At 44.8% G+C, this 70,469-nt stretch overlaps 3 protein-coding genes across 4 annotated transcripts in view; all 3 read left to right on the forward strand.

The window, feature by feature from the left end:
* Positions 1-5,853, forward strand: part of CCM2L (CCM2 like scaffold protein) — a 13,790-nt gene extending 7,937 nt beyond the window's left edge. The window contains exons 7-11 of the mRNA XM_015596888.1: positions 1,670-1,805; positions 3,450-3,513; positions 4,072-4,201; positions 4,506-4,644; positions 5,540-5,853. Coding sequence (XP_015452374.1) covers positions 1,670-1,805; positions 3,450-3,513; positions 4,072-4,201; positions 4,506-4,644; positions 5,540-5,853 — 783 coding nt within the window. The remainder of the gene's footprint in view (positions 1-1,669; positions 1,806-3,449; positions 3,514-4,071; positions 4,202-4,505; positions 4,645-5,539) is intronic.
* Positions 5,854-19,251: 13,398 nt separating this feature from the next.
* HCK (HCK proto-oncogene, Src family tyrosine kinase) lies at positions 19,252-54,352 on the forward strand. Its single transcript, XM_006921707.3, has 13 exons — positions 19,252-20,664; positions 34,277-34,394; positions 37,281-37,323; positions 37,687-37,789; positions 38,546-38,644; positions 40,024-40,127; positions 40,646-40,795; positions 41,129-41,281; positions 42,750-42,929; positions 43,717-43,793; positions 48,241-48,394; positions 50,574-50,705; positions 53,775-54,352. The coding sequence occupies exons 2-13, from the start codon at positions 34,278-34,280 to the stop codon at positions 53,975-53,977; spliced, it is 1,515 nt and encodes a 504-aa protein (XP_006921769.1). The 5' UTR covers positions 19,252-20,664; position 34,277; the 3' UTR covers positions 53,978-54,352.
* A 10,030-nt stretch (positions 54,353-64,382) lies between these two features.
* The window catches only part of TM9SF4 (transmembrane 9 superfamily member 4), a 48,979-nt gene continuing 42,892 nt past the window's right edge, over positions 64,383-70,469 (forward strand). Inside the window, exon 1 of one of the 2 annotated variants that reach the window (XM_006921708.3) lies at positions 64,383-64,633. In XM_006921708.3, the coding sequence (XP_006921770.1) occupies positions 64,619-64,633 (15 nt within the window). In that variant the 5' untranslated portion in view covers positions 64,383-64,618. The remainder of the gene's footprint in view (positions 64,634-70,469) is intronic. The other variant, XM_015597059.2, reaches the window with a different exon arrangement.

The following is a 70,469-nucleotide window of genomic DNA, read 5'->3' on the forward strand; positions in this document are numbered from 1 at the left end:
AAGGCCATCCACTTTATAGTAGCGGCTCCAGCCACCATCCCCATTCCCTCTCTGGCCTCATCTCTTTCTAGTTTCCCCCTTTATTCACTCCACTCCAGCCAGACTGGTCTCCCTGTAGAGTGCAAGAGACCTGTGGGTTCCGGGTGATTCGCTGTGCTATCTCTGGCTCCTAGAACAGTGCCTGGCACATAATACGTACTCAATAAATACTGAATAAATGGATCAATTAAATCATATTATTATACCTTGTGACGGGACCAAGAAGAAACCAAGCAGGTTGCAGTGATAATTAGGGGGGAGATCCATTTTCCATAAGGAAGGTAAATTTGTACCTTGTTTATCCCACTCGACTGTGAAGACTTTAGGGTACAGACCTTATCTAATTCATCTCTGAGACCCCAGAGCCTGGCCCAGTACCTGGCACATAATAGGACTAAATGAGAAATTGTGGAATAAATAAATAAATAAATGAAGAGTTGTTTTCCGGGAATATCTTAGCCTCTGGCCTTCCATTTGAAACATTGTGATCCCAAGGAGAGTACAGGATTTGGAGTCCAAAAACCTGGGTGCCAATATTCACTAATGCCACAAGCCTGCTATATGAGCCTAGGGAAGCCATTTAACCACTCTAAGCCTCAGTGTCTTTTTATATAAAATAAGGATCCTGTCTTCCCTGTCCATTTTGTAGGGTTATTATAAGGTTCAGTCCTGGTTTAATGATTAGTACACTCCCACATCCCAAAATGCCTATCCAAGGTTACATTTTAATTCATACCCTAGGCTTTTTTTAGAGGCACAAAATAGTAAATGCCTTCATGGAGATGGTCTCTTCATCAGTTATGGTCTTTCTGCATCTCTGGCTTGAAGACATAAAGAGGTCAATTAAAGAGGCAAATTCTTTTTCAGATTTGCAATCTCCAAAAAGTTTTACCTAGGAACTTAAATTTCTTACTTCTATCAGAGACTGACCTGCTTCCATTTTTGCCCTGGGTACCAAGAAGCTCATACCTAAATGTGGCATCTAGTGGTGGTAATTACGTTGAGCCTAAAATTTCCATACATTTAATTCTTCCTCTTCCTAGTAGGTATTAGGAGACCTGGGTTCTCATTCTGGCTAATCGCTTTACCTCTCTCTGTCTCAGCTTCCTACCTGTAAATTAAAATAAATTAGAGTTTTAGATAAGCTTCAGGAGGGCCCATGAATCCTCTAGAAATTAGGGGTACATGCATGCATTTTTCAGGACAGAAGGGTTAGAATTATCACTGGATTCTATAAAGGGATCCAAGACACAGAGAGCAGCCATATAATTTTTATGGAAAATATCCTCAGTCAATTTAAAGGTGTGTGTGTGTGTGTGTGTGTGTGTGCACATGTGTGCCTTTGTGAGCCCCCTCACACTGTGTTTTAGGAAGCAGGGGTATCTTGGTCACTGGAGAGGTCCTGAGCTCTATCCTCCTCCCTGGGCCAGGATGCTGCCGAGGAGTCCTGCGCCCTCATCTGTCAGGTCTTCCAGGGGAAAATATCCTCAGTCAATTTAAAGGGGTGTGTGTGTGTGTGTGTGTGAGCACACATGTGTGCCTTTGTGAGCCCCCTCACACTGTGTTTTAGGAAGCAGGGGTATCTTGGTCACTGGAGAGGTCCTGAGCTCTATCCTCCTCCCTGGGCCAGGATGCTGCCGAGGAGTCCTGCGCCCTCATCTGTCAGGTCTTCCAGATCATCTATGGGGACCAGAGTATTGAGTGTGTGGACCGGGCCGGCTACCACTACACATCCACGCCCGAACGGCCATGGCTCTGCAGCCGCAGTGAGTACTCGAACTCCTGGCCTCCCCTCCTGTGAAACATTCCAAAAGGCCAGGGAAGGGGGATGCCCCAGGACTTAGGGCCAATGAAAGCCTTCAGGGGTCCGATCTCTACTGCAATTACAGTGTACCCTTATATGGAGTTAAAATAAAAATATCAGTTTTCATGATGACCTCAAACCTAGCTTCTTCATAGATGTTCCAGCTGTCAGATTCAGATGAGTCCCTCCAAGCTGAACTTTTCTCTCTCTTTTGTTTTTCTGTGTCCCTGCTTTTGCAGAAACCTAAGCACATGCATTGTCGGTTTACTGAACTGGCTAGCCCCACTAGGGCAATAGATCAAAACCAGGACTTCCGGACCAGTCCTTGAATGTAATCAAGGGCTAAAATGAGAAGAAACATTTACCGAGCATCAGCTGTGTGCCAAGCACAGTAACAGTATGCCAAGTCTTATTTAACCCTTATAGCGACCTTGTCTGTCCTGTTTGCCACTGTATCAAGTGTGCCTAGCACGGGACCAGGGACATCATAGATGCTCAAGAAATATTTTTCAAATGGGTAAAAGAATTCTCTGAAGACTTATGATTCCAGTTTTACAGATGAGGACATTAAGGCTCAAAGTAGTCAATAAATTGCTCAAGTTCACACAGCTAGTAAATGGGAGAGTCAGGATTCAAACCCAGGTGTGTCTGATTCTAAAGTTTCTTTCTGCAACAGCTTCACCCCCCATGCTGCCTTCAAGGCTACTAAGTAAGTATTCTCAGTCATAGTCACCTCAACATGGTCCCTGTTTGCATAGTTCTAGCAGTAAGGAGCTGGGATAGTTCAGCTGTCACAGGGATGATAGGCAAGTAAATAAGAGAATTCAAAAAATATTTCAAGAAAACTCATTCATTCAATATATACATATTGAGGAGGTACTGTGTGTTGGACCCTGCTAATCACCAGGCTGTACTGGTGAGAAAAACCAGATGTGGCCCTGCCCTCATGAGGCTTGCATTGCTGAGGAAGGCTGACAGTAATTAAACAGTTACACAGATACAATGCAACCACACGCTCTGTGCTATGAGAACATATAATGAGGAACCAACCTCCCTTGGGAAGTCGGGAGTATCCTGAGGAAGTGACACTGAGTGAGCCAAGATCACTAGAAGGTGAGGCTGCTACCTGGATTCAGTGAGATACCAGGGCAAAGTACAGAGCATGCTCTCTGTAAACGGTGCTTCTTTCCTCTCAAGATTTTGTGTTCCTTCCCTCTCAAAGTTCATTTTTTGTCTCACCTCAAACACATACAGTTTACAAAATTCTCCCTCACCTATTCCCTCATCTACTATACTCAAGACCTCCATGAGGTAGGCAGGAAGGTGACATTGTCCCGATGTTGGAGAAGTTGAAGGCCAAGAGATGGGAGGTGAGTTGCCCAAGGTTGGCTGTGTGTCAATGAGTGGCAGGGGCAGGAATCATGGTCAGAACCTTCCATTAACTGCCCATTTCGCTCAGTAAAAGCTAACGTCCTTACGATCACTTACAAGGCCATCTGTGCTCCAGCCACCATCCAACTCCAGGGCTGAGATCAGGGCCTCAGAAGCCAGGGATGCTGCCTGCTGCTTTGCCACCTCTAACAGCCCCTCTGTCTGCTGGTCCCAGGTGACAGCTGCCGAACCGATGGGACTTATGCCTATGATGCCGACTTCAGCTGCTGCAGCTCCTTGTGAGTATCACCCTTGTTGGGGACCCCACTCTTGCCCTCCCCACCCATGAGGCCACTGTGGCTGTGGCAAAGGGCGTGAGGGAGAAAGTGGTCAGAGAGGAGGTTTGGTGGGGAGCTCTGGAAAGTCCTTGCATGTCATGAGCAGACTTAAAGACTTTGTGACCACATTTGACAGAGGGTCTAACCCAGTCTGGGGAGATCAGGGAAATTTTTTCTGAGAAGGTGACATTTAAGATCTAATGATGAATAATAATTAGCTGAGCAAAAGATAGTGGGAGAGAGATGTTCTAGGCCGAGTGAAGAGCATGTGCAAAGGCCCAGAGGTGAAGAGATACTTGGAGAATTAGAGGAAAAGAGAGAAGACAGGCTGGAGCACAGAGCAAGGGTGAGAAGAGGCTTGAGAGGCAGCCAGGGGCCAGATAATGTGGGGCCTTGAAGAAGAAATTAGGACCTGGGATGAGGCCTCAGGCCCAGACCGCTGGTAGCTGTGCCCTCCCACCTTCCACCTGCAGCAGGAGAGGAAGTGGAAGGAGGGCCCCTTTCTGCCTGTCTCTGCAGTAATGGCTCCCAGGACACATTTGAAGCGTGTTACAGCGGCACATCTACACCCTCTTTCCATGGCTCCCACTGCAGCGGCAGCGACCACAGTGGCCTGGGCCTAGAGCAGTTGCAGGATTACATGGTCACGGTGAGCTGGGGCACCAGTGCAAACGGCACAAGCAAAGGCCTGGAGGCTGAAGAAAACATAGAGTATTTCAGGAATCATGAATAATCCTAAGCATGATTGAAGCATAAGACCCCAGAGGTGAGGGTGGGACATGAGGTTAGAAGAGTAAACTGAGGCCAGCCTGTTGAAAGACCTAAACTAATGTCAGCTAGCATTTCCAGAGGAGGGCTGGGCCATATATGTTCTCAGTGAGGGCTCTGGGAGTTTTAGGCAGGGCTTGGGCGGGGGTTACTTCCTGGGATTGATCTCAAATTGTGCCCCACAGTTGCGGAGTAAGCTGGGGCCCCCTGAGATCCAGCAGTTTGCAGTGCTGCTACGGGAGTATCGGCTAGGGCTGCCCATTCAGGACTATTGCTCAGGCCTGCTGAAGCTCTATGGGGACCGGCGCAAGTTCCTCCTCCTTGGTGAGCCCCCTGCCCCACCCCACAAGGGTCAGCCAAGATCCCTTCATGGTCCGTGACATTCCTGGTCAGACACCAGGCTGGAGTGTTATTCCTTACCCTTCAGCTTCCGATAAGGCCAAGATCATGAGTTCCATGGAACATATGAGGAGACTGAGGTTTAAAGAGGGGAAGGACTTGCCTGCAGTTGCAAGTCAATAACAGAGCAGTAGTATAGCCATTTCATCTTCACAGCAAAGCTGGGAGAGGGACTGATTCTTTTCATCTCATCCCATGAGGAAGCTGAGGTTCAGAGAGGCTAAAGAACTTGTTCAAGATCACACAACTAGTAAGGGGAGCTAATAAAAACAACAGGAATAATAGTAATAAGCTAACATATATTTGGCAGTTACAGTGTGTGCCAAGCATCATCTCATTGAATGTCCTCAGTTTTAGGAAGTAGAAACTATTATTTGCCCCCATTTTGCAGATTAGGGAACTGAAGCTCAGGAGGCTCAGAGAAACGAAGTAAAATACTGAAGTCACAGCTAGTATGTAGAGATAGAAGAAAAACCAGCAACTTTTATGGGAGATCCTCACCTTCCTATGGGGAGAAGTACAATTATCTCATTTTTACAAGGGAGGAAAATAAGGCTCATGGTAGTTATTTAATGAGGGTGACAGCTAATAATGGGAATGTGACAATTGTAATAATAATAAGCTAATATGTAGTGAGCATGTACTATGTGCCTAGCATTATGTCCTTGTTCCCTGGCTCAGAGAATCAAAGAATTGTGCTAGGCCACACAGCCAGTGATTGGTGGGGCTGGAATGTGAACTCTCCAGCGAAGGTGATGCCTCTGTGGGAGGGGAAGGGCCTGAATGAACTCCGAGGAGTCACCTGGCCCCCGGCCCGCAGGAATGAGGCCCTTCATCCCGGACCAGGACATTGGCTACTTCGAGGGCTTCCTGGAGGGCGTGGGCATCCGCGAGGGCGGCATCCTGACTGACAGCTTCGGCCGCATCAAGCGCAGCATGAGCTCCACGTCGGCGTCGGCCGTGCGCAGCTACGACGGCGCGGCTCAGCGGCCCGAGGCGCAGGCCTTCCACCGGCTGCTTGCCGACATCACGCACGACATCGAGGCATTGGCCCCCGACGACGACGACAGCACCGGCGAAGATGACCTGGACTCCCCGAGCGGGGGCGAAGCGGCTGAAGACAACTACCTGTAGCCTGTAGCCGCAGGCCCAGGCTGAGAGCAGGGAAGGCATGGCCCCGCAACTCCGCCTCTGCGTGTCAGTCACTCTTGCCTGGGGGCTCCAACCCCAATGCCCTTTCTCACACCCAGGGCACAAGGACCCTGCCCTCTGGGATCCAGTCTATGCAGTATCGAGAATGCCCTGTAGGGGGCGAGATCCTAAAGTCCTGGGCAGCAGAGGAGAGCCTGCGTCCTCTTTTGTCCCACTAGCCCGGAGGCTCGGCCGCCGGATACACCCTTCTCCCCTGACTCCGCAGCTTTCTGGAGGCCTAGGGGAGGAATGATGAGTGGGTGCCACCTGCTGGCTGACTGAGAAAAGTATTTCTAGAGCCCAAAGATAGCCCAGAGATCTCTATTCCTCCTACTCTGTAGATTGAGAAACAGAGGTTTAACAGAGGAAAAGGGCCTTGAAGGAATCTCCTGCTTTTCCTTAGATTACTTCAAACTGACCATACTAAATAATGTAGAGCCTTTGTAAGGCTCTAAATGGAAAGGTCTTTCCATCTCGCGGTGGGACTCAGATCATCAGTGTGGAGTAGAGGTTTTCCTCTACTGAGAGTTGACTCAAAGGACGGTGGTCTGGATCCCAGTCCAGGCTCTAAGACTCCTAACTTCTTGTTCAGATCTTGAATTTGGAGCCAGACAGACCCAGGGCTGCTGTCTGGTTAGTGTCCCAGCCTCCGTGCCTCCTATTTCCTTGTCTGTGGGATGAGGTGGGTCCTACCTACCTCACAGAAATGGTCAAGGGAATTAACGAAGGTCAGGACCTTAGCGCTGGGTCTGGCACATGATAGACGCTTAATAAATGCTGTTGCCTTCTACGTCTAACACTTTCTAATTCGGTTTACCTGTCTTTATCCTGTGTGCAATGAAGTGGAAATTGTGGTTGGGGGTGAGATGTAAGAAAACCCTCAGAGAGCACCGTTTGGGAAGAGGAAATAGGACCTCACAGCCCCATTGCAGCCTGGTTTTAAGGGTTAGTCCCAAACAAAAAGTCCCTGAGACTCCACACACAGCCATCTTGGGGGTCTGATGTAGTCAACAGAATCTGAGGGCAGAGTTGAAGAAGGAAATAAGTCAGCACAAGAACAGCACTTGGCACAGCCCAAGTAAAAACTTGGAGGCTAAAAGGAAGGAGCCTTGAGAGGAGGCAAGAAACTCACATAGAAGTGCTAAAATTTATTTGTAAAACTTTACATGGCCAGACACATGGTGCACACTGTGAGATAGGCACTATTATCACCAATTTTTAAATCATTATTATTATTAGGGTTTCAGGTCCAGAGAGTTCCATGATTCATACTCGGTTTGTGGCAAATGATCATCCCATCATAACAGTCTGTTCAAGGCCCTTCTGATATTTCATTGTGTTTTGTTTTCCCCCTTGTCCACACATTCCCCACACTCTTCCTGCCCACCTTGGGCACCCATTCCTTTGTGTTAGTATATATTCCTTGGCTCCATAGTGTAGTGGTTAGCACATCTGCTTTACAGGCAGAAGGTCCTGGATTCGCACCCCAGTTGGAGCCACGGACCATACCTGAGGTGTGCCAGGCCCCTCGAGTGTGCCAGGGGTACTAGACCTCAGGGGCCCAGGCCCTGGGGGCGCCTGGCCCCGGGTGCACACCACAAGCATGTGGGAGGAGATGCCCCGCCTTCAGAGATCCAGTTCTTAAGGGGAAAATGGCAACATCCATAGATCAGGAGTGGAAGTCGGCGGGGGAGGTGGGGGATTAAAGAGGGAGGGAAAAATTCAAAATTGTTTGTGTGCATGTTTACACTTGAATGATATTGGGCAAGGCTCTCATTCTGTTGCTTTTTTTCACTTCATAATATGTTTTTTAAGATCTACCCATGTTGCTACTGGGAAATCTAGCTTATTGCATTGATTGAATGGCTGCAAAATATTCCAAGCTGAGCATCCACTGTTTTATATACTCATTCTACCAGTGGTGGACACTCAGGTTGTTTCCAACTCCCTCTCATCGCAAACAGAACTGTGATGAACATCTTTGTGCGTGATCCCTATGGGACTATGTGAAAATTTCTTTAGATTCTATACCCAAGAGTAGAATTACTAGATCACAGGGCATATAGGTTTTAAATTTCACTAAATTCTGCTAGAATGGCTCCACTAACAACACATGAAGAATGCTCTCTCCTAACATTTCCATCAACGTTTACATTATCTGACTCTGTAATTTTTGCCTACATTTTAGATTGGTAAGGTGGCATCTCATTATTGTTTTAACTTGCATTTCTCTGTTAATGCTGAGATTCAGAATCTCCTCCCATACTTGTCAGGTATTGGGCTTCCCTTTCCGTGAATTGCCTATTCAGATCTTTTGTCCGTCATCTATTGGGGTTCCTTTTTCTTGTTGATTTGCAGGAGTAGCATATAAATTTTAGCTATTAATCCCTTGTTAGCTGTTGATGTTTTGGATATCTTCTCCCAATACCTTGGCCATCTGTTAAGTTTATCTATGGAAATGTCCTCAAACTTTAGCATGCATCAGAATCTCCTGGAAGGCTTGCTAAAAACAAACATTGCTGAACCCCACCCCAAGGTTCTGGCTCAATAGAGCATTTCTAACAAGTATTTGCATTTCTAACAAGTATTCAGGTGATAGTGATGGTCCAGGGACCACATTTTGAGAATCACTGGTCTTGGGTGCTTTCTTTGGAACAAATTTTTTTCTTTTGAACAAATTCTTAATTTTGGTATTTTCAAGTCTATTTATTCTCGTTTTATGGATGAGGGAACTGGAGCTCACGGAGTGAAGTGAATGCCCCAAGCTCACACAGTGAGCTGAGATTTGGACCCCTACCTGGCTAACCCCAGAGCCCAAGCTTCTAACTGCTCTGCTTTTCTGTCTGCCAGTTTTAGGATGGATGTAGCGATTGCAGGCTGAGGCATTTGATTTGGACCTGAGGCTACAGGGAGCCCCAGTAAATTCCCCGAGTGAGGCAGTGGTAAGAGGGAGGAGTCAGTTGGCTAGGGGCGGGGCCAAAGAGCTAGAGGTTCCTCTTAAAGGCCTGAGGGCTTTGCAAGATCAAACTCAGAAACTGCCCACAATCCTAGCCAGGGCACAGTGACAGGGCTGCTGAGAAACAGTTATTACCCTACAGCTCTAGCAATGGAGCAATTTCCCTCACACCCCAAGGAAGTCCCCACCTACCCCGGAACTACCCTGTTACCAAAGCCATGTAACCCCTAGTTACTGAGGTCCAAAGGCCCTGGCTGGGGCAACCCAGACTCTGAGCATGAGAACTCTGTCCACACTTCCTCCTGTTTCATCTAGAGTCCCTACCGATCGCTTCCTATCCTGGCACTGAAAAAGAGGGAAACCCCCTATGGGTGGGACAGCTGATTCCCAAAAGCTTCTAGGGATGGGGTAAGGATGTAACTTCCCTACCAGCTAGATCCCGTGAGAACAGTCTTGCCCCACTGACAAGTGGTGAAATTAATGAAATTGTCTCTAATCCCCCCAACCCCTTACACTATGCCCCTTTCATTTCGAGACACGGCAACCTCCTACTCCCTCCCAGCTTCCAACTGGAGACTCCTAACAGTCCTTTCACAACCGTGTGTTGGGGAGGAGTCCTGGGGCCACTGTCATTCAGTCACCAAGCATTTAGAGAGCACCAATTAGACACTAGAGGAAAATATTATGCCAGACACTCTGTTAGACACTAGAGGAAAATATAAAACAGTCCCTGCCCACTGGGGGCTCCTGGCCTGATGGGGAAGGCAGGTCCCCAAATAATCACAGCAGAAGGTTCTCAGTTGTAAAAATCAGTGAGAAACAGCTCTTTCTGGGGAAGATAGAAAAGGCTTTGCAGAGGAGGTGACTTATGAGCAAGAGTTTGAAGGCCAAGCAAGATTTTTGGCAGGTAGACAAGACAAGAGAGAGCCCTCCAGGAGGGGCCGACCGGTGCAAACTCCAGGGAGCTCGAAGGAACATCACATACTCTAAGACTGGTGACCATTTGCACCAGTGCAGTGTGGTTAGAGGCTCAGGGTCAGACTGAGTGAGTTTTGAATACCAACTCTGACATCTGCTAGTTGAGTAATCTTGGGTAAACCCCTAAATGTCTCTGGATCTTGGTTTTCTCATTTATAAAATGTGGATAATAATAGCATCACCCTCATAGATCTCATAGATTATCGTGAGGCTTAAACAAGATAATCCATGCAAAAGTATAGGTCTAAACGTTCAATAAATGTGACCCTTATTATTGCTGAAGGACCATTGGGTGTGTGAGGTGAGGGCCAAGGTGGAGGAGGGGTGTGCAAATCAGAGGAGAAACCAGAGGAGTGGGCAGATGGAGAAGGCCTTGTAAGGAAAGGCAGGCTAGGAAGAATAGGCAATGGAGAGTGACCCAATGGGCTTGCATTTTCCAGAAGTGAACATAGCTGCCTGGAAAGGAGGGTTAACTGGAGAGCAGAGGAGAGCCTGGGTGCTGGGGAATGGGGCAAGGGGCTGGGACGAAGACCAAACAAGAGATGCTAAGACCTGACTTAGATGGGGAAGAAAGAAGAAGAAAGAGGAGAGGGCAGCTCCAGAGGGGAGGGAGGGGAAGAGGGCTCTCTCCTCGCTCAGAAAACAGCAGCCTCTCACATACTTCGATTAGACTCATTCATTCGTTCATTTATTCCACAACTATTTTTTTTAGCACTTGAACCCCGGGCTCATGGAGCTTATATTCTAAGTTTATGTAACTATTCAATAATGTTACTTGGTGCATCCAGATGCAGTAACCACCCAGTCAGGCCTACGTGATCAGAGATTGTTCAGCCTCACTCGTAATAAGAAAAATCCAAATTCATACTACATCGAAAAACCATTTTTCAATTATTAGACTGGCGAGGTTGGAAAGTTTGTAGGTATGAGGAAACTGGCATGTTCATACATTGTGGGTGGGAGGGTAAGTTGATAAAAATCCTATTTAACAATATCTACCAATATTTTAAATGCACAGATCCTTTGATGAAACAATTCCACTGCCAGGAACGTCTACATTTATATTCACACAAGTGGAAACAGTGGATGTGCAAGGAAAATCATGGCTTTCTTTCTAATAACAAGAGATTAGAAATAAGCAAAATGTTCAGTGACAGGGAACTGGTTAAATAAACCATGGCTCAGGCAGACAATAGAATAGTGTGTGGCCATAAATAAGAATGAGGTTACTCTCTATGTACTGTTACGAAATTATTTCCAAGATAGAGCAAGAGGGAAAAAAAAGGGAAGGTGCAGAACAATACACTTTGCATAGTGCTTTCTTTTGAAAGGTGGAGGGGAATGACTTTGTGTATATGCATGGAATAATTCTGGAAGGATATACAAAACAAGTGATGCTTGTTGCCTCTAAGCTGGAGGAGCATATAGTTGTATAATAAGGAAGAAAATAAACTTTCTTTTCATGATGTTGTGCCCTGAATATAAATTACAGAAAAGCAATTTTTAAAAAACCGCTATCGTGATGTTTATTGTACTCTATAACACCTCTGCTTTTATGTCTGTCTGACCTCTCCACCCCCACCTTCTCTCTCTCTCTCTCTCTCTCTCTCTCTCTCTCTCACACACACACACACACACACACACACACACACACACACACACATCTTGTTAGGGGCTGGTTCTGACCCATCCCTACACTCCTCGGAGACCGACACAGCACCCAGCACAAAGTAAGTGCTCAGAAAAGTTGGATACATATTCATAATGACTACCTTCTCCAAGATCCCAATTAGTTTCACCTCCTGGTATTCATGCTCTCGTGTAGATCTTTCCCACCTTGAATAGGGGTGACCTGTGTAACCCATTTGACGTTTCACCTTGCTCTTCTGGATCACTCACTCTGAGGGCAACCGTGTCATGAGCACACTCAGGCAGCCATATGGAGAGGTTCACGTGGTGAGGAGCTGGGGCCTGCCAACAGTCACATGAGTGAATCATCTTGGAAATGGACCACCCAGCCCCACTCCTTCAGATGACTGCAGACCAAGCTGACCTTGACTGCAGCCTCATGAGAGGCTCCTAGCCAGAACCACTGAGCTAAGCTGCTCCCAGATTCCCAACCCACAGAAAGTGTGTGAGATAATAACTTTATAATGTTCTAAGATGCTAAATTTTAGGTAATTTGTTACATGGCAATGTATAACTAATACAATCAATAAACCTTTATTAAGCATTTATTGTCTATCAATTCAGTGGGGAATGTAAGACAAAAACTTATGGTCCTGCCCTCAGGGAAGCAGTTCATGTACACATTTATTCTTAGACTCATTTATTCCTTCAATAAACATTTATTGAGCACTTATCGTATACCTACCTAGCCCTGCGTTGAATGCCGATTCACAGAATGTTGGCAATTAAAATACACTGTAGGGCAAGAGGGAACTTTCTGGAGTGATAGAAATGTGTATCTTAATGAGGTTGAAATTACATAGCTGCATATGCATTTGTAAAAATTCAGCAAATGAACACTTACTTGGTCTTGTGCACTTTTTGTATGTAAATTTTACATTAAAATACTGTAAACAAACATTAACTCTAGTTAATAATATGTCTGCTGAAATCATTTACTTTGAAATACATTTTTAAAAGATGAATTGATGGATGGATAGAAGGATAACACAAGTAACATGTTAATGGTAGAATGCAGGTAGTGATTATGAGGGTTTTATTGTAAAACTGTCAATTTTGCTGTATGTATTTTAATTATACAAATAAAAATAAATATAGTCTAGATTAAATTTTTTAAACAAATAGAGAATAAGTTATCATCTCTTTTTTCCTGATCTCAATATTCCTTTCTTCTTCAGTGGCAACCTCTATTATTGTCAACTGTGTAGTTTCCAGACCTTTCTCTGTGCATTTACATACACATATAGCTAAATACAAAACTATGTTATTTTAAAAAAATGAATGTACCCTCTAAACTATTATGCACCTACGTCTTGGGGATCGCTCCATGTTAATTCGTACACATCACCTCAGTTTTAAACTGCTGAGTAAGAGTGCGCTTTCAAGGTGCCAGGCTCAGAGACAATATCTAGCCCTGGAACAGACAGTTAGTTAAAATTGCTGGGACGTGAACCCATTCTCCTAGTTCCCAGGCTTGAGTGCACCCTGCAGGAGCAAGGCCACCACTGAATGGGGGCAGGACCGGGGCCCAGGCCTTTTTACTTCAAGGAATGCAGGGATGGCCAGGTCCCACTCTGCCCTGCCTTCCCCCCACCCTCCCACCTGCCTGAGCTTCAGTGCACCCAGACCCAAGAGGAAGTTCTCTAAGTGCTTCCTCTTTTCTTGGCCTCTGGGGACAGTGGGAGGAGGGAGGAGGGTGATTGTGAAACTGAACTGTTCCTCACTCCCCTGGGGGGACCCGTCAGCTGGAGGTGGCCTTGCAGCTGGGGGCAGAAAAACAACTTCACGGGGTACTACCACCCCTCAGCATCCCCATCCCTGGCTAAACCCGCCATACCCCTGAACAGGAGGTCAACTACCTTTAGGACCGTACCTGTCCCATAGGGCAATCTCCCTGGTCGCCTACAGGAGAAAGCCCCAGCTCCTTATCAACTGCTGTTGCCGTCTCTAGCCTCATCTTCCTTCTGTGCATGGCCAGGGCTTCAGGCATAACAACACAGGTTTGTGGCTCATCTAACAGGCCTAGCTGTTCCTCCCTCAAGATTTTCAAGCTTTGTCCATTCTGTCTGAAATATCCTTTGCTATAATCTTCTACTAGTATCGTTTAAACTTCAACTGATCACTTACTTCAAGAAGTCCTAATGCACTCCAGGCTGGACCAATGTTCCTCCTACTTGGTCCTATGATATCATGGGCCTTTCTCTCTACTATAGCATTTTCCACTCTGTATCTAAGTTATTGGTTTAAGTTTTTGTCTCCATAAGTGAATTGAATGTTGCTTGAAGGCCACAACTATCTTGTCTATTTTTCATGGGTGTGTACCCAGTCCTTGGCAGAGATGTGCTTAGTAAGCCCTTAATAAATATTAATAGAATTAATCAAAGAATGACGAGTGTGACTCTCAGCACTATCATTAACTGGCTGTTAATAAACCTTGAGCTTTAGTTTCTCCATCTGTAGAATGGGCATAAGAATAGTATCTGCATGGAATTTGCAAAAATGTAGAAGAGAGAGACAATAAACAGATTAATACATAGATATGTACTATAGTGCTTGGAGGTGACAAGTTCTCTGGAGAAAAATAAGGCAGGGAGGAGGGGCTACAGAAGATGGAGGATGGAAAACCTTTTTAGAAGAAAGTTTAAGGACCTGCCGGGGGCTGCCGTGAGTTTTTCAAGGGCTAGTCTTCTCAGATTTTCACCTACTTCTCTTGGAAAATGAGGGCAGCAGTGACCTCCCGCCTGAGAGGGTGTAGCTGTGAAATAAACACTGGCTACTTTGCAAATAAAAGGGGAAATATCTGAACCCTGAAATGATGATCGTGGCTCTCTTCCCCATCCCCATCTTGTTTTGAATATAGAACAATAAACAGTGGTCCTAAAGAATTTGAAATATGAAATGCAAATGCCCCGGGAAATAAGAAAATATATTTTTGAAAGAGCCAGCATCTGATCCACTGTAAAGTGAACCTCGTGTTGTGCCCTAGCTCCCGCCCTCCCTCCAGGACCGAATCCTGCATCATGTCCTCTAGTCAGCATCATTTTCTCTACTTCTCAATGTCCAGAGAACACTGAATTTGTGTAGTCATTACAAGAACAGCCTTTGGAGGCACTCTGGAGACTCAGAGTGCTTAAATCCCGGCTCCACTGCTTGCTGGCGATGTGACCTTGGACAAGTGTCTTTACCTCTCTGAGCCATCTATTTATAGTCATACTTATCTCAAAGAGGTTAATCGAGGTGATGTAAGCGAGGGCACAATAATAAGAGCTTTTTGTGCAATAATTCAATGACCTGGTGAGGTTGATACTCTTATCATTCCACTTTACAAACGAGAAAATGAAGTCTCAGCCTGCGAGAGGCAGTCAGTGCAGCCTCAATACCTTTGCTTCCATCGTTCCTCTACCCCTGACCCACTGCCAAGTGCACATCCGGAAACTTTCTTGACTATTTTCATCCTCTAAAAATCCTGCCCAGCCTCAATTCTATCTTGTCCATGAAGTCTCTGATTTTTTTTAATAGACTTTATTTTTGAATAGTTAATATATCCAAGCCGCTCAAAGTTCAAGAGTGGAGAGGGTACACTGGAAGCAGAAAGTCTCCCTCCCTCCTCTGTTACCCAGCTACACAGTTCCCTTCCCTGCAAGAAACTACTGGGACAGCTTCTTATGTGTGCCCTTCTTGACTCAGCCCAGACATGTTGTAAATTCCCACACATTTGTTCTCCTGTTCTATGCAAATGGTAAAATACAATAGAAGTTATTGTATACCTTGCCCCACCCCTTACCAGCTTGTTCTCTATTAGTAAGGCGTTTCTTCGTTCTTTTTTAACATCATTTTTATTGAATTATAATTCACATAGCATGCATTCATCCATTTAAAATGTACAATTCAATGATTTCTAGTATAGTTACAGAGCTATGCAACCATTACCACAATCAATTTGAGGACATTTTTATTACCCACCCTCCCCCGCCCCCAAAATCCCTACCCATCAGCAGTTATTTCTTATTTCTCCTCAACTCCCAGGCCTAGGCAACCACTAATCTACTTTCCATTTCTGTAGACTTGCCTATTATGAACATTTTATATAAATGGAATCACACAATATGTGGTCTTTTGTGACTGGCTTCTTTCATCAAACAATATTTTCGAAGTTCATCCATATTGTAGCATGTATAAGTACTTTCTACCTCTTTATTGACAAATAACTTTCCATTGTATATATGTACCACATTTTATTTATTCTTTGAAGGACATTGGAGTTGCTTTCACTTTTTGCCAATATGAATAATGGTGCTATGAAAATTTCACATACAAATTTTTGTGTAGACACATTTTCAGTTATCTTGAGTATGTACCTAGGAGTGGAATTGCTGGGTCATGTGGTAACCCTATGTTTAACCTTTTGAGGAATTGCCAAACTGTTTTCCAAAGGTACTGCACCATTTTACAGTCCTATCAGCAGTGTACGAGGCTACTAATGTCTTCATATTCTCATCAACACTCATTATTATCCATCTTTTTTTTAAATTATAGCCATTCTAATGGATGTAAGGTGGTAGCTCATTGTGGCTTTTATTTGTATCTCTGTAATGACTAATGATATTAAGCATCTTTTCATGTGCTTATTAGCTATTTATATAGCTTCTTTGGAGAAATATCTGTTCAGATCTTTTACCCACTTTTCAATTTTGTCATCTTTTTATTATTGAGCTGTGTTATTTACATATTCGGGATACCAGTCCTTTATCAGATCTATAATTCGCAAATATTTTCTTTCATTCTGTGTATTGTCTTTTCATTTTCTTGATTGTATCATTCACAGCACAAGTTTTAAGTTTTAATGAAGTCCAGTTTATCCATTTTTCTTTTGTCACTTGTGTCACGTCTAAGAAGGCTTTGCCTAAACCAAGATCATTAAGATCTATTTTTAAGAGTTTATAGTTTTAACTCACACATTTAGGTCTATGATCCATTTTGAGCTAATTTTTGTGAGTATTGTGAGGTAGGGGTCCTATTTCATTATTTTGCATGGAAATATACAGTTGTCCCAGCATAATTTATTGAAAAGACTATTCTTTCCCCTATTGAATTGTCTTGGTACCCTTATCTTGACCATAACTGTGAGGGTTTATTTCTGGACTCTCAATTCTGTTCCATCTATCCTAATGCCAATACCACACTATCTTGATTATTATAGTTTTAAAGGAAGTTTTTAAATTGGAAAGTGTTAGTCCTTTAACTGTATTTTACTTTTTCAAGATTGTTTTGGCTGTTCTGGGTTTCTTGCCTTTCCATATGAATTTTAGGATGAGCTTGTCTACTTTTACTAAAAAAAAGACACTCAAAGTTTTGATAGAGATTATGTCAATTTGGGGAGTATTGTCAATATTAGGTCTTCCAATTCATGAAGGGATGTCTTTTCCATGAGTTATCTTTCCCATCTCACGCAATGACTTTATTTGGGTCTTCTTACATTTCTTTAAAGAATGTTTTTTTTAGTTTTCAGAGTACCTTGCACTACTTTTGCTCAATTTATTCCCAAGTATTTTATTCTTTTTGGTGATATTGTAAATGAAATTGTTTTCTTAACTTTATTTTCATAATGTTCATCGCTAGTGTATAGAAATACAATTAGTGTTTATACTTATTTATTTATTTATTTATTTTTTAGGTGAGGCGATCCTTGATTGACCTCGTCAGCTTACGATCCCTTATTTTTTAAAATTTTTTACGCCTACATCCAAGTACTAACCAGGCTCAAACCTGCTTAGCTTCCGAGATCAGATGGGATCAGGCTCGTTCAGGGTGGCATGGCCGTAGACTAGATCTTTATATTTTTTGACAACTGCTTGGTACTCCATTACTGTATTATCATTTATTTTCCCAGTCCCAAGTGATGGATATTTAGGTATTCCCAGTCCTTTCCTGGTAAAAGCAGTGCTGCAATGACTCTCCTTCTACATACCCATGAAATCTCAAACATTTTCATTTTTCTTTCTCTGAGCTCCTACAATTGTCAGTTTCCACCACCGTAGCCCATGCCACCATTATCTTGCCCTTGGATGACTGCCTCAGCTTGCTCAGGCTGGGTTTCCTGCTATCCCTTGCCCCTCCAATCCATTCTCTACCCAGCAGCCAGAGAGATCCCATTAAAACACAAGCCAGTCTGGCTTACTCTGCTCAAAACCTCCAAAGGCTCTCATCTTATGTCAATTAAAGTATCTTCTCAGTACCAAGACATTCACGCCCTCACAAGCTAGCCCCCCTACCTCTCCAACATCATCTCCATCACTCTCCTCTGCACCCACTCTGTTTCGGCTCTGCTAGCCTCCTTGTATTCCTTACTACACCAAGTGTGGTTGCATCTCAGGACCTTTGCTATTATTATTCCTCCTGCTTGAAACACACTTCCCCCAGATTATCACATGATGTACTCTCCCAGTTCAGTTGGTCTCTGTTCACATAGCCCCACTTCAGAGAAGTCTTCCCTGACCAGGTGTCAAGTCACACCATCACTCCTCCTACCCCTGCTACCTCTCCCCTTGCCCTGCTTTGTTTTTCTTATAATCCTAATCACCCTTGGACGTAAGATGCTAGCTGATGCTCACAATGACTCACAAAAGTAAATACTATTATTATTCCCACTTGACAGATTAGGAAACTGAGGTCAGAGAAGTGACATGATTTATGCAGGATCACTCAGTTGATAAATGGTTGTGCCAGGGTTTGAACTCTAGTCTGACTCCAAAAATGCAGTAGTTAGTGCCACTTTTTGTGGTCAGCTATATTCCCCATGACGATGAATAAGTGAATGGATGAATGACTGAATGGACAAAAGGTTTACCACCCCAAATACTGAGTGGTAAGACAGTGTTTCAGGACAAAATTTGTAATTGTAATAAATGTTCTTTGATGCTAATATGAGTTAGATGGGAAAATTTTTTTAGTTAAAAACAATGACAATATCAAACTGGCAAGGATATGGAAAATAGAAACCATTCATTGATGGTGGGAATGCAAATGGTTTAATCACTTTAAAAACCAATTTAGTAGTTTATTATAAAGTTAAACATAGACTTACAATATGATCCAGCAATTCCAGTCCTAAAGATTTACCCAAGAGAAATCAAAACATGTCCACACAAACCCTTGCACATGAATGTTCATAGCAGCTTTATTCATAGAGCCCCAAACTGAAAACAACCCAAATGTCCATCAAAAAGTAAATGGATAAACAAATAGTGATACATCTACACTGTGGAATACTACTCAGCAGTGAAAAAGAACAAAATGCTGGAATGTGTAACAACATGGAAAATCTCAAAAGCAATGTCAGTAAAAGAAGACAGACATAAAAGAAACATACTGTATGATTGCATTTATGTAAATTCTAGAAAAGACTAAGCTAATCTATAATGACAAAAAGACATTCAGCAGTTACCTAAGGCAATGGATGGAAGAAGTTGACTGCAACAAGGTAAAAAGGAACTTTTTGGAGTAATAAAAGTGTTATATATCTTGATTAGGATGGTGGTTATACAGGAGTATACATTTGCCCAAATTCATCAAGCTGAGCATTTATAATGGTGTGTTTTATTTATAAAAGCATTCGACAATAAAATTGATAGGAGCTTTGGGAACATGTACAAGGATTTATATTACACCATTACTTTAATAGCAAAAAAAAAAAAAAAAAAGAAAGAAAGAAAAGGAGGCCAGGGTGGCGGCGGGAAGAGGAATTGGTTAACAGGAGAATGTTTCAGCTATCTGTGGTCCTTTGCCATCACAATGGCAGACTTATGGAAAAAGACGTAGCTGATGCTGATAATGACCCTCTCATGTCCCCAGAACCCGCATCTCTCTTCCCGGAGGTCGGATTTACCGCCTCCCCCGTTTTTGAAGTCCTCTGAACCAACAGGAAATCGGCCAAGAATGAGCCAGAGTGGTTCCCGCGGGTCAGGAACCTTGAATGGCGTTTGAATAGCACGAGGCTTGTGGAGCGGAAACCGCGGACCACAGAACTGCCAGGAAGGCTTGGGACTCGGCTTGGGGGAAGGGCTGACTAGAAAGAGGGAATTAGAATGGTGGGGGAAACGGATCAGAATGTTTGGAGGTGGGGGCAATTAGAACCCAGTCAGAGCCCATAGGGTAGGGTTAGAATCCTTCGATTGGGGATAGGGGTAGCGGGATAGGATTCCTGGAGGGCAGGACTAGAATCTTTGGATGAACCTGATTAGAATCTGGCGGGATGGAGTCAAATCCTTTGGGAACAAGGCTGGGATCACCCAGGAGCGGGATTAGAAGCCCGGGGTGTTAGGGTTATAAATCTCGAGGGCTAGGATAGAATCCTTTGAAGAGAGGTGTAGGATCCTTCGATTGACTAGATTAGAATCCCTGCGGTAGGATTAGAAACCTCCGGTGGGCGAAGTTAAAGATCCTTCAGATGTGATTCAAAATCATTTAGAGCAGAGTGAGGACCTTGGGAGGAGGAGACAGGTTGTTGGGGTTCTTGGGGAGGCGGTTTTAAAACCCCAGGGTGAGGTTTAAAACCTCTGGGGACAAGGTTAATATGTTAGGAAGCGGGATTAGAATTCATGAGGAGAGGTGTTAGCATATTTGGGGGAGAGAGATGGAGTCAGGATTTGGGGGGAGAAGTTAAAATTATTGGGGGCGGGGTTATTATCCATCAGGGGCTGGGTTAGAAGCCTCGGATGGGCGGTGTTAACAAATCCTTAGGCGGCGGGATTAGAATTCTGGAAGTGGAGGCGCAGTTTAGAATCCCAGGGGTGGGGTTAGAATCTTCCGGGGGCGGGGTTAGGACGGTTTGGGGCGGGGTTAGCATCGCTCCGGGCTCGGCTTAGGCTCCCAGATGGCCTGTGGGCGTCACTGTATCCCCGGTTCCCGCACCAACTCACCGCGGAGGCGTAGAGGCAAGTGGGAGGTGGATCCGGGCAGTCCGGCGCCAAAGGAGCCCGAAAAGACCCGCGCTCGGAGGGCCCTAACCTCTTCTTCAGTCAGTCCGTCTTCCTTGGGCACGGGCCACCCGGGACCCCGGGGACTGCTGAACTGGGGGGGCGCTCGAGCTGCGAGGATCCGGGCTGCCCGCGGGACGAGGAGCGGGCGCCCAGGTGAGTGCCACAGACCGGAGACAGGGTCACCCTCCAGTGAGCTCAATCTGAAGGTCCTCCGGCTGCTGGGGAGCCCAAGTGGTGGGAAAGGCAGGCTGGGGTACAATGGGAAGGTACCGTCGGGGAAGCGGCAGACAGGCCGTGGGATACTGGGCAGACCGAGGCGGGAGGGTGCCCAGATGAGGGGCGAAACTGCCCCGCTGCCAACCTACCAAAGCTGGAGCGAAGGGGAAGCTCAGGCCGCCAAGTGACTTTATGCTGGAACCGCCACTTCTCTGAGCCATCCAGGTTCCCCTTCTGAAAAAGAAAAAACGAGAAGGAAGGGATGGGGCTTTATGAGGCCTTTACGGTTCCCCAGTGCGGGTGGGTGACGGGTCACGGCGACTTGGCAGCGGCCGTGGGGAAGGGGACAGCTGGTCGTAGGCGTGACCTGCGAGCCACACCCTGGCAGGGCTGCAGCTGAGGACTCTCTTCCTCCTCCTCTTCTTCTTTCTCCGCTGGGCCCTGATCCCCACCAGGTCTAGGTCAAACCCCAATACCTCCTGGATAGACTGCGGGATGTCTGCCCCATCACTTTCCTCCTCCTGAGACCTTGTGGAAGTCACTCTCCCTCTCTGAATTCCAGTTTCCTCATCTGTCAAATGCGGCTCTTAATTCTTTCTTCCAAGACTGCAGTAAGCTAGAGTATGTTAGAGCGCCTGCATGTGAGAGACAGTTGAGTGTCCTGGTTAAGGAAGGTGGCTTCTGGGAGCAATCTGCCTGTGGGACTTTGGGCCAGGGTTTGGCCTTTCTGTGTCTCTGCTTCCACAATTACAGAATGGATATAATAATAATAATAATAATAATAATAATGGCTCCCTCAAGGGTTATTTAGGTTGAGTTACTGAAGGAAAGCTCTTAGAGAGCAGAGGTCCCCAATCCCTGGGTTACGGGAGGGGTACTGGTCCCTGGCCGGTTAGGAACTGGCTGCACGACAGGAGGTAAGCAGCAGGCTAGTGAGCTAGCAAAAAACTTCATCTGTATTTGCAGCCACTCCCCAGCGGCTGGCATTGCCACCTCAGCTCCATCTCAGATAATCAGGCATTAGATTCTCACAGGAGCATCGGTCCCTGGTGCCGAAAAGGTTGGGGACCGCTGTCTTAGAGCACTGCCTGACAGGTATACATGCTTAACACATGTTAACTATGGTCATAGCTATTATGGTCTAGCCTAGTGGTTCTCTAACTTGAGCGGTACATCAGAACCACGTGGAAGGCTTGTTAAGATATTTGGGCCCTGACACCAGAGTGCCTGATTGTGTAGGTCTGGAGCAGGACCTAGAGAATTCGCATTCCCAGGCGAAACTGATGCTACTGGTCCAGGAACCACACTTTGGGAACCACTAGTGTAACCTGTGGCTGGCACAGAGAAAGGCCTCAATAAATAACAGTTCTCTTATCCCAAGGCTTCCTCTTCACTGACCCTTTTTTGGGAGGAGGGGTTAAAATACAGAAAGTGAAGAGAATTATATATTCAATATTCCAGGAATCCACCACCTAAAGTTATCAAATGATGGCGTTTTGTCATGTTTCCTTCAGATTTTTAAAAAATAAAATTACTAGGAGATGAAATCGAAGCCTCCCCACATTGTGTCCCTCTCAGCTGTTTCTCTCCCTTCTCATAGGCAACCGCTGTCATGAATTACAGTCCTTCCAGCCTGTGCCTTTATAAATTTATCACATATCTACAGATGCATAAACAATGCATAGAATCCTTTTCCGTGTCTTTTAAGATCTATGTAAATACTATCTGCAGTTCTCCCCGCTACCTTCTTATGGTTAAGTTGTCAGTGTCTAGCCAGGATGAGAAAAAGAGGTCTATTTTATTCCTTCTAAGTGGAGTGTCCCCGCAGGCGACCACCTTACCTTATTTCTCATTCCCCTGTCGATGAACGTTCAGGTTGTTTCACATGTTCACTACAACAAACGATACTGCTGGGACCATCCTTGGGCACATGGGCAGGTGTTTCTTGGGTGGCTCTCCAGAAAGGGCACTTGTGGCCCTCTCTTTTTGTGGGAGAAGAGGGCTGAGATCTGGAAGGGTCTCCCAGGAGGTCTGGGATAGAGAAGAGAGAAGAATGTGGGTCTGTTACCTCCCACCTCTCTCTAGACCCAGGACCACTGCCCCCCAGGTCTCCTGATCTCGGCTGCGGGAGGGCAAAGATCATCCACCTCGTTCACTGTACCTGACACTTGGTAGATACTCAAACCAAGGAGCATTTTTAAAAATTTTGAATCACAAACATTTTAGTTTACTTTTGTATAGTCTTCTTTTCTGTGCACTTTTTATTTAATGTAATTAGTTAAAATGCTGCATATACAATTTTTATCCCACTTATTCACTTAGCATTACATTGTAAGCATGTTTCTACGTCCTTGAATTTTTTTTATGGTCACATAATATTCCACTGTTTGGATATATCATAGTTTGTTAAACCCTCCTAGCAAAGCACTTTTATGTAGTAATATCTTTTGTGCTGAAATTCACATAACATTATAAAATTAAAAAGTGAATAACATGGCATTTAGTACATTCACATCCACTACCTCTATGTAGTTCTAAGACATTTCAACCCCACAAAAGGAAACACCATACGCATTAAGCAGTTACTCCCAATGCCTTCCTCTCTCAGCCCTTGGCAACTACCAACTTGCTTTTTGTCTCTATGGATCAATTTATTTTGATCATTTCATATAAACAACCAAATAGCACAATATGTGACCTTTGGTGTCTGGCTTATTTCACTTAACATAATGTGTTCAAAGTTCATACACATTGTAGCATGTATCAGTATTTCATTCCTTTTTATGGCTGAATAATATTTCATTGTGTGTATATACCACCATTTGTTTAGCAATTCATCCATAGATGGAGATTTGCATTGTTTCCACCTTTTGGCCATTGTGAATAGTGCTGCTGTGAACATGCATGTACGTGTATTTGTTTTGAGCAACTTGGGTAGATATTAAAGACTGGAACTGCTGGGTCATATGGTAATTCGTGTTTAACTTTTTGAAGAATTGCCACATTGTTTTTTACTATTTTACAGTCCCATCAGCATTGTATAAAGGTTCCAATTTCTCCACATCCTCGCCAGCACTTGCTATTTTCCTTTTTAAAAATTATTATTTGTATAGCCATCCTAGTAGGTATGGAAAGCATAAATCTTAATCTCACCCCAACAGGCTGCTGTCTGGGGGCCTTACCCCTCTGCATTCAGAGGACAAGCCAGGGCTTGGATTTTAAATTCTTTTAGAAAGTAAGTCCCAAGAGGCACGGATATGTCTATCTCCTGAACCACTGTATCTCTAACACCTGGCATCTGGCACCTAGTAGGACCTCAAAAATATCGAATGTAAGGATGTTGAACAACTTCTCCCCTCCCTTGCTTGATATATGTCAGCACACAGATGTATTTCACTTGGCTTCAAACGGCAATTCTTTTTCAGTGGTTGCTAATGTTTAAAGAGAAGAACACTCACATAAATCTAGATTTCTGTATTCTTTTGAAAATCTGGAAGAGTTATCAGTCATGGAGCTAGAACCTCCATCTCCCATGCTCCTCTGCTATTCACTCATGGCGACACTGGTGAAGCCAAGCAGGGGCTGCCCTGCACACTGCCCAAGCTGTCCAGCGAGCACCACCCTTGTCTGGTGGACCACCTTCCTCATGTGGATGGCCCTGTGGGCCCCTCCAGTCATTTGAGTTTTCAAGCCCTGCCCTCCAATCTTAAAAGTCCTCTCTTTTTTTATAGAAAAGGAACGTCAGGCCCAGAAAGGGTAAGTAACTTTACCAAAGTCACACAGCTAGTTTGTAGTTCAATCTCTCTTAGCCTCTGTGTTTCTCAACAAACCCCCACAGCACTTTGATCGCTACCCCATTTCTCTAGTTTCCTCTGCCCCAGGACTGGGAGTTTTAGTGTACTTTCAGAGGCATGGGTAATGATGCAGAAGAAAGCCTTGCTTGCATGTAAAATGCGCCTTTGTTCTTGGCCAGTGTCTGTGGCCACACATGCTGCACCCTCTGCATGTCACTGCACCCTCTGGATGGCACTGCAATGGGGCTTGCTTTCCTAATTCTGGCCTAAGACACCTACCCGAGCTCCCATCATCACCTTGAAATCCTTTGGCCCAGGAGACTTAGGTCCAGCCAAGAGAATAGGAGACCCTCCCTCATCTCTGCCAGAGAAACGAAGAACAGTGGACAGAGCACAGGAGACCCGAGTTGGAGTGCCACCATTGTCCCATACAAGTTGTGACGCATTGGGCAAATTCTTTCACTCTCTGAGTCTCAATTTCCTCATCCAAAAAATGAAAATAGAAGGATACTACCTCATAATCCATGCAGGACAATTCCTTTGATGTTAACACACACACACACACGCACACACGCACACACGCACACACGCACACTCTCTCTCTCTCTCTCTCTCTCTCTCTCTCTCTCTCTCTCTCTCTCTCTCTCTACTTTTCAAGGGTATATATGTCTCAGCTGGAGTTTCCCCAGAAGCAAATCCTAGAAAAGATTTCAAATGCATTTACTATTTGGTTTTTTGGGGAATTGATCTCAGAAAATTCTGGTAGGAGAGTGGAGATGCAAAACTGGGAAGAGAAGGCAGTCCATGGAGGTGTGTTAACAAGCCACTCAACCCTGTGGGTACCTGGAGCTCAGTTCCACTGGGAGCTCTGGGAGGCCATGAACCCACTCAAGAGGTGAGGGAACTGAGACATGAACCCACCTGCTCCTGTCAGTCACTGTTTGAGAGCTGTCCTGGCGAAATCATATATCTCTAGCACTTCCATTTGCCAAGCTCATGGGCAGAGCAGGCACCAGTGGCCACAGAGAAATCTCTCAGGCAAAGAGATGCAGGTGCTGGCATTTGGAAGTCCAGCGGGAGTGGTCCAAAAGAGTAAAGGGCGAAGTGAGTGCAGACGCAGAGGCTACCTAAGAGGGAAGGGGTGGCCACTGAGGACTTGTACAGGGAGAAATCTAAGGGCTCCTTAGATTTATCTGTAATATTTTCATTTTTAACAAGGATGATGTACTGTTTTCCTAGGTGATAAAAGGTAATTTAAAAAAAAATGCATACCCTCCAGAAAATAAAAGAAACTGGGGCTCTGTCAGCTATAAAAAAGTAACCGTAAAAGGGTCAGAGCAGGCATTATTGCAGCTTTGAGGTTTCCATTTGCAGATGATAGATTTGTGGCCAGCTGACCTTGGAGCATGGCGGGAGCTTAGTGTGGAATATTGTCCCTGGGGTGAACTGGCCACTGTGGACTGTCTGAAGGGGGAAAACTCCCCTCAGATTCAGTCAAGGAAAAACTTTATTCTTCCCCAAGCAGATAAACACAGATAGCGCTTCTCAGTTTTAAACATACATTCATAACTGTTGTTTATATGGGGAAAACTGGGACACCCAGAAAGCTAAAGCGACTTCATTCAATAATTCATGGATTTATTGAGCATCTACTGTGTCCTAACAGGACTGTATCCTAATAGGACTTGGATACATCAGTGTACAAAACAAGTCACTACCCCCACATAGCTCATATTCTATGAGGACACAGATGATAAATCCACAGGTAGTATATTAGGTGTGCATTAGTTCAGGTCCTTTGAGAAGCAGACTCTCAGGAATATTAAATATACAATAAATTTATTAGATGAAGTACCCTTGGGAGAAACTAGGAGAGGCTAAGAGAGCCATCAGATGGCAAGGCGTGTTTGATTCCAAATGAAGAAGAAAGGAAAGGAGGGAAAGAAGGAAGGGAAGTGGAAGCGGAAGTGTTTTTGACTGCAGTGCGGTTCTACGGAAGGCTTGGCAAGGCTGTCAAGGAGTCCTCAGTAACCCTGCCACGCTCAGTCATTGGCTGGGAGCAGCCCATGGCAACAGTTGCTGGATGTCAAAGAACAGCAGCTGGGGCCATTGGTCAATTCCACTCTATGCAGATGAGATCTGAGAGGCCCGTCCTCGTGGTCACCACATTAGGTGGTGGTTAAAGCCATGAAAGACACAGCTGGGAAGGGGCTAGACAGTGATGGAAGTTCCTGTCGTAGCCAGGGCAACGAGGGAAGACCTCTCTGAGAAAAAAAGATCTGCGAAGAGACCTGGGTGAAGTGAAAAAAGCTTTCTGGGTGAAGAACATTCCAGAAAGCCGCGTGTGCAGTGGCCCTAAGGTGGAAGCATGGTTGGTGCATTGAGGAATAGCAAGAGGCTAGTGTGGCTGGAATGGAAAAATCGAGGGAGGGGTGGTAGGTCTGTGAGGTTGAGGGGGCCCAGATCGTGGAGCCTTGCCAGCCACGGGGTGCTTGGGACGGAAGCACCGGGAGATTTTGAGCAGGAAAGGGATGTGACCTGGTTTATATTTTAAAAGGCTCGCTCGCTTATCTGTAAAAGGGAGAAACGGGGATTCAAACCCAATTCTTTTCCGACTTCAAATCCCAGCCTATATTTTCTAAACTTCCCTGCACCCTGCCTACCTTAGGGATAAAATTATTCTAAGGAGGTTCACAGTCGCCCTTGGATTCCACAGTTGACCAGGTGATCCGGTGGTAACATTCAACATGCTAAGAACTTACTGCGTGTTTGGAACAAGTAGTTGGAACGCAGACATCTCAGAACCAACCCTCCGCCTGAATCAGGCAAATGACCAAAGGCCCCAAGTTCCTCTTCGGTGTGTTGCTCTGTCACTTGCTATTGTGTAAACCAGGGCACAACACTTGCCCTCTCTGCTGCTCCTATCTGTGTGATGAAGGTCTCTCCAATCCCTTCCTGTTTGCAAAGTCAAAATTTTGAGCTCTTTGATCAGAAAGAAGCTAAGAGTCAGAAAACGGGACAGCAGTCACTTGAGGACAGCATTAGGGACAGCATGAGGGACTGCTGTCCTCATTAGGGACAGCAGTCACCTGAGGATTTGGTTAGTTCATTCAGAAGACAGTCAGGGAGCCCGAGGAGAGGGAGCTGTAGGGCTCTGAAAACTCCACAGGGAATTGGCCTCTGATCAGGGAAGACTTTTCCCCCACCCCCAGGGCTGAGCTATTCCGAGAAGGGAAAGTTCCTCTAACTAGACGGCCCGGCCCCCCGCGGTCTGCCATCCTGAACTTCCTGTTTGGGTTCCTCATCCTGCCTTCCCATTCCCCCACTGCAACCTCTGATGCCGACCCCCGACCCCCGTGGAGGATGAAAGGCAGGAGAGCAAGATTCTCATCCTACCTGCCACTGACCAATTGGGGACTCTCTCTGCCATGGGCCTCTATTTCCCCATCTGAAAATCAAGTTCATAATTCTGGTCCTGCTGACTTCAGCCAAGCAGATAAGGCCTGTAGAGATTTGAACACAATACATTCACTCTACAAATGTATATGGAGGCCTAATACATGCCAGATACTTTCTAGACGTGGCTTCAGTGCCATTAGCTTTGTGGGGTCCAGATTTGACACATCCTCACCTACTCTAATGATTCTAGTATCCTCTTCTATCAAAACCTGCTATCAGGGACGTCTTTGCCATATGCCATCTACACTGAAGTATGAATTGCAATCCCGCTGAGGTTTAAGGAGACAGAAATCCCATTCAAACTGGCTCAAGCAGAAGAAGGTTATTGGAATGTCCATGAGCATATCAGCTTTGGGCAGGGCTACATCCAAGGGCTTGAGAATCTGTATTTCTCCATTTCTTGGCTCTGTTTTGCAACTGCAAGCGTTTTTTCCAGCCAAAGCCCAATGGATGACTTTCCTTGGCCAGGATTGAGTCACATGCCCATCTCTGCTTCTACTACTGCAAATTTGATTGGCCAGACTTAGTCACAGACTAACCTCTACGACTAGGGGTTGAAGTCAGCTCTACCCCAACTCACGAATTGAGAAATGGGGGAGAGGTGGTTCCCAGAGGAAAACTGGGGAGCTGTTACCAGAAGAAGGGGAAGCAGATGCTATGCAGGAAAGTACTACAATTGTTCCCTTCAGTGAACTTACCATCCAACATTTCACTTCGTATTTGGAGAAACTGAGGCCCAGAGAGAGGATGAGACTTGCCTGAGGTCATACAGTGAGTTTGTGGCAGAGGTAGAACCATAACCTAGGCTCCTCACCCCCTAGCCCTCGCAGACCTCTCCTTGAGCCTAAAAGCTCCCAGAAGACCATCTCCCACCCATTCCACAGGATGCTCAGGCAGGGCCCTGGCCTCTCCACCTTGGACTTTACTCTGAGTCTCCGCAGCCAGCATGGTGACTATGGGAAGCAGCCAGGGCAAGCAAGCTGACCTTTCTCATTCCCCTCTCATATGGTGCCTGCGGGAGCTGAGGGGGTGAGGAGCTGGTTTCACGTTCCAGGAGTTCAGCAGTGGCTTGAGGAAGTGTCTTTGCCAGGGGTCAGCAGTTCTAAGCTAGTATGGAGCCAGGGGGCCCACTTCTGTTCTCACAGCCTGGCTTTGAATCACATTAGACAAGATTCATGTACATTCTCAGAGGTTTTTAAGAAGTCTTTCACATCCCTGTTACACAGGACCTCAGGTCAAGCCTGAGAAGCAAATGCCTCCTATTTTTCAGAGAAGAAAATGAGGCTCAGAGAAGGGAAGTGACTTAACCAAGATCACATAGCCAGTCAGAGGCGGAACCAAGATTCAGATCTGAATTATTACCCCAAGCGAGGCCCTCATTCCACCACATTGGTGGGTCACAAATTTTACTGTATAAGAATCTCCTGAAGAATTGTTAGAAATGCAGATTGTAGGCTCTCATCCCCAGAGACTCTGGTTCATTCTTTCTAGGGTGTGGCTCAGGACTATGCAAGAATCAGAGGACCATTTGGGTGCAAGTGGCAGAAATCCAATTCAAATTGGCTTAGGCAAAATTGAGAATTTATTTACTCATGAACTGGAAAAGTCCTGCGGTTGAAAAGCTTCAAGCATAGCTGGATCCAGGCGTTCAAACAAGTCTTCAGGAATCACTTTGTCTCCATTGCTCAGCAATCTGCCCTCCATCTTTCGTGATGTCAGGATGACTCTCAAGAGCTCCAGGTTCCTACATCTACAGCTACATCTCTATCAACAACAAAGAGAATGTGTTTTCCCTAATTTTTCCAGCAAAATCCCAGGGTAGAATCTGATTGCCCCAGCTGCAATCACATACATGCCAACAGCTAAAGCAACCACTGCTGGTTGCCAGGGGGACATGGAATTCTTTGATGTCAGGGCCTGTATGAAGTTGTCAATCCCTGAAACCCTATGCGCTGAGTGGGAGAAGGCTGGTTTCCTCAGGAAAATCCATGTGCTGTTACCAGAAGAGGGATGGTTACTAAGGAAGCAAGCACAAAGGATGTTCCCTGCATGGGTGCTTCCCAGCTAGAATGAGCGCAAGAATCACATTCTGGTCTGGGAGGTTGGGCCTAAGATTCTGCATTTCTAACAGCTCCTGTATGATGATGATGCTGGTCCTCATGCTGGTCACACTCAGAGTAGCCAGGCACTCTGTTACATTTCTAAAGTCACTTCAAGCCACCCTGCCACAGGGCTTTTGCAGTCTCCAGCATACTGAGAGGTCCTGGGCCATGTAAACCTCTTCCCTCATCCCATCTCTACCCGCGCCCCATCCCATGGTTCCCCCAACCCACCCAAACATCAGCCCCATCTATTTGGGAACCACTCATCAACATATTGCAGATTCTGTTCCCATATCACAGTTGGAGAAACTGTCCACTGTGTCCTTCAGTGACCTTTATATGAGGATCCACGTAATAAATTCTCTTTATTGAGTACTCAAAAAATACTTGTTTCTATTAAAAAATTGCCATGCTTCCTGGGATTTTATGGTGACAATGTACAAGTTCCCATATTTATCTTGGTTACTAGGAAGCTCAGAGATAAATCTAGTACCCAGTGGCAATAGCGGTCACACCCTAGGCTTCTGGTTCAGTAATCTTTCCTTTCTGAATGGCATAGCATAACCCTTCATGAGCCTTGAAGTGCTCTGTACATGGTTTAATATTATAAGCTCCCTCAAATCCTTTTTGGAAGTCAGTTCTTCTTTGGATCATTCTTGACTTTCCCCAAATTTTTATTGAAATCCTCCCTGTTCTTCAAAATCCAACTTTGTCATCCTACTGCTCAGTTATTATAAACATGTTGTTTTTCTATGAACATACTAAACATACACGTTAGTGGCAGAACCAGGATATAACTATACTTTACAAAAATGGCTCGATACTATATGTTTTGTAGTTTGCTGTTTTCATTCACTAAGTATCTTAGCAATCTTTGCATGGCTCTGACTGTGCCAATCCCTGCCAGCTTCTTTATATGTGACTTGGGAATGTAATTATCTATGTCCAGTCTTCCCTTCTCAACTCTGTCCTGGAGCACGACCCATGTCCTGACACCTTTATGTTGGAGCAACTACATAGAGCACAGGCTCTGGGCATGCATTTTCCTACTAACCATGCATTATGCTCCTGCTGTGTGCCAGGGAGTCGCTGAGCTAAGTGCTGAAGGACACAGACATGGGAAAGACCAGCCTCTGCTGTGTGCAAGGATGGAAATATTCTATATCTGTACCTTGATGACAGTAGCTTTAGCCACAGATAGCAATTGAGCACCTGAAACATGGCGAGTCCTTACTGAGATGTGCTGTATGTGTAAAATACATACTGAGATTCAAAGATTTAGCATGAAAAAAAGAATGTAAATTATTTCACTGATAATGTTTATATTGATTACCCATTAATAAGACTTTCGAAACATTGGGGAAAATAAATATACCTGAAAATTAATTCACTCGTTTCTTTTTACTTTGAAAAATGTGGCTATAGAGAATTTTAAACTGTATACGTGGCCCACATTACATTTCTAGTTGAGCAGTCATGCACCATGGAGGTGGAATGGTTCTCTTGGTTCAGGAGGACAATCACATTTTATGCCAATTGGACTCCTGCAGGTATATCACTTTTTTAAAAAATCACACTTTATTGTGCAAAAATTGAACCAATGAGAATTCCCTATTTTAAAAAGTTAACTTCTCTAGTGTTGTGGTATCTCTAAACCTGTGGGCTAAAGGAATTGCAATTTGGGCTTGCTTTATGCTCCAGGACAGGGCCATACTTGCTAGTAAACAGAGATGGTTATGGTTAACGTTTCTGAGCCCTACTGTGTGCCAGATACCTTTACACTTATAACTCGGTGCTCACCACCATCCTTACCATTTTCTGAGGTAAAACCCCACCATCCTTTCTCAGAGACGGCCTTGAATCACACATGAACACAGTGCCTTCAGAGGCCCATCCCTCAGGACCTTGTGACTGTCTTGAATATGTAAATTGTGACGTAAATGATCCTTGATAGGTGCTCAGAGAGGTGGAGGGAGCTGCCTCACATCACACAGCAGTGCTCTCCCCAGAACGCCCTCTTATTGATCAAAACATATGAAATGTAATATGTTATGTTCTACAAAACCACATAATACGCTGTTTTATTTCCCAGAACTGTGATACATATTTATCACAAATCAAAGAGAGGTGTTGGTTTCTGTTTTAAATGCATACAAATACAGGTGGAGCATTTGAGATCTTGCTCCCAACATAGTTCTTCAGTTTGGCTCGAATAAACCCTATTAAAAAAATTTTTAATGTATACAAGTACATTATAAAGCAGTGATTAATTGTGATAATTTTTCAAATCGATGATCCAGAACTTCAGGAGTCTTGCCTTTTGTCAGGTTCCTCACAAAAGGCAAATGAGGCAGAAACCACTTAGGTCTTGAGGTGGTAAATAGTTCCCAATTCCCACCAGGACAGAAACATCCTTGTAAATAACATTTTTTTTTAAATTGTTTTAATCACTTCCTTAAGCCTAAGAATTTGGGATTTTTTTTTCTTAAACCACTAACACATGTTTATTTTAACAAGCTAAGTATAAATGAGCTCTGTTTTAGAAGAAAATTTCAATTGCACAGATGAGGAAAACAATTACTTCCTTATGGGGCTGCTCATAGCCTGTCTCCTTCACAAATACATGTATGCATTTAGAGAAAAGAAATGAAATACTTCTGCCACTTTTACAAATAAGTTTTGACTCTGATCAGGTAAATGTATTTTCTCTAAGTATCTTTAAATTTAATTAATCCATCAGCACGGTCTGTAGCTCTACCTCCAAAATGGCCCCTGAATCTGTCTGCTTCTTACCTCAATAGCCACCACCCTGGGTCAGGCCACCATCATCCCATGCCTGGACGACTGCAGTGGACAGGGTTCCCTGCCCTGCTCCTGACAGTCTATCCTCAACCCAGCAGCCAGTGGGGTTATTTAAGCTGAATCTCATCATTCTACTGCCTAAAACTTTCCATGGTTTGCCATCATCCTTAGAATCAAATCCAAACTCCTCACTGGCTGTACAAGATGTGGCAGCCTCTGTCATATACCATCCTCTCCTCTGCCTATGATCTCTAGCCACACTGGCCTCCTTTCGGTGCCTCATTCTCTCAAAGCACATTCCAGCCTCAGGACCTTTGCACTTGCTGTTCCATCTGCCTGGAACACTGTTCCCTCAGAGTGTTATATGACTGGCTCCTTTGTATCATTCAGGCTCCAGGTCTAACATCACCTTTTCAGAGAGGCCTTCCCTGACCACCTTGTCTATAGGGGACCCACAGAGATGTTCCCTATCACATCCTCTTATTGTCCTCACACTCTCCAGTATCTAAATTTATCTCGTTATTTATTAATTTGCCTGTTTATTGCCTGTGTCTCCCCTTCGTCTTCAGTGTATGCTCTGTAAGGGCATGAACTTGCTTGTCTTATTTGTGGTTTAGAAAGGTGCTCGACACATGTTTGCTGAGTAAATGGAAGAATGAATGACCAAATAAATCTAAGAGAGAAAGAAGGGAAGGAGGAAGAGAGAGAGAGAGAGAGCTGTTATAAGGCAATTATAAAATGATAGGAGGAATATGGTGTTTGACTATTATTTAGCTAGACTGTTTAACCTCATCTTTGTCATTCAATATAAAATGGTAATTTATTCTTACATTACAGTTTTACTTTACTGTTTGCTCTGAGCCTGACACTGAGCTGAGTATCTCCCCACCTACATGCTTTCCCTTATGCTTCCAACACCCTGCAAGTAGGTTATTATCCCCCATTCCGCTGATGAGGAACTGAGACGAGGAGGAGGGGGAGTGATGAGTGAGGTGCTGGGAGGGAGACTAAGTGTCAGCTCAGGCTTCTGACCACTGAGCCAGCTGTGCCCACCACCCACTCTGCTCCCCAGCTCTACCTTTTGAATTTCGATGGTCCTCATGATTTACTCTCTAAATAAACTCCCCATGGCAGAGTCCTCGGTAATATGACTATCACAACTTGTCAGCTCTGTGTGGTGCATGGCCGACAGGGACGTGGGGAAGCCCAGAGGTGACAAGGGCAGGGTGAGCTCCATTTGTTGAGGATGGAGGAATGGGGTTGACAGGGGAGGTGAGATGGGGAAAGAGAGGGGGATGCAGCCGGGGGCAGGAGGCCTAGAATCTAGCATCGAAGACTCCCCTGCATGGGGTTCAGGGCCAGCCAGGCTCACCTCCCTTCTCTCTGCCACAGGATGGGGTGTGTGAAGTCCAAGTTCCTTCGAGACAGAGGCAAGGTCTCAAAAACCGAGCCCAGTGCCAACACACACAGCGCCGTGTATGTGCCAGATCCCACATCTTCAGGCAAGCGGGTGAGTGGGAGAAGAAGCGGGGGAGAGGGGAGGGCAGTCCTGAGGCCAGGGGCAGGGGATGGGGAGCTGCCCCTTGCTGCCCCAAATTGCCCTAACAGCCTCCTGTTTTCCCAAGGGTAAGCAGGTGCGTTTGGAGTAAAATGGAGCTGACCAGTCACCAGCAGCACCTTAACTCTCCAGGGTGCATCTGCACTGAGCACCCAGGGCAAAGGACGTCCCTTCTCCTTGTCCTGTTGCCCAGGCCTTGGCAGGCCTTGGCCCATCAGCCTGGGCTGCAGTGACCAGGTCCCAGTGAGCACGACAGGCTTCCAGCCTGGGCAGTAGCAGAAGCAGGGCTGAGAGTAATGGGTGACCAGATGAGTAACAACAGTAGTTGAAGAAACAACAGTAATGAGGATAGTACCAGCGTCATAGCAATAACTGTAATCACAATTGTAGTTGGAACAGTGACGACAATGCTGGGGGGAGTACCGCAGCAGCAGCAGCAGGAGCCATAGTGGAAATGGTAAATAAGAAGTGGTGATACTGGTAGAGGTGTTTACTTATTTGTCTTTACTTGCACAGAGCTTACCAAGGGCTCTCCTAAGTGCTTTGCAGTTATCAGCACCTCGAATCCTCACAATAATCCTATTGTTGGTCATGATTCTTATTGTACCCATTATAGATTAAGAAGCAGAGAGATAAAATAACTTGCCAAAGGCCACACGGTTAGTAAGGGGCAGAGCCAGGATTCAAACTCGGGCAGTGCATGTTCCAAAGTACCAGAGGCAGGAGCAAGAGTAATAGGCAGGGGCCGAATGCAGAGATCAGAAGGGCAGTAATGGTGGCAACAGTGATGGTAATGGTGGCTGCAGTAGTCATGGCAGCAAGCAGCACCACTAATAATGGGAGCTGTGATAGTGGCAGATAGTGGGAGAGCAGTAACAGTAGTAACAGTGGGGGTAACAATAACAGTACCAGTACTAGAGCAGTAGTAACAGTGGGGGTAACAATAACAGTACCAGTACTAGTGCAGTACTAATAGCAGCAGTAACAGTTGTAATCATTGTTACCATTCTTTGAACACCTACTATGTTCCAGGTGCTGGAGTGAAGTGTTTTGACACCATTAAACCTCACCAAAAGCTGTGAGGCAAGAGTTCTGCCACTTTCCAGCCAGGGTGACTAAGGCTCAAAGAGGTTAAACGGCTCCCTGGGGTCACACAGCTGGGAAGCAGCAGAGCCAGGTCTTTCTATCCCCGCTGCTGGGTTCTCTCCCCTCTGGGGGCCTTGAGTCCATGCTCCAATCCGGAGCTGTCCAGGGAAGCACAGCCTCTGTTTGCTGCCTCCAAGGAGTGTACTCCTTGATGCCCCTTAGAAAGTTCTTCCTCGTACTGAAGGAAGGCCTGTTACTCCATAACCCTTACTCCTTTCTTTGTTCCCAAACTGACCCCTTAGCCCTGCCCTCAAACACTTCTACTCTCTTTGCCTCATGACAGCCTGTAGAGATTGAAGAGAAAGATCTTGTCTCAACCCACCCATTTCTTCTAAATCATCTTGCTCATAACATAGGTTTCTGACCTCTCTTCAGCCTGCTTGCCCTTTTCCAGGCACGATATCTAGAACAGGACTAATTCTGAAAATGGGAGAATAGTGAAATAGTCACCTCCCTCCCTCTGACACTCGACCTCTATTAATACAGCCTGAGATTACATGACCTTCTCACACAGGTGATGTCCTGAGCTGACACCCTAAACCCTCAGTCACTCCTGGTTCTGCTTTTCTCCTAATCTGTGTCCTTTCTGTGGCTCAGGCTCCAGGTTCTCAGGTTCTCTGAGGACCTCTAGCTTGTCACCAGCAGGAGGCAGAGGGTTTTCTCCCATCGGTTTTTGGTTGTCCTCTCTGAGCATTAGATTTAAGGGATTCTATATTCAGCCATTCATTATTCCCCTCCTGCAGGACACTAGTTCGACAGTAAGTTTCTAAGTGTTACTCAGAGAAAGGGTTCACCAAGTTTGTGAAACTCTGGGCAAAACAGGCTTCTCCCGCGAGGACACCTCCGAGCCTTTGCGAATCTTTGTAATGAACTTCGTGACCCTCCCAGAAGAGAATGTGCTCCTCAGTGTTTCCCAAACCGGTTTCTTTAAATCACTGTTTATGTAAGTGTGTGGCACACAGATACATTCCCCTTGGGAAAAAAAAAAGTCATAAATTACAGTTAAAGCTACAGGTTCTTCTGACCAATGACCCATCCCCAGAGGTTTCACTCCCCTACCCGCAGGCACCAGCTGTTGTCAGTTTGGACCCCTGCAAACCTTTGCTGTGAATTTCCACTCACACATATATAGTATGTGTCCACACAAAGTATTTAGGATGTATGAGTTTTATGTAAAGGTACCATATCATTCTAAAGAACTAGTTTTGTTCACGTGACAATATATCCTTGAGGTCTAGTTGAGTCAGGAGTGAAGCCCCATCTCCCTCTTATTAGGGCTGCTTAGAGTGCCACAGAGTAGGCATCAAATCCCCTTAAGATGGACACTTGGGTTCTTCCACATAAATCATGGAGCCTTTACTCAGGACATGTTGGTGGACCCAGGGTTTCTCCAAACATACCTTGAAAAACACAGATCTGGACCAACCCTTTCACTATATGTCAAGGGACAGGACAAGCCAGTGTTCTCCAAGGCCAAGGGCAGAGTCCACCCCCCAAGAGACCTGGATCCTTGTGGAGGCTGTGCCTCTAATGTGCTGTGTGACCTCAGGCATGTCCCTTGCCCTCTCTGGGCCTCCTCCCATGACACACAGGCTGGGCTGAGAGGCTCTTGGGCACCCTTTTTGACACAGACCTTCCCTGGCTCCACACACACTGTTGGATTCATCGCCTTCTCCCATTTCTCCCCTACAGCGACCTGACAACAGCAACGGCAACCCACCAGGGTCCACAGAGAGTAAGTATCTGGCAAACAGATGCTGCGGAGTCCTGTGTTATGTCAGGGACTGGGTTAGGTTCTCAGTGAGAGCTTGAGGCAAAAGTCCCAAACGGTCAAAAACACCCTTGAAAATCCCCTAAATTGCCCCAAAGTACTTCTTACAAGATATTTTGTGTCTATAACACTGTTTAATAACATGAAAAAAACATCGTTCGTTTTAAACTGTAGAATCGCACCCAGCATGGCAAGATGCTTACTTATACCAGGAGACAGACACACATTGCTTGGTCTAGGGCGGGTGCCGGTGTTGGTATGGGAAATACCCAGGGCTGTCGGGGTACTCAGATAAAGCCTCACCATCCCATGTATCTCTCTTCTCAGAAGGTTCTGAGGACGTCATCGTGATTGCCCTGTATGATTACGAGGCCATTCACCACGAAGACCTTAGTTTCCAGAAGGGGGACCAGATGGTGGTCCTGGAGGAGTAAGTCCCCATCCCACTCCCCCTAAGACATACTTACCTATAATACACAATTATTCTCTCTTTTGTGCTTCAATAAAGAACCTGATAGACGATCTTATCCTAAGGTGTAAATGACTGATGAGAACCTGAACATAATAGAGGAAGAAGGGCTTGCTATTCACCTGGATGAAAGCCAAAATAAAGGGGCCTGTGTACTTACTAACGGTGCATGTCCAGACTAAGATCAACCAGTGAAAGCACTTTCTCAGGGAAGCCTTCCTCCTGTGATCAAGCTACAGGCTTACCTTTGGACCAGCCCCTGCTGAGGTGACTTTGCATTCAGAAATCCTTGAATCTCTGAGTTTGCTGCCTCCGATTTCCTCCAGTCTTCACCATCAGTGTGTGTCATGTTTAGTACTGTGCAAGGGCCCAAAAATGGCAGTGGTTATGCTTGGTCAGACTCCTGAGCCCACTCCCTCCGGCTCTCGGTCCCAACTGAAATTCTATGAGTCTGCCATTGGCACGGGGCCTCATCTTGGGTATGGCTAGGAAGGCCAAAGCCACAAATCCAGGGGGAAAGGGTAGGACCTTGGTCTGAGAATGCAAGGACTGGCCGTGATGCCAGATCTTTGGATGCATGGCGGGGACTACCGTAAAGATCCCCAGGGTAATCACGGGGTGTAAGCAAAGGGGTATCCTAGGCTGAGGCTGAGGGGTCCAAGAGAACCAGGGGGAGTCCATCCGCCCCCAACTCCTTTGCTCCCTCATGTCTCTCAGGTCTGGGGAGTGGTGGAAGGCTCGGTGCCTGGCCACCCAGAAAGAAGGCTACATCCCAAGCAACTATGTCGCCCGCGTTGACTCTCTGGAGACAGAGGAGTAAGTATTCTATTTTCCTGCCCTCCAGAAGGAAGCCTAAGGAAAACCAGCGTTGTTCCTGCCTCAGGGCCTTTGCATTCACCATCTCTCCTGCCTGGCGCACTCTTCCTGGGACTCTTTGGCTGGCTCCTTCTCATCCTTTGAGTCTCAGAGAGGCCTTCCCTGACCACCCTGTCTAAAGTGGGTCCCCTCTGTGACTTTCTCTCTTATGGAAACCTATTTTATTCCCTTCTGAATACTTCTTACTAGCATTTCTTCCTTGTGCAAGATCTGTGAGATAACTTCCTAGGTGTGGAATTTCCAGGGAGACAGTTCTTACTGCGTACCTATAGCATTGCTTGATTATTGTACCACGCGTGAACCACTTTACAAAATGAAAGCAGAGAAGGCAGGCGGGTAGTGCGGCATAGTGATTAAGAGCTTGGGCTCTAGAGCTAGGCTGCCTGGATTTGAATCCGGCCTCCACCACATCCCAGCTGTATGATGCCAAACAAGCTACTTGCTCTGTTTCTCAGTTTCCTTATCTATAAAATGGGGATTATAAGGGTAACGATTCCATAAGTGGTTGGGCAGATGACTGTTAGCTATCTTTCTCCATAGCAGGTTTATGGCAAGGTCAAAGCCTGCTGACCTCCAGTCTGGGCCTTTCTCCATTACAGCACATGAACTACTCCTCCCCCGACTGAGGGTAGAAATAGATTCAGTTGATGCTGCTTAAACTTTCTCACCAAATATCCCAAATATCTGGGAGAATGAAGAAAATATCCAGGGATATGTCCCCAAGTATAAAATTATTTGAAATCTCACATTTTCACTTAGAAATTCATGCCAACTTATACTCGATACTGTACATACAAAGGGGGATAACCTGTGAAGGTGACAGAGATCAGACCCTAACTCACATGGCCCTTGAGGCCCTGAGAGGAATATCGTATCCTTGTGAAATGTGCACAAGTGAGATTTTGACCACAGCTGCTTAAGACTACTTACTGTATCTTCCCACTCAGCCTTTCTGTCCTTCTGTCCATCACCTTACTTCTCCCATGAGTGGCACTGGAATGACCCCCGGGCATTTTGTATTTGTAATGCTGTGTTACTTTTCTCAAAGAAAGCCCCCCAGCGTTTTAGTCTCGGCAAACTGGATTCAACCCTGGTAAAATGTCTGTTTTAATATCAAAAGAAATTGTTGTTCCATAAAGAGTCTTTGAGGAAAATCCATGCTGTGGGAAACCAGGCCCTTTGTATTCCGGCGCCCTTGTGAGCTGAACAGGACTGCCCCCGGTCCCCTAGGGGTTTACACGCTGTATCAACCCCCACGCTGTCTCCTCCCCCATGTGCTGTCTCCTCCCCCACGCACTGTCTCCTCCCATTTCCACCAGGTGGTTCTTCAAGGGCATCAGCCGGAAGGATGCAGAGCGCCAACTCCTGGCCCCTGGCAACGTGCTGGGCTCCTTCATGATCAGAGACAGCGAGACCACCAAAGGTGACCCAGCCCTCCTCACGCTATCTAGATAGATAGATAGATAGATAGATAGATAGATAGATAGATAGATAGATGATAAATGATAGAAGATAAACAGATAGATAATAACGATGATAATAATAATGATGACAATGATGATGATGATGATGACAGCCAACATTTACTGTTGACATCCCAGGCACTTTATAAGCATTACTTCTTTTAATCATCAGGCAATGTGACGAGATAGGGAGGTATGATGACCAATCCCATTTTACCGATGAGGAAACTGAGGCACAGAGAGGTGATGCACTCACTTGTCCACTGTCTCAGAGCTGGACATGGAGGAGCCTGGAAGAGAACCCAGGCAGCCTGACTCCACAACCTTCTCTTACTCTTGTGCTTCACTACCCAGGTGCCAGGATAGGGCCAGTGGTGGCCTTACAGGGGCGTCGGGAAGGGGTGTCAGCATGCCGACATTAGACGGCAGGCCTCTGAGGTCTCACTCCTGAGCAGCGTCTCTCCTCTGACCAATGCAGGAAGCTACTCTTTGTCCGTGCGAGACTATGACCCCCAGCACAGGGATGCAGTGAAACATTATAAGATCCGGACCCTGGACAATGGGGGCTTCTACATCTCCCCACGGAACACCTTCAACACCCTGCAGGAGCTGGTGGCCCACTACAAGAGTAAGTCCTGACCAGGACCACGCCCCAACTGGGTGGGCCTATCTCCCGGGAATCTTAGTCAAGGGTGTGTTGCAGCCTCTGAGGCTCGCTGAGCTCTTCCTGACCCTCCCCAAATACATGGTTGCTTTGGATTTTCCTGAAATCTTAGGCCTATTGAGCAGAAGGGTGGAGGTGGCATTTTATCATGCCCTGCTCTCTTGGGAATGTCCCTGATCATAGCAGCCTGTTAAAACGTTGGCTAGATGCAGTGAACCAGGCAGGGAGGCCTCCGAGGGGAAGTCTCTGGCTGGCTCAGAGCTGGCTGCCCTCGACTAACCAGGGGCTCTGTTCCAGAGGGGAGCGATGGACTCTGCCAGAAGCTGACAGTGCCCTGCGTGTCCTCCAAGCCGCAGAAGCCGTGGGAGAAAGATGCCTGGGAGATCCCCCGGGAATCCCTCAAGCTGGAGAAGAAGCTTGGAGCTGGGCAGTTTGGGGAAGTCTGGATGGGTAAGGACCCAGGGACAGGGGGTGGCAGGGAGGGAGAGGAGAGGGAGATCATTGCTTTCAGGAACAGCCTGAGGCAGAGTGGGAATGCCACCCAGTGCAGAAGGAGAGATTTGAATAATAACCATAAAGGAGCATTTCCTCTGATAGCAAACCAAATTGTCCTGCCATGCAAACACTGATTTGCCTTTGAGGCCAGGCCTGTTGGGCTCAAAAATTTCCTTCTGGGAAGCAGGAACCCTGGACTAGGAATCCACTCCCTCGTGTGGAGCCAGGACAGTCTATCAGTTTGGGGTCGAGATAACCAGAGGCCTCTTAGGGTGATGAAAATTAAGAGTGGTGAAATACAACTTAGAAATTTCCGGCTGAGTTCAGTGTTGGCAACTGCTAAGCAAGCTGCTCTGGGCACCTGCCGTGTACCTAGTGTTGTGCCAGGGCATTATGGGACACCAAAAAGTCACATTCCACCCTTGCTGTCCTGCCCCTCATAGCTTGAGAACAGCGATGCCTGCTCTGCAGAATTGTGGGGTAGACGCAGTGTTTGGCTCAGTACCTGGTGCACCCCATTGTGTTTACACTCCACCGTATTCCGAATGAGAGTGAAGACAACTCACAGAGATGTAAACAATTCAGCTAGAGAAAATAAGTTTAGAGTCCACGTACTCCTACTCCATTTATTGAGAACCTATTATCTGCTAGGCACTGAATAAGAGAATGTGGCAGAGAAAGTATGGAGAGGAAGGTAAGACAGATCTGAGTAATTAGGTTAGAAAACTAAAAATATTATATAAGGCTTTTAGACTCTTACTATAAGAAGACCTCAAATTTGGATTAGCGCTTCCTGGCAGCCAAGGCAAAAATGGGAACACCACAAGCAATTATGAGATCTATAAGATCATCAGCAAGATGAAACAAGGGTGGAGTTGGTTGAGGGAACAGCATATGCAAAGTTCCTGTGGTGAGGGGGACTGGGTGCTTGAGGGGCCGAACGACATGCAGGTAGATTAGGGCACAAAAGGCAATGAGAAGTTTGATGGATGATGAGGCTGGCAAGGTGGGCAAGGCCAGATCATGCAGGACCTCGTAGACCATGAAGAGACTGGTGTTCATTTTGACAACAGTGTTAAGATGAAAGCATTTAAAGCAAAGATGGGGTGTGTGTGAGACATAATCTGAGTGAAGTTTTGAGGTTGTTCTTTAAACCCTACAATAGCCCTTCAAAGACAGTGCTACTATTTCCACTTTACAGATGAGGAAACCACAGCTCAGAGAGGTTAAGTGACTTGCCCAAGGGCCCACAGCCTTCCAACCCACATCTGTCTGAACCAAAGCCCGTGTCTCTCCTTCCCTAAGGGCTGAGATGGGCAGGAAAGACTTTCTGGAGATGGCATGTCTGCAGCTGGGCCTTCCTGGGCTGTGGGGAAAGAGCAGTGGGCTCTGACCACTTGTCCTGCTTTCTGTCCCACTCTAGCCACCTACAACAAGCACACCAAGGTGGCTGTAAAGACGATGAAGCCGGGGAGCATGTCTGTGGAAGCCTTCCTGGCAGAGGCCAACCTGATGAAAACTCTGCAGCATGACAAGCTAGTGAAGCTACATGCAGTGGTCACAGAGGAGCCCATCTACATCATCACAGAGTTCATGGCCAAAGGTACTGTGATCTAGGGGCTGGGAATGCAGGCTGGGGCTCATACGAGTCAACTGCAGACTCAGAGATGACTCTGATAATGGTTCTTGACCTCAATATGCCCCCAATCTGTCCAGGAGCTCTTCTCAATTAAGTTGTACTTACAGAACAACTTAATATGCAATTGCCCAGCTCTTCTGGTTAATGGGATGAAACCATGTTAAGATGATGGCAGGGGAAGGGAAGCACACGAAGCTGCCAGGAGAGGGGAGTAGGGCAGAACCCCACGGGGTGATGGGAAAAGAGGCTATGAGTTCACTGTGAGCCTTAGAAGCCAGGGGCAACTCTCCCCTTCAGCCACCTTCCCTTCATGGCCCAGTGCTCCGGAAAAGAGATTCAGCAAAGCACTGATTCTAGGCTGCCCCAACCCTGCCTACCCATGATCCAGAATTTGTCGGGGATTTATTTTTTAGGCCACCATTTCACAACTATTTTTAATCCCTGCCCATTTGCCGACTAATAGAAACATCTCACTCCACCTCATGAAGCGTGATTTGAAATCTAAAACTTTTTTCATTTTCTAAATGCACAGTTATGACCGCTTTATGAAACCATGGCCCTAGTCATCCAGGCTCAGAAAGCTGCCTCAGTGAAAGAACCAGTCTACTAATCACAGTTATTTTAAAACTCTCCAATTCTATTTCTCAAACAGTAGGAGTGGCAAATAAATATTTTTATTTGAATCCATCATTATGAACATTTTTAACCATAAAGTAGTGAGAGTAGCCATGTTGCTTCCCCTCCCCCACAGGAAGCCTGCTGGATTTCCTGAAAAGTGAAGAAGGCAGCAAGCAGCCATTGCCAAAACTCATCGACTTCTCAGCCCAGGTGAGAGGCTACTGCAGAAATTTGGGAAGTGGGCAGAAAGGGCATTCAGTGATTTACTTTTCAGCACATACTTACTGACCACAGACTATAATAATAACAATAATAGCTAACATTCATTGAGTAGTCAGTACGAAAGTATCCTTTCTGTATGTGCCTTAGGTATTCTAACTCATTTAATCTTCACATCGACCTTCTAGGATGGGATTTTTTTAATCTACTCTTATGTAACAAACCACCCCAAAGCTTAGGTACTTGAAACAACATTTCTGTAGGTTGATAGGTTGGCTGGGTGGTTCTTCTGCTCTACGTGGTGAAACTGAGGTCACTCATGTAGCTGCATTCTGCTGAGAGCTTGCCTGGCCTAGAATGTCTGGGACGGTGGCTCATCCTCCAGGGTCTCCCTCCAGGGTCTCCCTCCACGTGGCCAGAGCTTCTTTATGGCGTGGTGGCAAGGTTCCAAGAGGGAGTATACGAAGGGGCCAAGCCCCAGTATCCAAGTGCTGATGAGGCCTCTGCTCGCACCGTGCTTGCTAATGTCTTGCTGAACAAAACAGGTCACATGGCCCAGCCCAGAGTCAGTGTGGGAGGGGACTGCCCGAGGGCATGAGTCCATTGAGGGCCACAGATATAACCGTCTGGCCATGTGTCAGCCCATGACACATGACAACTGTCATCCCATTTTACAGAATAGGAAATTGAGACATAGAGAAGAAGTACAGATGAGGAAACAGAGGCCCATTGCGGTTAAGTAGCTAAGTTACTATGCCAATTTTGGGGGATACAGCAGTGAACAACATGAAAAGTATTTCTGTCCCCACAGAGTTGATAGTCCAGATGGGAAGACAGATATTGAATAACTGAATGTCTTAGAGAGCAATGACCCAAGAGTCCTGGCTTAGTGAATGTAGTATCCAGCAAAATAATAATTTACGCAAATCACAGAAACACTTCTCCAAACTCCATTTTCTTTATCTTCCCTTCATTCTCTGCAGCTACTCTCACTCTCAACCTGCGTGCTTTTTACTTCTATCCTCTCTCATTCTCTCCTATTTGCGAGAAAACAGGGAGGAAAGGGGTACTATGGGAATACACGGCTAGAGCACTGAGCCTGGCCCAGAAGCAATGCAAGAAGACTTCCCGGAGGAAGTAGCCTCTTGGCTGAGCCCTGAAGAATTAGTAGAAGTAGGCAGATAAAGAGAGAAAAGGCTTTTCTAGACAGAAGAAACGGCCCAAAGGGGAAAAACAAAAGAGCTGGGCTTAATCAGCTCTCCCGAGCCAGGGGCTGAAAGGGGGTGTGGCTAGCAGCCTGTTGGGCATTAAGAGACCTGTACCCTGGCCTAGGGCTGGCCCTTCTGGAGATGCCTATGGCAGAACTCATCTGAGTACACAAATTGGGGGCAGGGGTCAGAGGTATAATAAAAGGCCTTACCTTTCAGAACCTGGAATGCCAGAGATATATGAAAACCAAGACCTGGCAGTTTGATTTTAATGGTCCCTATCCCTAGAGAAAGTAGTCTGACCTGTTGATAACTTATAGCCATCAAACTGGCAGAAACCTTGCTCGGGGAAGAGTCATCGACTGGACCAAGAGCCGCCCTCTCCCTTTCACAAACGGGAAAACAGAAACCAAGGGAGGAAAAGAGATGCCAGGCCCTTGGGCATCCAGGAGCAGAGGTGGACTCAGGGACATGAAGCAGCCGGTCCAGGTACCTGGTCTTTGCCTCCAGTCCTAGAGGCCGATTGGCACAGTGCTGGGCACCCCAGACCTGCCACCACCTGGCTTTGGAACCACCTTGGATCCACTCTGGGTCTCAGTCTCTCCATTTGTCAAATGAGGGAATGGGACCACGTCTGTGATTTTCAAGTTCAGAAGCCTGTTTTTAAGCACAACTCTGTTCACCAAATGAAATCTTAATACAGTAGCTGACTATCTTAAAATAGGTCAAAACGGAGCTTCTCTGTTTGAAGGCGGGGCTCATGTGCGGCCTTTCTTTTGTCCCCCCACCTCCAGGCAACCTTGAGGTATCAGTAGCATTCAGTTTGAAGAGCTGGCATATCCCCAGAGGCCCTCTTCAGCCTGATTCTGTGATTCCCTGATACTTTCGAAAGAAACCCAATGCTCGACATCATGGGAACACTTGGTGGTCATGAAATCTCATTATCGGATCAACCCCCAATTCTTAGTCCAACCCTGAGCCGAGTAAACCTGTCTGTTATTCATTCAGTTGACAAAATCTTGAGAGGCAACACTCTGTATGCATACGGGTTTACATATGCTTAAGAGTTGTATAGGATTTTGGTTTATATCCCAGCTCTGTCTGTATAGCTTTGAGCAAGTTGCTTAACCTCTCTGAGTGCCACTTTCCTCAACAGGGAGCACTAATAGCCACCACTGAAGTGAATACTTACGTGCCAGAAACTGTTCTAAGTCCTTGATGTAGGCTTAGAGGATTAATCCTCACACGACTCCTCAGAAGCAGGTTTTACGGTTGTTCCCATTTTACAGAGGAAAATGAGGCACAGAGGGGTAAAGCAGCTTGCTTGAGATCACAGACCTGAGGGGCTCAAGCTCAGCTGGTCCAAGTCCAGAGTCACTTAGGCATTATCCTCTACTGTTCTAGGTGGGTTAGTCTCACCTGTCCCACTGAGCTCATTTGAAAATCAGTAACATGAGTATCTGCCAGTGGCTACTAAAAATGGGAACTGCCAGCATCACACCTGCTCTGTACCAAATAGAAGGCCAAAAATTCAGGTGTAATAATGGATAAGTGCATGGACCCTGAGCACGGCTGTCGGAGTTTCAATCCTGATCTCCACTTGGGCCAGTTATTTATTTAAATATCATCTTAAAACAAATGAAGAAGCTACAATGTCTGCCATTAAGGTAATAACTGTGGTTAATTGTTCCTCTAAAGCCTCCTTAGAAATTTCCCACATCCCCCAGGCAAAGATCCTGTCTCGCCCCAACCCTAGCCAGCTAGCTACCCCAAACAAAATCAGAAGTCTTTCAGGTTTTCGTTGGAAAGTATGGAGATACAGACCTTAATTCCGACGGTCATGGGTGCCCCCTGCTGGCCACTTCCTGCAAGTGCACTACCCACTTAGACTGAGCTGGCTAGTGCCTGGGTTTTGGTCTGTCTGGGCAGACCTCCACCCCTCCAAATAATCTCACCAAATTGCACCCAGCTGCAGTCCTCCAGAGCACTAGAGTTCTGCAATAATTAGAGGCAGCATAGAGCACTGGAACTGGACTCTCACAGACTGGATTGAGTCTGACATTCATAACTTTCTTGGTGTGGTGAGGAAAATATGGCCCTCTATAAAACAGAGATTGTGAGAACACCTGCCTCAAGGAGCTTGAAGACAAGTTTGTAAATTATAAACGCTGTTTGCTGGGTGTCTGAGGATTAATCATAAACCTCTTTATAAGAGTTAATGTACAAATCCTTGTAAGTAGAAAACGTCTCAAAGGAAAATTCCACATCTTTCTGTCAGAGGTGCCCAGGGCCATGTTATGAATAAAAAAAACAATCTATTATTCACTCAGCAGCTATGATGACATTATACATCAGACCATGTCATACTCCTGTTCGAAGCCTTCTACTGTCTTCCCATCGCACTCAGATACACTCTAACTGCCTGTCCTAGCCTACAATGTCCTTTACGACCAGTCACCTCCCTCTCAACTTGCCCCACTGTCCCTGTGGCAACTTCTGCTCGGCCACCTGCTCTATGAATACCCAATCTCATTCCTACCTGGGCCTTTGCACATGATGTTCTCTCTGCCAGGAATGTTCTTATTTGATACACTTATTATCATCACTGAGATCTTTGCTTAAACTTCATCTCCTCAAGGCAGCCTTCCCTGATGACTCAATCCAAAAAGCCCTCTAGATTTCATTTCCTGTTACCCCTCTTTATCCTTTCTTTATGGTAGTCATTATCACCTACCGGGTCTGTGCCTAGCTCACCACCTGTTCACGTAACATGTCTGGCACCCACAAGACATTCAGTAGGTATTTGTTGAATGAATAAATAAATTTTTCCTACCCAGGCTTAGGGATGAAAAAGGTATAAGAGATACAATAGAATTTGATGGGAGCCTAGGTTGTCCCCAGAAAGGGGATGGGGGACGAAAGTTCTTCATCGTCTCCTGGTGAAAGTGGGTAGGTCCTAGAGAAAATGCCATTGCTTTTTCCTTAACATGATCTCTGGAAGTCCCAGAAATCTAGCGAAGCCCCCACATTGACCCAGGCCCCGAGAATCCCCCCAACCTGGATGGGTCGACAGAGAAATGCCAGCTTGAGCTCAGGACACTTCTACCAAAAAGGGGGAGCCGGCACACACGTTTTTCTCTTTCCTCACACTGGGACACTTCTGCTTTTGGGGGGACCCACCTTGGGCTGGGCCAGATCTGAGGATGAGGGTGTCTCTGTTTTGGGTGGAGATTGCGGAAGGCATGGCCTTCATTGAGCAGAGGAACTACATTCACCGAGACCTCCGGGCCGCCAACATCTTGGTCTCCGCGTCCCTGGTGTGTAAGATCGCCGACTTCGGCCTGGCGCGGATCATCGAGGACAACGAGTACACAGCTCGGGAAGGTAGGGATGCTGCTGAGGGGCCCGTGGGGCCCGCTTGGATGGGTTGTGAGCGTTGAGAGTTGAGATATGTGGAAGTGCTAGGTAACTCGCAAAGGTACCTGTCCCAGTATTAGTTGCGTATTATCACAATTGAGGGAGGCCTTCTGGATATAGGGTCCTGTCCTGCAAAGTCACCGGTGACTCTGATTTTAGATTGAGTTAGGTGAGTGCATGTTGAAATTAAGTGTAAGAGCAACTCCATGTGTAACAGACAAAAAGAGGAATCCAAATGTCTATAAATAGGAGAACGGATTTATAAATTGTGGTATATTCACGCAATATAATGTATATAGCAATGAAAAATTACAAACCAACACTACATACAACAAAGTGGTTGATTCTCACAGACATAATATTGAAATGAAAGAAATCAGACCGAAAAAAGTAGATGCTGGATGGTTTCATTTATATAAAATTCAGAAACAAGCAAACTTGTGTATAAATGTTCAAAGCAGCATTATTCATAATAGCCAAAAAGCGGAAGCAGCCCAAATGTCTGTTAACTGATAAACAAATAAACAAAATGTGGTCTATCCATACAATGGAATATTATTCAGCCATAAAGGAATGAAGTACTAACACATGCTAAACATGGGTAAATTTTCAAAACATCATGTTAGACATAAAGAAAGCAGACATAAAGACCACATCCTGTATGATTTCATTTATTATGAAATGTCCAGAACAGGCAAATTTATAGACAGAAAGTAGATTAATGGTTGCCTAAGGCTGGGGTTGGGAGTTAGAAAGAAATGGGAAGTGACTACTATGGATTTGATGGGAGTGGAGGGGGAATATATGAAAATATTCTAAAATTCACAACTTTATGAATATACAAAAAAACGCTGAACTACATACTTTAAATGGGTGAATTGTATGACCTGGGACTATATCTCAATAAAACTTTTAAAGAGAAGAAAACAGGCAAAACTCATTTATGATGATAGAAGTCAGAACAGCGCTTACCTGGAATGTGAGGTACTGACTGGGGGGCAGAAGGGAGCCTCTGAGGTGCCGAAGGGGTACAGTATTTTGATCTGAGTGGTGATTACAAGTATAGACGTATATAAAAAAGCATCGAATAGTATATGACAAATTTGTGCACTTTATTTCATGTTTGTTATGATGCAATAAAAAAAAATCGAAACTAAGGGCGACCACTAAAAGAAGAGAGTAGAATGTATAATTTCTAAACTAGGAGAGGATAAGCAGAAATAGAGAAAACTTTCCAAATCCCAAGGAAAATATGGATGGAGGAAAAAAACACACAGGGCATTATCAGAACTTGACCATGTGCTTACTCAGTCATAGAGCAGATTTCACCAAACTCCAAAGAGCACGTATCCTACAGACCAGGGGTCCCCAATCCCTGGGCCACGGACCAGTATCTGTCTGTGGCCTGTTAGGAACCGGGCTGCACAGCAGGAGGTTAGCGGCAGGCAGGCGAGTGAAGCTTCATCTGTTATTTGCAGCCACTCTCCAGCACTAGCATCGTCACCTCAGCTCCACCTCAGATCATCAGGCATTAGATTCTTACAGGAGCACTGGTCCCTGATGCCAAAAAGGTTGGGGACCGCTGCTATAGACCACGTTCACCAAACACAATGTAATTAAGACAGAAATCAGTAACCAAAGATTAACTAAACCCATCCCAAACCAAGTGGAAGGAAGAGAGTAGAGGGGGAGGTACCCAGTGACTGGTAGAAACCCCAAAGGCCAAGGCCAAAATCTTCCCCTGTTACGAGGGGTGATGAGGTGAGGCATCAGCTGCAACCTGTACTCAAAGTCCCCTGCAGTCCTGCCATCCCCAAAGATTTTGTGACCTCTAGGACTGCGCTCTTCAGGAGTTGGAGGTCACAGGGGCATCAGCTCAATACACAAGGTGGTCCCGGAAAGAGAGGTGCCCCAGCACACCCCAGGCCCCTCTGCTCTCTGCTCCCCACTTCAGGCATCTGCCTCAGCATGGATGTTTCTTGCTTCCGCAGAGGCCAGGTTTGAGGGAAATCACAGTTCAGGAGGGCGGGCGCGTGGGGGGTTAGTTGTGGGTAGCTGTGCCCTGTCTTGTTCCCTCACCCTAGCAGAAACCTAGTCCTGACTGCTCCCCAGACTCTCTCTGACTCTGCTCTGTCCAACTCCACAGGGGCCAAGTTCCCCATCAAGTGGACAGCTCCTGAAGCCATCAACTTTGGCTCCTTCACCATCAAGTCAGATGTCTGGTCCTTTGGTATCCTCCTGATGGAGATCGTCACCTACGGCCGGACTCCGTATCCAGGTAGGGAAGGGGGCATCAGCTTGGGGCTGCTTCCTGGTCCCAGCCTGGCTCCCTTCTCTTGTTAGTGTGCCCATTCAGGCCGAGTTCTTGATTTTCACCCCACACCTTTCCTTGGCTGCCCCATCTCGGTTAAGGTACCACTATCCACCCAGTTTCCTTTTATTTTAATTTTTATTTTTCAATTAGAGGTGACATTCAATATTACTTTGTATTAGTTTCACGTGTACGGCATAGTGGTTAGACATGTATATAACTTAAGATGCAGTCCCCTCAATTAGTCTAGTACCCATCTGGCACTATATATAGTTATTACAACATTATTGACTGTATTCCCTATGCTGTACTTCCCATCCCGGTGACTATTTGGTAACTACCAATTTGTACTTCTTAATCCCTTCACCTTTTCCGCCCACTTTCTTAAGCCTAAAATCTAGGGGCTTCCTCTGCCTTGCCTTGCCTTCCCTTTCACCCCTTACCACATGCAAGAAGTCACAAGATTCTGGGTATTTGGTTCTAAAATACATACCAAGTCTGCCCACTTCTAACTCCACGGCCCCTACCTGCATCCAGGCCAGTGTCATCTGTCGCCTCGATGGTACAGTAGCCGACTAACCAGTCACCCTGCTTTCTCCCCTCTCTCCTATAGGTCATTCTCTACTTGCAGCCAGAGGGCTTGTCTTAAAATTCTAAATCATATCTTGTCCCTCTCCACCTCTAACTCTTTTATGATTTCCCACCATAATTAGGGTAAAATCTCAAACTCTTAATTGTGGCCTGCAGGTTGTGCATGATCAAGCCCTTGCTACTTCTCCAGTTTCACCTCATCCTGCGCCCCACCACCCAGTCACCTACAGTGCCATACATGTCCCCTGTATGTTCATAACACCCTACACTGTCTCCTTCATAGCATTTATCACAATCGATCAGTATGTATTTGTTTCGTATTTTCCCATCAGACTCTGAGCTCCACCAGAAATCGTGTGTATATTCCTCACTGGTGTATCTGCACTGCCTACCTCTGTGCTGGGCACATCGTGGGTTCTTAGTAACTATTTGTGGAATGGATGAATTTATCCACGTGCCTGTCGGCAGCGCCCTCCACTGAGTAGACCACATGGATATACAAAGATACAACCAACATATAGATTGCCTGGGACTCAGTAAATGTTGTTCTCTGCTCCTTTTTGGTTGGGATGTCTCCTGGGATACATGTAGCAAGGACACTGGGAAAAGGTGGGAAAGAGGATATAGAGAGTCCTTGACTTTCATGTAAACAGTCCCGAATTTGAATCCTGTCTCCATCAACGATCACACTTGGAGAAATTCACTTCCCTTCTACTCCAGTGTCTTCGCCTTTCAAAAAAATATGGCAATGATATCTATCTTGCAGAGGTGGATAGGAAGATTAGCAAAAAAAGATAAAGACACTGTGCGTTCAACAGTACTTATCAAACTCCTACCACGTGTTAGGCATTGAGGACACAGTAAAAGAGGAGGTCCCTGCGTGTGAGGAGTTCATGTCCTAGCCTGGAGGAGCGCACACTAAACAGACACGCGGTCTCAGCTGGCGGCCTCCGCTGAGAAAAAAATGAAGCAGCGGCGTGTGAGAGGAAAGTGACATGGGGCTCCTGCGGACAGGGTCGCACCTGTCAGAGCAGGTCATATTTAAGTGGAAAGACAGCTGAGTGAGGATCTAGAAAAAGGATTTCAGGGAGAAGGCACTGCTCGCTCTTATGGCCTGAGGTGTGCCTGAAGAACTGTAAGGAAGCCAGGGAGCTGGAGATAAGGAATGAAAGCAGATGGTAGATGACGAGGTTGGCAGGGGCCGTATCTGGCAGGGCCCAGGGTCATGGTGAAGAGTGAATGGAGGTTACTCTTAAATATGCGGAAACTATTGGAGAGTTTGAGGCAGGGAAGTGGCATCATCTGATTTCCACCTGTCAGTGTTGCTTTGGTTCAGCGGGGAGAGTAGATTCAGGGCTGGGGACGTGGTGGCAGCCACACAAGTGGCACAGGCAGAGGTGGTGATAGTAACAGAGGTAAGTTGATGGGACGGTGCTACATTTTAAAAGAAGAAAAGATGTGACTTGCTGATGTGGAAGGTGAGGAAGAGCAAAGAATCAAGGATAGTTCTCATGGTTTAATTGAATGACTAGATAGGTAATGGTCTAGGGATAGGAATTCAAGGGTTCTGTTTTAGTCCAGTTAAATTGGAGGTGACTTGTAGACATCCAAGTAAAGACGTTCGAGGAAGCACTTGGATATTTGAATTTGGAGTTCAAGACCGGTAATATAAAATTAGGGATCACAGACAGTTAAATGGTTGTTCTTAAGGATAACTAACAAACTTTAATTAAACAAGGAAATGGTCCCACTCATACATAGGGTGACATTAAGTCTGGCTACCTGACTGTTTTGTCTTGAGAAGACACCAGGAAACATCAGGCAGTGGCTTTTGGAACCCTGTATCCATTAGGATGGATTGCGCTTCAAGTAACAAACTAAAAGACTCAGAGTGATGGAAGTGATAGGCAAGTTATCATTCCCCATAGTAAGGAGTCTGGCATTGGTGACTGGTTAGTTCAGCCGCTCAGCAGTATTGCATTCCCTGAAGGATTTATATCACAGCGCCCACCGGGGTCCCATAGAACCGTATACTAAATTGATTTTGTACCCCTGAGGAATCTGAGGACTCTGGGTTAGTTTCTCTAAGATTGTCTTCCTCATGTGGTCAGATGGCTACTGTAGCTCCAAGGATCACATCGTCTGAGTGTCTAAAGGAAGGAGGAACTGTGTGTCCTCTGAAGTCTCTTTTCATCAGGGAGGAAAACCTTTCCTGGAAGTCTCCTAGGAGACTCCCCTCTACTCCCACTGGCCAAAACTCGGTGCCATGCCCCTGCTCTCACTGCAGGGGAGGCTGGGGAAGAGAGTATCTAGCTTTCGCAGTGGGAGGGGCTTAACTCCCAAGAGGAAGTAGGGAGTGATGGCTGTTGGGGAGGCAACAGCATCTGCCACCCCTGCACTCCTTTCCCCAATCCTTCCCTTTTTGATTCCATGGCTCTTTCTCAGGGAGGTCAAACCCTGAGGTAATCCGGGCACTGGAGCATGGATACCGGATGCCCCGACCAGAGCATTGTCCCGAGGAGCTCTATAACATCATGACTCGTTGCTGGAAGAACCGCCCTGAGGAGCGGCCCACCTTCGAATATATCCAGAGTGTGCTGGAAGACTTCTACACGGCCACTGAGAGCCAGTACCAACAGCAGCCATGACGGGTAGGACCAGGCGCTTAGGTGATGCCTCTGAGGTAGCTCCAGCACCGTCTTCACAGTACCTGCTCACCCTTTCCACTCCCAGACACCCACCCTCACTCCAGTAACAGTTCCTCATCTGTCAAGAGGGTGGGTTGGACTGGACAATCTTTTTGACTCTAGCGATCCACAATCTGCCATTCTCAAGAGACCCCAGCTGGATATTTCTATTGCCTGGGACAGCTGGATTCCAGTTACAGCTGTGGTTTAGATGGGAAACTTTAAAAATAATGAAATAAATATTTAAATAAAAGATACGAATGCTAAAGCTTTTACTGACAGGTTGGCTTTTCTTCCAGTCCCTGAATATCTATTTGCCTTTTTGCTGGTGACAAGTCAGAATTGGGGAAGGCCCTTCCCCAAGAGTAGTAGTAGGGGTTTAATACTCAAAATTTTCTAACTGCTGCAAAATAGCTACTGGCTGTGTGAGTTCCCTATTGCTGCTGTAACAAATTACCACAAACTTGTGGTTTAAAATGACACAAATTTATTATCTTACAGATCCAGAGTTCTTCAGAATTCTGAACTGGGTTGGCAGGGCTGCATGCCTCTGGAGGCACGAGGGGAGAATCCATTTAAGGAAATGGATTCTTTTCTAGCTTTTGGAATGTGCCGCATTCCTTGACTCGTGGTTTCTCTCCGCTCCTTACTCCAGACTCTGGTCCAGTCATCACATCTCCTTGTCCTTCTCTGAGTCTGCTGCCTCCCTCTTTCACTTGTAAGGGGCCCTATATTTATACTGAACCCACATGGATAATCCAGACTAATCTTCTATCTCAAGACCCTTAATTGTATCTGTAAAGTCCCTTTTGTGGTGTAAGATAACATCTTCACAGGTTCCGAGGATTAGGATGTGGTGGACATCTTTGGGAGGAGGGCATCATTCTTCCTATCTCACTGGCGCTGGGACGCTGGATGGGTTTTTGTCTCTGAGGAGCTGGGTCTACCAGGATGACAAGAATGATTTTTTGTGATCAGGGCCCCTGACTCTCCTGCCAAGCCACATTGCCACATGAGCTGGTTGGTCTGGATCTCCCCCGGCACCAAGGGTATTTCCCATGGCCAAGAAGCCATCAAAGTTGTATTGTTCAGACTGCAAGAATCCTGGGGTTTGGAGATGTGACTGCTGAGAGGTATCTGGTACCCTGTATGAGAAGCTCTCAGTGGAGGGGAGGGAGATCTGGGAAGGAAGCAGAGAAGACGGTGGTGGTGGGCCCTTTCTGCACTTTGTCTCAGTTAAAAGTCCCTGGCAGATAGCTTTTGCTGTCAGAGGAGCAATGAGAAGATGTGACAGTGGGATGGAGAGCAAATGACACCTTTCTGTATTATTGCATTCCCTGAAGGATTTATTTCACAGCACCCGCTAGGGTCCCAAGGAACTCTATACTAAATTGATTTTTGTACCCCTGAGTAGCACAGAGTCTAACCTTAGCAACTGAGTATAAGAACAGTGGAAAATAAAGCTATCAGTGTTTCAACTTATCTAGTTAGTAATTGAATTTCTCTCTTGCTTTCTGGTTTGGGATGTATCTTTGAGTATCTGAAAGCAGTAACAGGATCTTGTGAAAGGAATTTGAACTCATGATTGTGGTACATTCAATTGCTGTTCAGTAATCCATAGGAGTAGTGTATTGCCCTGCTTCATCTGTTGATGTTGAGCTTGGCCATGAGACACTTTAGCCAAAGGGATATTAGAAGATGTGACACAAGCAGAGGCTTAAAATGTGCTTTTGAGGCTGGCTTGCCCTCCATCTTTTTTCCCTGAAAAGAACATGGTCCAAGAAAGATGTGTGTCATGTGGAGTAGATGTAGACCCAACTCGCAGCTTGGAGTTAAATCTAGCTGAGCCCAGCCTCAATCAACTGAACCCCAGGTGACCTGTGGATATGGAAGAGAGGAGTAAATGCTTAATATTATAAGTCTTGGAGTTTGAGAGTTGTTTTATTACATAGAATTATTACAGAAATAGCTGACTGAGACATGATCTCAAGAGTTGGAGCCTATTGCTTTGTGGACAAGATCAAAGAGTTAATTCATGTCCTCTTGCTCTATCAGTTTACATTGCCCTACACTCTGATTTAGCCCTCTGGTCACAGGAAAGAGAGGTGGAAACATGGGCATAGACACAACACTAAAAGCATTATCCAAGAAAGAAAAAATTGATAAATTGGACTTAATTAAAATTAAAAACTCTGCTCTGAGAAAGACAGCATTAAGAAAATGAAAAAAACAAGCTCCAATCTGAGAAAAAATATTTGCAAAACAAAGATCTGACAAAAGACTGATATCCAAAATATAAAAAGAACTCTTAAAACTCAACAATAAAAAAACAAACGACCCAATTTTAAAAGGGGCAAAAGACCTGAATAGACACTTCACAAAAGAAGCTATGCAGATGGGAAATAAACATATGAAAAGATACTCAACATCATATATCATTAGAGAAATACAAATTTTAAAAAACATTGAGATACCACTACATACTTATTTGAATGGCCATAATCCAGAACACTGACACCACCAAATGCTGTTGAGGATGTGGAGTAACAGGAACTCTCATTCATCGCTGATAGGATTGCAAAATGGTGCAGCCACTGAGTCAACTATAAGCACAGCATCTGTGGATTACTTGCTGAATCTTAACAGGTGGCCCCAGAGGGACACAGGCTGGAGCTAAACTTGGCCAGCAGGTGAACCCCTCTCAGGATGAACTTAGTGAGAACTTTAAAAAAAGAGATTAAAAAAAAAAAAATATATATATATATATAAATGGAAATAGAAATTATAAAAAGGAACCAATCAGAAATGAAGAACACATTACCTGAGATGAGTATATTAGAGGGAATCAACAGAGTGGATGAAGAAGAGGATCGAACCATCAATAGAGGATGGGAGAGCCAAGGACACCCAATCAGAATGACAAGAAAAAAGTAACCAAGAATACAAAAATAATTTAAGAAGCCTATGGTACAAAATTAAGGGTAACAACATCCGTGTCATAGGGGTACCTGAAGAGGGAGAACAAGAAGTTGAATATATATTTGAAGAAATAATGGTGGAAAACTTCCCTCAGCTGGTGAAGAAAATAGACATACAACCCCAAAAGCTCAGAGTCCCCCAAAAAATGAACCCAAAGAGACCCACACCAAGACACGTCATGATGAAAATGCCAAAGGTTAAATACAAAGAGAGAATCTTAAAAGCAGCAAGAGAAAAGCAGTTAATTATCTATAAGGGAGCTCCCATATGGCTGGAATTTGATTTCTCAAAAGAAACACTGCAGGACAGAAGGGCTTGGCAGAAATACTTAAGTGCTGAAAACCCAGGATCTACAACCAAGAATACTTTATCTGGCAAAGTTATGATTTACAGTCTAAGGACAGATAAAGAGCTTCCCAGACAAAAATAAGCTAAAGGAATTCATCAACACCAAGCCAATATTACAGGAATGTAGGAGAGACTTCTTTAAAAAGAAAAAACATGTATCGAAAACATGAATAAAGAATGGTAATAACTACATATTTATCAACAAGTACCTCAAATGGAAAAGAATTAAGTGCTCCAACCAAAAGATAGGGAAGCTGAATGGATAAGAAAACAAAACCCCTACATATGCTGCCTACAAGAGACTCACTTCAGATTAAAAGACACACAGACTAAAAGGAAGGGGTCGGAAAAAGATATTGTCTTGATGGACCTAGAGAGTATAGCACTGAATGAAGTAAGTCAGATAAAGACAAATATCACATGATTTCACGTACACGTGGAATCTAAAGAACAAAATAAACAGCAGCAGCAAAAATGGTAACAAACTCATAGATACAGAGGATATTTTGAGGGCTACTAGACAGGAGGAGGGTTGGGGGGATGGTGAAAAGAGCAAAGGGATTAAGAAGCACAAATGGATAGACACAAAATAGTCATGGAGATAGAAAGGGTAGCATAAGGAAAATAGTCAACAATGTAAAAACTATGTAAGGGGGAAGATATTATATAGAATAATATTCTATGCCAACTATAATTGAAAAAAACTCATTGATGTGTATGATGTAAATACGAGCAATTAATTATCTATTATACTTCAATAAAGCTGGGGAAAAAATGGGTCAGTCACTTTGGAAGACATTGGCATATTCTTATAAACCTAAATACTCTTACTACACAATCCAGCAACACATTCCTTGATATTTACCTAAAAGAATTAAAAACTTATGTCCACACGAAACCCAGTATATCTGACATGAGGATATATCAATTTGCATTCTATTTGCATCCCTTCCCTTTTGGCAGTGACTGCTAGTTGTCCCCATATCCATATTCCCCCTTCTTCTAGAGAAATAGAATTTTTTTTATCAGGAGCATGTGACTATCCAGAATGAAGACTATATTTCTTATTCTCTTTGCAGCGAAGTGTGGTAATGTGATTAAGTTCCAATCAAGGGGTTGTAAGTGGAAGTATGGCATAGCACTTTTCAGGGTCTTTTCTTAAAAGACAACTGATACAGGCTCTTTTGCTCCTTATTTTTCATCTCCTCTTCTATTGTGCTGCCTAGAATGTACATGTGAAGGCTGGAGCTCTAGCTGCCATCTTGGACCCTGAGGAAAATGAATTAATTCTAGGGATGGCAAAGCTAGATGGAGCCTGGATCTCTGAAGGTATTTTAAGTACAGCCACCACATCGGCGAGGACAGTCCTCAAGAGGGTGTGGCATGCACTGTCAGTGTCCCTTAAAGTGAGCTGGGCTTTTAGCTGCCATCACCTGCATCACTGTGCCTGAGAGCTTTTTTTCTAAAACTGCACAAAGCCTCAGCTACCAGTGTTCTAAGAAAGTCAAAAGTGCTAAGAATCAACACCCTCTGAGATTAATGACTTTTGGGAGTTGGTGTATAAATGCCCCAGCTCCCTTGCCCCTTTGGGATAACTCTGAAGTGTGTATTTTGTGTTGTTTCCCAGGGTTTCCCAATAGTATTAAACTTCAGTTACCCACAGTGGTAACCTGCTTGACAACATTCCCTCTCCAAGTATAGTTCTGACATAAAGCTGAGTTGACAGTTTCACTTATATTCATGAATAAGATGAAAATGAAATAATGAAGTACGTATCTCTTCACTCATTAGTCGATGAGATGAGGAACTTGTTTGCTGAATAAGGTAAGAGTTTCTAATACTGTCACATTTTTGTGCTAATCATAATGTGACAGCTATAGACACGATACACTTAGTTTCATCTGCATTATTAACATTTTCTCTATCACTTTAAGTCTAGACCTGGGTTTGGCAAACTATGTTATTGGAACACAGCCACACCATTATTTATTGTCTGTAGCGGCTCTTGTACCACAAGGCAGAGTTGAGTAGTTGTGACCTAAACACACGGTCTTTAAAGCCTGAAATATTTATTATCAGGCCTTTTACAGAAAAAATTTTGCTAGCAAAACAATAATTCAAGTCCCGATTTGTATCATTTGCTGATTTTTGTGGTGTAAATAGTCCTACCACAGCCAATTTCAAGATACCGACTAGAACTGCATTATGACTTTCATGGGCTTCATGGGATAGATATTATATATTTATAAATAAAATATATATTAAATTAAATATAAATGATAGTCGACAACTGCATTGACACACAGATGAATATTTTAATATTACATATGAAAACATTTCTTCAACCCCACAGTTTTTTCCTTCTGACTTCAAAAGAAATTAATTTCTTTTAAACATTTTTATGGTCCTAAAAGTATGGTGGCCCTTGTGCACTGTGCCCACTGTGTTAATGGATATGTTGCTCTGCTACCAACCTAATACCATGGAACACATGGCTGGAAAGAGATGTGCAGGGGCACACCATTTCACGGTATGACTATTGTACACATAAAATAGATGTATGTAACTCAAGAGCATAGATACTAGTAAAATATGGCAAAATTATTAGGAAGTAGTATGTTTTAAATATCAAATGTTTTTATTTTAATATCATTTATTTAATTTTCAATTTCTATAATTTAATTTTCAATAATGCCTATGTTCAACAATCAGCTCACAAAAATTCCTGAAAATTTAACTATCGGCAGTATAATTCTGGTACACCATTACCTTCTAATATCCCTTCACCTCTCAAATAAACTACTTTTGCTCGAATCCTTGTCTCAGGGTGGGCTTCTGGGGATACCAAATTAATACAGAGGAAAGTAAACGTCCATCTTGTTGAGCCACTGTTATTTGGGTGGGGGAGGGGAATCTCCCTTACAGTTGGATCTATTCCCAACTGACAGAGTATGGCTTGAGATTCATCCATAATGCAAACACTCAACAAATACTTTTTTCAGTACATATTTAATAGGGGCACAATTGGGAACAATATAGACCCAGTACAAGCCTTCTTGGGAGGTGGACTATAACAAATAACCAAATTATACCTATATATATGTGTGGCCAGGGAAAACCTCTCTGAGGAGGTGACAGTCAGTTGAGCGGAGACCTAAACATGAGAAAGAGCTAACCACACAAAATTCCAGAAAGAGGATTCCAGACAGAAGAAACTGCAAGTACAAAGGCCCTGAGGTGAACATGAGCTCAGCGAATTCCAGGAAGGCCTTTGTGGCTGGAGCCAGGTGAGTGAAGGGGAAAATAATAGGAGATAAGGCCAGATCATGCAGGGCATTGCAGGCCAGGGTGAGGACTTAAGATTTTATGTGAATTGGAATAGGAAGCCCTTGAGAGTTTTAAATGGGAGAAACATCATCTGATTTTTTTTTTTTTTCGATTCTTGTTTTCAAAATTCTGCTTTAACTGTTAAGTGCAGACTAGAGATTCGAGGTGACAGGAGTAGCAGTAGGGAAAACGGATAGTAGGCTACCACAGAAGCCTACTAGGTGAGAGAGAGGAGGGTGACCCAGGCAAGGATGTCACAAACAAATCACACCTCCTTAAACTCATGCTTTTGTGTGATCCTCTGCTACTTTGACTCTGGACTGACCTTATGACTTATTTTGACCACTACAATATGGCAGAACTGATGCTACAGAAGTTCTGTAGCTTAGGCCTTAGGAAGAGCCTCACAGCTTTCACTCTCACCCTCATGAACCTGAGACCACAATGTGAAGAAGCCTAAGCTACCTACTTGGGGATAAGAGACCACGTGGATGGAGAGTCCCATCTGATAGCCAGCACCAACCACCCACACATATGAGGCCATCTTGTACCCTCCAGCCCCAGTTGAGCCGTCAGATGAGAGTATGTGAGAGATCCCAGGTGATATCATCAGAATTGCCCAGATTGCCAACCCACAGAATCAAGAGAAATAAAAAATCATTGTTTTGAGCTGCTAAATTTTAGGGTGGTGAGTTATGCAGCAATAAGTAAGTGAAGCCAGTGTGAGAAGGACATAGATTAATGCATACTACCCTTCTCCCTGGAGATAACTAAGGATCAGATTTGCTTCCTCTAAGCCCAGGCCCACCCTCCCATTCTCCTTAGAGAAGTATTTTTGCAGGTATCTGGAACCACAGGCCCTGATGATACTCTAAGAGCCTTTTGGTTTGGGTTTGGTTTTGTCTGGCACAGCAGAGGCAGGGATGAGACTCAATGGTTTTGAGTCAACTCTTAGCTCCCTTCTGATTCATTGGGTTACCTTGTCCAAGTTCCTCAACATCTCTTTATCTTAATGTCTCTATCATTCCAAAGATAAGAAAGCCTGTCCTACTGATGTCAAAATAATAATAATAATAATAGTAGTAAACATGTATATAGTATAGCACTTATCATGTGATAGACATTATTCTAAGGTTTTGACATATACTGAGTTATTCAGTCCACATAACCATCCTATTAGGTAAGGTCTTTTATGACACATGCTCTACAGATGAGGAAGTTGAGGTTTAGAGAGGTTAAGAAACTTGCCCATCTTCACACCCATTAGGATGGCTATTATTAAAAACAACAACAACAAAAATAACAGTGTTGGTGAGTATGTGGAGAAATTGGAACTCTTGTGCATTGCTGGTGGGAATGCAAAATAGCGTAGCCATTGTGGAAGATAGTATGACAGTTCCTCAAGAAATTAAACACAGAATTACCATATGATTCAGCAATTCCACTATTGAGTACATGCCCAAAGAACTGAAAGCAGGGGCTGGAACAGATATTTGTATACCCATTTTCATAGCAGCATTATTCACAATAGCCAAAAGGTAGAAACGACCTAAATGCCTTAAAAAGGAATGAAATCCTGATACATGCTACAACATGGATGAAACCAGAAAATATTATGCTAAGTGAAATAAGCCAGACACGAAAGGACAAATATTGAATCATTCCATTTATATGAGGTATTTAGAATTAGGCAGCTTCATAGGCAGAAAGTAGAATAGTGGTTACCAGAGCCAGGGGGCAAGAGTTAGTGTTTAATGAGTACAGAGTACAGAGTTCAGAGTTCTGGTTTAGGATGATGAAAAGTTCTGGAGATGGATGGTGGTGATGATTGCATAATATTGTGAATATACTTGATACTACTGAATTGTATATTTAAAAGCAATTAAAATGGTAAATTTTATATGATGTGTATTTTACCACAATAAAAACTTTTTTTTTTTTTTTTTTAAGAAAAAAAAGAAATTTACTCACCTGATGGAGCTAGTGAGAGGTAGGGATGGGATCTGCTCAGGCAGGCTAGCTCCAGGATGCCGGTGTATGTTACTGAAGGAAATTGGGATATGAAAGCCCTTTGGGAAAAATAGAAAGTATTAGGAGGAGAAGAACGGAAATACTGAGGAATAATATGACAGTTATGGACCTTTGTCCCTCATCAGTCATCCCTCTTCAGGCATACAGAAATTATGGGACATACTCAGGATTCAAGCTCCAAGAGAACTGGGTGCAAGTTTGGAATCTATGGCTTACTAGCTATGAGACTCCAGGCAAGTCTGTTCTAGTCTCTCAAGCTTTCTATCCCTGTGGGGATAACATCTGTTCTGCTACTCTTCAGGATGGTTACACAGATCACAAGAGTTAATGAGTGTGTGTTTCAATTATCTATTGCTACATGAGAAACCACTCCAAAATCTAGAATTAGACTCAGCTGGACAGTTTTTCTGTTCCACATGGTGTTGGATGAGGTTATGCATGTGGCTGCATTCAGCTGCCAGTTCAGCTAGGGTTCGAATGTCCAAAATGACCTCATTCATAATTCTAGTGCTCAGCTGGAGTTTCTAAAATGTCTTGAGGAGTTGGCTGGGCCTCCCTTCCTCTCCATGTGGCTCTCCAGCAGGGTAGCGAGACTTCTTTAGACCCAAGATGGTGGAAGCTGCCAAGCCTCTTAAAGCTAAGACCCAGAACTGGCAAAGTCATTTGTACCACATTGTATTGGTCAAAGCAAGTGACATAACCAGCCAGATTCAAAGAGAAGAGAAAAAGAATCTACCTCTTGATGGGAGAAACAGCATGCTCATGCAAAGATGGGAGGACTTGTTGGCAATCATCTTTGGGGACAATCCACTACAGTGGTGCTCATAGGTGGGGGTTAGAGTTCAACTGCCCCCTGCCAAAAGGCAATATTAGATAAGAGAGTTTTATGAATGGTTTAAACATAATGCTAAATGCTGCACCACACGGCAAATGGTCAGTAAGGGTTTATTACTATTATCAATCATTATTATCTTTTAACAACTTTCTGAAACAGTCACTGACAGCACTGGTACCGTATCCACTTTACAGTATTACATGGACCAAATGAATTTTCAGTTTTCTCCCAATTTTAACTCCATGACTCTTCAAGTCTCCTTTTCCAGATAGTGGAAACTGACGCTTAGGAAGGTTGAGTGACTTGCCTCGAGTCACATACTGATCTAACTAGCACATTGTGAAGTCCACATTCAAAGATGTCTTTCTCTACTAAATTTGCTGTTTTCATTCCTTCATTTAATGGTGTTTGTATCAAGCACTTGCCATATGCCCGAAAGTATACATAAGAATATAATGACAGTTATTTATTGGATACATGCTGTGTAACATTATGTCACTGGATCCTCATCATAAAACTAGAATGAAGGTATTATAATAATTTCCTCCCCATTTTACAGATGAGAATGAAGCAGAACGAGGTTAAATAAAAGACAGGATCCCACTCTCAGGGATTACACTCTATTTGAGAGGATATAGTATAGTCAAGCAAGTAATTCAATATATAATTACAAATTATTCTCTGAGTTGAGCTGTTATTGGAGCCCTGGTACCCATCCCACTCACCCAAATCAAGACCTCAGGTAACCCTGGCAACGAGTCTTCCTGCCAATAGTAAAGATGGCGCCCAAAGAACAACAGCGTTTACGCACGCTCCCATTACCCACAATGCCGTGAGGGAAGGGGAGGAGCAGTCTCTGCCAGGAGCTAATATGGCTCCTATAGTTACACCATCCTCTCTCTTCCTCTAATCAGCGACTTGACTGCCCAGACCAGGCTACCGATCAGGAGCTAAGTCTCCTTTGCCGCTCCTGACCGCAGCTACAGGAGAGACAGAAATAGGGTGCACCTCGCGGAGTTGATCTCCGTAACCAGGGAAACACCACTTCCGCTGACGTCATTACGGCGACACGTGGATCCAAGATGGCGGCGGCGATGGTGAGTGAAGGAGACTCCGGGAGCCGGAGCCGGAGCTGGGTTCTCCAGGGGATCCCAGGACCTTCCGGCGCCCCATGCATGGCCTCAGCCACCTCCGGATCCCCTAGCTCAGGCCTGAGGGACATCCCTGTTTGGGCTTGTCTTACCTAAACTCCCCCCTTCCCCGGCCTTGGCCCCGCACTAAGGCTTGTCAAGGCCCAGAGTTTTGGGGGAGGCACTGGTTCGGAGGAATGGTCTTGGCTACAGCTTCTGCCGGTTTCTGTTACTGCTTTGGTCTCCGCCTCTTGTGACCCCTCTCCCCCATTTTCCACTACCCAGCCTTGATTTCTCCGAAGAGCACCCCCATTAGTCTCACCCTCGCTCCTCCCCCTCGCGTCCAGACCTTGCTCTCTCCGCCTCCTGTGCTGACCAGTCCGCAAATACGACCTCACCTCTGACCAGCCTCCCAGCCCAAGCCCTGTTTCGGATCTTTTCTAGAGCCCCGTCCTTACCTCAACCCTCACCTGTTCCTACCGCGCACCCGTCTTGACTGCAGCTACCATGGAGCACGTCCTTACCCCTCTTCCCCCATCTTTCATCCCCAGACACTTCCCTAACCATTTTTTCCTGTCTCCTCAATCAACTTCCTGCCTCTCCTGGGGAGCTTTTATCCCATTGGTTCTCAAACTTTACTGTGCATAAGACTCGGGAGATATGGGGAGGCATGTTAAAAATGCAATTTCCTGAGCCCCTCCAAAGATTCTAATTCCGTAGGGCTAGGTGATGCCCAGGAACCCACACTTTTATAAGCACTCCAGTGATTATGATATAGATGGCCTGTATTACGTTTTAAAAAACACCATAGTAGCCCCGCCTGGCTGCCTGCCCTTCCCATGCCCCTACAGGGCTACACAACTGTTAGGGATGAAGTTTTATTAGGACGGAGCTTGTTAGGTTGGATCGTGTGTGTGACTAAGGGTGCAGTGTGCCTGGAAAGTGGGTCGGAACTTGTTGGCTCCTGGTACAGAACCCTGGAAGTAGATCTCTGAAGGACTGGCCTTTCTTCCAGAAGCTCAGCTCACATTCTGCTTGTCTAGAGATCAGAACCCAAATTGAAGACATTTAGTCCAGAGTGATTTTCTAGGTCTTCCTGCACGTTGCTTCCTTAGTAGATAATCCTAGAAGTGAAGGCAAAGGAAGACAGAGAAAAGGAAGTGACATTTGACTTTAACAAAGGAAGATTCTTGCTTAAATTTTTTGGTGGTGGTTTTTTCCAAACAAGGGTAGGTTATTGGCTGACAATGAGTTTCCCTTCTTCTCTTAACCAACTGGTAACTTAAACTTTTTGTTTAATGAGGGATTCCTTATGTACAGCCTCAGAGGTTAGGTAAAAGATTTCACAGCCTTGCTTGGTTTCTGTGGTGTCAGACTTCAGTCTGCTCCATGAGTGGGTAAAATCCCAAAAGTGGCATGTTGAAACCCATTTTTTTTTCTGGAGCACATTCAGAACAAGATGGTGTAAAAACTTAACAGGAAGAGTCACACTCTCTTTTGCCATAGGGAAAACGTTCAATAAAGTGGCACTTACAGCATTGCACTAGGTTTTTAAGAGGCAGTAAGTTAGCAATACATAATTTTGGTATCCATTTATATCATCAACAAATATTTGTGTTTCTGCTCTGTGCTAAGACCTAGGGATATAGTTGTGAATTAGAGGGTCAAGGTCCCTAACATTGTGGAGCTTTTTCTAGTCTGCAGAGAGAATAAGTAAACAAGTACATGAACAAGATACTGTCAGGTAGTGGTAAGTGCTGTGAATACAGTAACCAATTTCAAGAAACTGAGGATATAATGTATACAGTGATCCACCAGAAGCCAGTTTAAAGGGTACACACAAGAAACTTCATGTTCAATGCAATAATGAAAAGATGTAGAATCAAGTTTATAATGGGGATATGTGTAACAGGCAAAGTGGGGTTACAGATAGACTTGAGTTTGGTCTCTGTCAAGCCCTTGATTACACGGAAGTCAGAACAGTCTCCACACCCTCCTACACACAGGCTATTTCATAACCAGAGGTGGAAACATGGGGATCTGCTTGGGGGTGTATGGGTTTCTAAGGCAAGTCATACATCTAAAGAGGAACTGAACTAGTGGACTCAGTGACCGTGGGAACAGGCTGGATTTTCAGTTCTTTTGTTTTGAAAGTTAGGGTTGTGGGTGCAAGTTTCAAGAGGTGATATTTATGGGCTTTTCTCTCTCCTCCCTTTCTTTAGTGAATGGTTCTTCCCCAAAGGTCAGGTCTGTGTTAGCACAGCAGGTCTTTCTTGAACCTGCAGGACCAGACTTCTCCAATCATAGGAGTATGGCTGGTGTAAACTGAAGTTCTCACTGGTTTTCCTGCCTGCCTTCTGCCCTGGGTTTAGATGACTTTATAAAGTTACAGGATATACCGAGTTGATCTAGCTGGGTCTGAGGTGAGAGGCAGGCTCATATATCACTTTATGAAAATATTGAGCATGTGGAATATGGTTTGGGGAATATTGTGGTGGAACTTGGGAAATGTGTATTGCGTACATTTGTAGGCATCTCGGGAATCTAGAAACCTCCATTTGGAGAATAAAATTTTGTGTACTTCTCTCTCATATATCATCGTTCATAATGTTTTGGATTTTAATGTTTTTCCTTATTGGTATAGTTCATATACCATAAAATTCACCCTTTTAAAGTATACAGTTCGGTGGGTTTTTAGTATAGTCACAAAGTTGTGCAACCTTCACCACTGTCTTACTTCCAGACCATTTTCATCACCCCAAAAAGAAACTCATTGGCAGTCACTTCGCACCCCTTCCACCTCCAGTTCACCGCAACCACTGATTTACTTTCTGTCTGTAGATTGGCTTATTCCGGACATTTCATAGAAGTGAAATCATATAATACATGGTATTTTGTATCTGGCTTTTTTTTTTTTTTTTTTAGCATAGCATAATGTTTTCAAAGGTAATCCATGTTGGCAGCATGTGTCAGTATTTGACATTTATGTCAAATAATATTCCATTGTATAGATAAACCATATTTTGTTTATCCTTTTATCCATTGATAGGCATCAGGATTGTTTCCACTTTTTGACTATTATGGATAACATCGCTGTGAACATTCATGTGCAAGTTTTTGTGTGAATGTGTTTTCAGTTTTCTTGGATATTTTCCTAGGAGTGAAATTGCTGGGTCAGTTCACACTGTTTTGAGCTTCCTTGGGTTTGATCCAGTCCAGAGGCAGGAGAATGGACTAAATGACCTCAGAGTTCCTTTGAGCAGATGGAAGCAGCCCTAGCCAGTCCCCTATCTCAGTCAGAGGCATGGGGACTGTTTAGTGGTGGAATCTGGATGGTGGAGTCCTAGAACAGGAGGCAGGAGGCCTGCCTGAACTCTGCCACCAGTCTTGTGTACGGGAAGTTGCTCTCTCCCCTGGGCCTGACATGTGGGTAGGCATCAGCCCATTGAGGAAGGAGCACTGGGGCAGGAGTCAGCAAGCAGCCTGTGCTTAGTCCCAGCACTGCCACTGATTCACGGTGGCCTAGGGCAAATTATTTTGGCTTTATTGTTCTGTTTCCACATGTCTTATGTGATATTATGGTTTGGACTTGATGATTTCTAAATACCAGGTTGAAAATTCTGTGATTTAGAATATTTGCCCTTAAGGTGATTTTTGCTAATATGTGTGTAAAATCAAATTGATTTTGTTTTTTTCCATAAACATAGCCCCTGTGGTCTTTTCAAGCTTTTGTCCGTTGTGTTGACTGATCTCTTTAGTTGCCCCACCCGTCATGTATTCTGCAGGAGCCACTATGTCCTTGGTGCTGAGGTGCCAACACCAGGCCTTGGTTCTGATGTGTTTCTCTAAGGAATCCCTTTTTCAAAAGTGCCCTTAATCCCCTCAGGAAGTACAGGGGAGGCAGAGACAGGCATTAAGTTGCCTCTTGGTTTCTCTTTTACAACGTGGACAAAAGTTCCCCTTTGATCTCGGCATTAAAGAAGCAGGTTGCAAAATGCTGGAGAACGTTGAGTTTTGATCTCTGGGCACTGGCAGGAAGGTGGGAAGGACCCAGGATGAGTAAGGCCATCTGGCCACAGACAAATTATAGGGGCTACCTACCACCCCCAATCCGTCTTTGATCCCTGAACCATTTGCTGACACTAGTGTTTCCCAAATGGGGCATGGTTGGGGACACCCAGGATTTCTCAGTTCTGTCTCATTCCTCTTCATTGTTTCCTTCTTTTCCTTCCTACCATGATTTCCCACCTTTGCATGAGCATTAAACTGACAGACCTCCCAGGGTTTGAAATTCCGAAGTTTTGTATTCAGAAGGTATGCTAAGTGCTAGTAGCAGTTCTTCAAAACTTTAGAAGGGCCTCTGAGTGTCCTTAACATCTTGGGGCCGGTTTCTACGGGACATAGTCCAGACTCTAAATTGGCAATCCATGGACCACATCTTCACATGGACTTGATTAGGGGGTGAGGTAGACTGGCACAAGACTTCAGAATTTTTGAGTTAATTGTCAGTGTTTAATGATTAGGAGTGTTCACAATTCTAGATTTTCATTTTCTCTTGAAAATTTGGGCTCAAATTTCCCATCAGAAGCATTCTCTATGCAGGGCCCAGTTTGTCATTTTCAATTCCCTTTCTTACTCCTGAGCAGCTTCATCATTTAGGTCACTTGCATGACCTGTCTAGGTAGTTGAATTTGCAACCCCAGAATGAGATGGTCTCGATATAAAGTTTTTCCTACTCTGACATTCTGATTCAGTAGTACTCCCCTGTACTAAAGTAGTACCTGACTTTAAAGGAAAACTTTCTATTCATATAATACATTTCAGTTGATAAACCATATGTTTATCCATTATTTCTTCTAAATCTTACAAAAGCCCATTTACAGGTTAAAAAAAGGCATGGTCTAAGGACCTGGGCTAGATTCTGATTTTATGACTTTCTGCAAATTTGCTTCTTTAAACCCCAGTTACCTTTTTTTAAAAGTCTTTTAAAAAAAATTATAGTAAAATATACGTAACATAAAATTTACTATTTTAACTACTTTATGTGTACAGTTCAGTGACATTAGGTACAGTCAAATTGTTGTGCAACCGTCACCACCTCCAGCTTCAGAACTTTTTCACCATCCCATTTGAATCAATTTCCTTATTTTTAAATACAGAATGATACTCTCCTGAAAACATTGTTGTGATAATTAAATGAAATATGAGATGAAAATCCTTAACACAGAGAGAGCACTCTGTTACTTTTCTACTCCAAAGTGCACTCTGTTACTTTTCTTCCAGAGGTGAACCATTTAAGCCTGTTGCTTGGACTGAGAGGTTTGTTGTTGTTGTTGTTTAATAAATACTCAAGGCAGAGAGGGAAGGTCAATGCATTTAAGTCTTATTTCTGTACTTTTTGGCCTCAGGGTTTAGGTCTGGTTGTCTGTTGCTTGCTAAGGATAGTTATTTGTTTCACTGGATTTCCAGTCAGCTTTGGGCTTTTTTCCTACTCCCAAAGAACAGTTTTGAGTCTTTTTATGTATCTCTACTCAACAGCTACTCTGTGTCTATGGGCTCTGAAATAAAGGCTACATTTTCAGAGTCACATGTGGCTAATTTGATTCTGGTTGGGGTTTTGTTTTTGTTTTTGTTTTTTCCTTTTCCTTTTTCAGTTCTTTAGCACCCAGGGGCTCCTTGGTAAGTGGTCTTTAGCCGTCATTAGCCATCCTGTGAGTGTGGTTGAATTTTTAGGGAGCTTTAGCTGACTGGGTAATTGATTTCAGTTAACTGTTGGCAAACTGTGCCCTGAAGCCTGAGCCTG

Source organism: Pteropus alecto, unplaced genomic scaffold (assembly GCF_000325575.1).
Source record: "Pteropus alecto unplaced genomic scaffold, ASM32557v1 scaffold45, whole genome shotgun sequence".
Lineage (NCBI taxonomy): Eukaryota > Metazoa > Chordata > Mammalia > Chiroptera > Pteropodidae > Pteropus > Pteropus alecto.

Excerpts from the sequence above, each read along its gene's own strand:
- HCK (XM_006921707.3), top strand. The coding sequence starts at position 34,278 with ATGGGGTGTGTGAAGTCCAAGTTCCTTCGAGACAGAGGCAAGGTCTCA. Across the intron at positions 34,395-37,280 it reads CCACATCTTCAGGCAAGCGG|CGACCTGACAACAGCAACGG; the intron begins GTGAGTGGGAGA and ends TCTCCCCTACAG. Across the intron at positions 40,796-41,128 it reads GCTGGTGGCCCACTACAAGA|AGGGGAGCGATGGACTCTGC; the intron begins GTAAGTCCTGAC and ends GCTCTGTTCCAG.